General features: G+C 33.6%; 2 protein-coding genes across 2 annotated transcripts; one reads left to right on the forward strand and one right to left on the reverse strand.

The window, feature by feature from the left end:
- Positions 1-30022: 30022 nt before the first annotated feature.
- LOC129319205 (exocyst complex component SEC15A-like) lies at positions 30023-33464 on the forward strand. Its single transcript, XM_054964204.1, has 2 exons — positions 30023-30353; positions 30880-33464. Exon 2 carries the CDS (start codon positions 30897-30899, stop codon positions 33264-33266), a length of 2370 nt encoding a protein of 789 aa, XP_054820179.1. The 5' UTR covers positions 30023-30353; positions 30880-30896; the 3' UTR covers positions 33267-33464.
- Positions 33465-43632: 10168 nt separating this feature from the next.
- LOC129320162 (conserved oligomeric Golgi complex subunit 1) lies at positions 43633-52386 on the reverse strand. The gene is made up of 6 exons (XM_054965405.1): positions 50092-52386; positions 49289-49483; positions 46331-46608; positions 45605-45784; positions 45237-45411; positions 43633-44441 (listed from the first exon to the last, which is right to left on the reverse strand). The coding sequence occupies exons 1-6, from the start codon at positions 52270-52272 to the stop codon at positions 44271-44273; spliced, it is 3180 nt and encodes a 1059-aa protein (XP_054821380.1). The 5' UTR covers positions 52273-52386; the 3' UTR covers positions 43633-44270.
- Between the last annotated feature and the right edge of the window lie 19703 nt (positions 52387-72089).

Below are 72089 nucleotides of genomic sequence, written 5' to 3' on the forward strand. Positions count from 1 at the left end.
GGTGATTCTACCACTAAAGATGATGTAACACTTGCCCCAAATGTTATCCAAAAATCACACAATTCAAATAAACTAAGTGTGGTTAAGAAATTAATCCTAAAACCAACTTAGAAAATAAATCATTTAAAACCTTAAAAAAATTTATAGGTTCTACTTATAGCCTATGGAAGCAAGTTAGACGAAAGTAGAATAAAAAGATGCGATCATGACAGCAATTAAATTGCTGTCATGACAGCCCTCCTGGGCCAACTTTCGGGAGACGCCGTTTCGTCATTCGACCTTTGATCAAAGTGATTTTAAAGCTCACATGTCACATTCAAAGGGTACTATAAGTGTACCAAATTTCAAAAAGATTCAACGGTCGGATTAAAAATTAGACATGTTAAAAGATTGGTTATTTTTGCTGTCATGACATCTAAAAAACTATCATGATAGCACCTCCAGACTAACTTTTGGGCTGCACCTTTTCATCATCCGACCTCTAATCGAAGCAATTCCATAGCTCACATGTCAATTTTAAATTTAGCATACCAAATTTTGGAAAAATCTAATGGACGAATTAAATTTCATGTATGTTGCAACATCAACAAATATTGCTGTCATGACAGCTCCTCCGGACCAAATTTTAGAGTGTGCCATTTCTCCTTCTGGTATCCGATCGATGTGATTCTAAAGCCCACACGAAGCTTATAAAAGGTTTTACTTGTGATCTAAATTTTAGAGAAATCCAACGGTTGGATTAAGATTTGGACACCCGAATGCAAAAATGCAGTTTTTTTGGTAAAAACCAGTTTTAAAATTGTCCAAATCTCATCCTAATGGTCACAAACTTGTGGGAACACTTTGGACACATCAAATAGGACTAAAAACACCTGATAGAACATTTAAATAATAAAAAAACCCTTTATACCAAAATTTGACTACCCGGGTGCCATTTCCCAAAATGGACCCTAAACCCCCAAAATGCACAAATCACCCAAAAGTGGCCAAAAACTGTTTCAAATATCATATACACATATGAATACACATGCTAAACATTTTCACTTGGCTCAGAGATCTCTATAGGGCCCATGCACCTACTCTCTCTATCCAAGGTGTATGTTTGCCCATAGCACACCATTTGCAATGCAATCACTTTGCATTTGCTTATGAAATCACATAGATACCAAAATAAATATTTGTTTGTAGTGAAAACTTGGTCTACTAAATAAATCCATCAAAACCAGACACCACAGCCAAGTTTCCTAGCCACAAGTTTAGAAGCAAGCAAAAATTTATACACAAGCCATACAATCCACACATAATTACACACATATACATAATCATATCATACTGGCACCTTAATCCTAAATACCTTACAATAGATTTTCTCAAAAGAAAGGGGTTGCAATTCTTTACAATTCACAAACAACCCCTAGCTATGCTCCCTTCCCCGTCTCCACTGGTTCCTTCACCTGGACTTAAAAATATTGAAAAGAAAGGGATGAGACAACCACAGTCTCAGTAACAGAGAAATATACATTGATTATTACAAAGCAAGCCATAATTGAATAAATGAATAATAAATTCAACATAGTATATAATTTAGCCATTTAAAATGCATGAATGCATGACATAGGCCGGTATCGCCTTTCATGACCAACAAAATGCCCCTTAGCACTCTTTAACTCACAGGTAAACCTTATACCTACTTGTACCTCCACAGGTACAAAATATAATCTAAGGCATGATCTAATCCATCAAATCGCTTATGCCCCTTCGACGTGAATCTTAAGTAGTTAAAGCTAACTCCTTCCCAGACCTAGCCCGACTTACTCTCTATGTGAAGGCTACCTTGGCCTAGGCACTCAACCTCACACTTCATATGTCAGATTTCCTCCCTCACTGAGAGGTGTCGAACACTTAATACACTAACCACTTTAGTGTACTGAGCCCATAATATATAAGGCAACACTGAGTACTGGCAGTATGCCATAAAATATCAAAAGTTCACACCTTCTCATTATTGAACTCCCACCGAGATCATGCCTTTTATTCATATCTACCTTTCCCGAGTATTAACCACTTCAACACTTTAAGGTAGTATAACATTTATAAATCTTCTTTAAATGGTTCCTTAGCCTATCTAAGGTACCTTACTTAGTTGTACTTCCTTAAGTATAACTTTTATTCTTTATGATTATAATACATACACACAAATCTTGTTTCCATAAAAACATTGTTGTTAAACAATTAGAAAAAACATATTTGCACTATAATCAAAGTAGTATTCCATAACCCCTTATAAAGCACATTTAATCTTTTAAAACATGTAATGTATGATAGCTAGTAATATTTATTCAAAAATAGGTAAAATAAATTAATAAGAAATATAAATTCTCCTATTACCTCAACCCTTTGGTACCAAAAGGGTTCCTCTTGTATAAAATAGGACTCGGCTTGTTCCTTAACTTCTGAACAAATTCCACTAACAATCCCTATAACATATAAGTGATCCACATCACTTATCATGACAAATAGCATTAATGAAGACTATAACTCATACCACACAACTTGGGTCAATGAGTCATAATCCATCCTAATGTCCATATATTAAACCAACCATTCACATAGTATCATTTAACCACCAAAACCATTTATTAGCCATCACTAGGTTAATTTTCAATTTATATAATTTTTAATCAATTAAAAACCTTCACTGAGCGTCACCAACTTTCATCATTAGTCCTTATAATGAAAATCAAATCTTAATTTAAATCTTATTGGGCTCAAATAGTAAAATTATAACTAAATCAATAGGTTTAAACCATTGAGGAGCAAAACCCAATCTCTCAGGGTTTAATTTATGCCCAAAACACCTCTTTTCATCTAATTATCCACTCAAAACATTAGATCACTATATAGAAACTCAAAACATCCTCCCTAAGATCCAAAGGAACAAAAGCTTATAAGAATAAAGCCTTTGGGATCAAAATTTAAAAATTTTCTCTTCCAAAAATTTAAGAAAATCAAGAGGGAAGGAAGAGGATTGAAGTAGGGAGTTTACCTATTATTTAGCCGAGCTCGCAACGGTCATAAAGCCTCCTAAATCCAAGCTCAAATCCCCCTCCTCCCCCTCTCTTCTTCCTCTCACTCTCTCATCCGTGCCTTTCTTTTCCTTTTATTTTTCTTATTTCATTTCTGCGTTCATTTTCCTCTTTAAAAATCTGATATAAAAATTTGGGAAAAATTACAAGAAAGGGCCTAACATTTTTTATTATAGCATAAAAACCCGGGTCAACTTTGGTAATTTTTTTTCATAGTTAAAAATAAAATAAAACCTAACTTTTTCTTAGTAAAATTCAAACTCCGGACCTCTATCAAATTATTTTTAATTTTAATTTAATTATAAATATTTTATTTTATTTTTTAAAATAAATTCGAGTCTTAAAATTTTGGGATGTTACAGATGAGCTTAAGGCTAATGAACATGTATGTTGACCTAAGACAAGCCTATTATTTCACGTCAGATGATTCAAATGTCTCGATGGTAGTGATCATGCCATATACTATTGGTAGTGAATTGTTGTAAAAGTGGTGATCAATGGTGAGTTATTATATCTATGAAGTGATTTGAGATGAAAGTTGTGTCACATGCTAGGTTTAATTATATACTATGCTATACTTATGGTTGCATGTGATAGTTAGTAGGAATGAGTTATTATGTTACTGAGATGTTTATCTCACATCATGGTTACACTTTTATTGGTCACAGTAGTGAGTTAGAAAAAGGGAAAGAGTTAGGACCAACATAGTTGTGTTATTACTGTGGAAATTCTTAAGTTTATGCAATTAACTTAAATGTAATGTGAATATTATGTATATAAGTTGTCATAGGTTTTGCATGCATATATTGAGTTATGATTTAATAAGATACGTAGTGATTTTATAAATCTTAGCTCTTATGTGTAATATGTGGTGAAATGAACAATTAGGGCTAAGATTTAGTTGTGAACATATTGTAAATATGCTAGTTGTGAATATAAAGTGAATTTGTTATGATATTATGGTGAAAATGGCTAGAGGAATGCTTTTGTGTTAAGTTGTGAAAAATTATATTTGTTCTAATGGGCTATTGAGTAGCTAAATATTGATTTATGTGTATATATGATATAAAATGTGATCAATTAGGTGTATATTAAATCCCTTGAGACTTAGTTCAAGGCTTAGAGTGGTCTAATAAGATAATGAGATCTATTTGAGCACTTGGGTAGGCAAAAATTTTAAAAAAAGTTACTTTTTTTCACCTGGGTATTCAAATTTTAATCAGACCATTAGATCATATTCAAACTTATCTTATTAGTTAGCTTATGAAATAAACTTCATGTGGGTACTTGAATCACTTTGACATCGTATAAGAAAACAACAAACGCCAAAAGTTTGCCCTGCGAACTATCATATGATAATTGTAGAAACTGTCATGTATGCCACAATGCATTGCGTGCCATGCCATGGTGCATGGCATAAAAATGGGGTACTCATGGCTGCCACATGTCGTGACGCACGTGGTACACGCTGTGGCGCACCCCCTATGTTTAAACCTTGTTTCTTTATTTTAAGGCATGTATTGAATGTGACAAATGTAAGATTTAGTCTTCCGCTATGCAGTTATTATTGTGTGTTGTATTTCTAATGATTTTGATTATTTTAAAAATTGAATCTTAGGTCTAAGCTTTTTAAACAAAGTATTTGAATACGGTTTGGTTTTGATTTTTTGTGGTCATTAAGTTAACCCCTCCTAATGTCAAGCAGATATTGGGAAAGGTTATAGTTAGGGTTTGATGTTAGAAATGATTCTTAGTTCATAAAGATTATAGGTCTAAACCCATTAACTTAAATAGAGTTAATGAAAGTTGTTTGAGGTATCTAAACCTAATATTTATGAGTTTACAAGTTTTTAGTAGTAGGAAGGGCATTAATGCCTTAAAATTTAGAATAAATAGAGAAGTTGGAGTTTGTCATGAACCATTAATGATGATGTGAGAGTTTAATAAAGTAATGAGAGGTAAAGTGAGTTAATGAATCCAATAGATGAGTCAAAATGCTAGAAATGAGAGCTTTGGATATTTTTATGTTGAAATAAAAAGTTGAAAATTGTATAATGGTGATCTTGGATTGTTGGATGTTAAAATCAATATTACTAAAGTTCATACAAGTTAATTTTAGTTTATTGGAGTCAGGAGTAAACTCAAGATGTTAATATTATGTAGTAGTTAAAGTGTTGAAATAGGAAGTTTAGAGATTGTAAATAGTAATATTGATAATTGTGAACTTGATTAATTGTAGATTAATCATCCCTGGAACTAAATTGAGCTTTAGATCAAGCTTTAAAAGCATTTATTGAGGGCTGAATCTTTGACTACTTAAAGATTTGAGGTAACCTGAGAATCTATTATGTCTAATTATGTATTAATTGATTTGAATTCTTATGTAACATGTGTTGTAAAATACAACTGAGGTTATAGTGATTTTGTAAATTATGATGTGATGATAAAATGAACAAAATCATATGGTGTCATGATAATGAGAAATTTATAATGACTTAATGGATAATTGTAACATCCTAAGTTTCTAATCTAAAAATTATTAGTGTTTCTAAAGGCAATTTGGTCAAATTAAATAAATTATTGATTAATGATTTTTTGGGAAATTAATATAGTTTTTGAAACCTTAGACAGCCTTAAAAGAAGGGGAGGTTGATGTTCAAGTGGGCCATGGTGTGGAGGGAGGTTTAAATTGATAAGGGACTCTCTGTGTCATGCATCGTAGTGCACATGCAAAATTTGCACAAATCATGAAATCAAAGAAAGAAAGAGAGATACTGAAAGGAAGCAATGGAGGGAGCTCATATACTGCCAGGGCACAATCCTTAGACCATATTAGAAGTATTTAGAGTTTGAATCATTATTGGGTAAGCTTCTCTTTCCTTTCCTTATCTATTTTATGCAAAAATTCTGACTTTTAGGGTAATGGGAGCTTTGATCTCGGCTTCCTTGGGTTTAAACCAAAGCCAGTGGCTTATTTAAAGTCTTGGAGAGTTAAATTAAGCTTTAACCTCAGGTTTATGAGTTTTATGGTGATTTAAAATTTTTGTTAAGGGTTTGGACAAACCCTAGGCATAATTTGAGAATTTTTGGACAATGTAGATGTTTGGATGGTGATTTTAGTAGGTTGGGATATTTAATAGGATGGTTAGAGTATTTAGAAATGGTTGATGTTATTGGAAAAGGAATTTGAGTGTTATGGGTACTTAGAACCTAGTAAATTCAGGGCTTATTTGAAGTAATAATTGACAATTGTCATATTGATTTTGTAGATTGAGTATCGCTCGAGCTATATCATGGATATAGAATGTGTAGAGCTAACATTAAGCCACGATAACCCTTTTGTGACAAAGGGTTAAAATAATAGAATAATTTACACTATATGATTATATTGCTTAACTGTTTGTAACTAGATATGTTAATTTATACTTGAGATTTGATAACCTTGCATATTGTGAAATGTAATTTTTGTGCACATTAAATGATTTTCAATGATGAAAATGATGAAATTTTTTATATGGATTGGTTGACAAATTTGATATGTTTATGTTATATATGAGATATGTGAGCATGATCATGTAGGAGGGAGGAGTTTACCCATAAGAAGGAGTAGTGGAAGTCCATGTGGCATATATCTCCTTAGTGTCTAGTGAGGCACGGTGTTGGAGATTTTCTCCTTAGTATCCATGGTGTTGGATATTTTCTTCTTAGTATCCATGCAGGATATGGTATTGGAGAGTGATGCTCCTTCGCATTAGTGATGTGGTATTGGAGTAACGACACCTCAATTCATGTGCGATAGGGGGACCATAGTCTGGAAGTGAGATAAGATACCTTTGACCAAGTAATCCTACCACCGAAGATGAGCTCAGACCATTGTGAATGTGCATTTGGTTCAAGAGCCTATAGTTTTAATCGGGGTGATATAGAGGCTTGGATGGTAGAATGATCATGCTAGTGGTAAATTACTTGTGTTTATAGAAAAGATTTGTTGAATATGCTAAAGTAGAAATAAACAATTACTATAGAAAAGGTTATGTTATAGTATGCTAAAAATGTGTTTTAATGCTTAATAGCTCTACTCTCATATGGTTGTACAGGTTAATTAATAGTAGTGAATTATTCTGTTACTAAGATGTTTATCTTACCATGTGGTTGTATTTTACAGGTGAATGTTGGAAATTATGCCTTAAGGCCAATCATTATACTATGCACATTGTTATTTAATGAATTTTTCTTTTGTTATCATATCAATTACATGTTCATTATGATAACTGTATCTTTGGACAAACTATAGTGATTGTCCCAAATGTCTCTAGTCGATCATCTATAAGGGATCATAGATGAAACAAGATTAGTATGACTTTAATTAATTATAGAGATATAAATCAAAGTCATAGGCCCTTGAAAGAGTATAAGGTGCTGGACCGACCCACTATGAGAAAGCTACATGGTACAAGTCATAAGCTTATCTCATATGTAACCATATCACTAACCCTTTGACCTGATATCATCATGAACTTTTATATGATGACCACTGAACTTTAACTTAGTCAAAACTCACCTTTGATTGGGTGATCATAAAGGCTATGATTGAGTTTAGTGATATTCATGTAGAGGAATATGAGTAGTCAAGATAGAACTTGTCCCTCATATTAAGTGAGAGATATTACTGGGCTCCTCGATGAGAAAGACTGAGAAAATATATAGCCATACTACAATAGAAATGGTTTTTCATTGCTATAGTCAACCCACTTAAAGATCAAGAAAGTAATGGTCAGGTAAAGGATAATGACAATTTCATGTCTCATACTTGACCGCAATATCAGTAACAAAAGGGATGTGATACGGTTATATGATAGATTATATCGAATCATCAATCCCCGTATGAATTGGATAGTTACAATATCTTGTTAAATGCCATTTGTGACTTGTGAGTTAATAATGTAATTAGCCTATTGCCAACTTCATATAGGCCTACAAGGTGGCATACAAGAACAGCCTAACTCAAGCCATAATGTCCAAGTTTACTGAATCTGGAATATGTCAAGGTTCAATGAATGTAATGCAGGGTGAATGAATTATATATATATATATATATATTTGGATATTTATTTGATGAATATTTATATATATTTATATGAAATATAAAATATAAAATATAATTATATATATATATATATTCATGTGTGTGTGTGTATCTAATATGTGTGTGTATGTGTGTATATATATTCATATATATATATATATATAATATAATATGTATATGTGATATATATATATATATTATATTATATTGTGTTAGTTTTAAATTTTATTTTATATGATAGATTAAATTTAATAACTAACATAATATAAAAGAATATCACATTAGTTTTATAGTTTGAATTTATAAGATAAATTCAAATTAGATATGATATTATAGATTTTATTTATGAGATAAATTTAATCTAAATTTCGATTGGCTCTTCAAAATGAAGGCAAAAAAAAAACCCTAATCTATATGTAATAGATATAAGGGGACGTGCAAATATAAGAGAGTTAGAAAAAGTTCTAAAGGCCAAACACTTTAAGAGCTACGAAACACTCTAGAGAAAGAAAAACTAATGTTTAAAAAGAACAGATGCTAAGAGAGCTAGCACGCTGTTTGAGTTAGAGAGCTATTCGTGTGGATGCCAGTAGAGGGAGCAGATCTACGTTATTAGCTCTTGAGATCTAAACTCTTATAGAGAATGCATGTGAAGCATAAAAAAGTTAACTCTTCTTCTTACCTTGACTTAAACAATTTTGTCCCATCCATATCAGATGGGAAATTTAAAATTTAAATCCTTCACTGTACCTCCCTAACCAACAGTGAGGGCTCCAGTAGGGGCAAGGGGAAGGAAGGGGCGATTGAAGAGTGAAGAACTTTGTTATATAGATCTTCTCTTTTATCTTTTTTTAGGTTTGTAATGAATGTGCTATAATATAATTCCAACTTAAGAGCATTTCATGATTTTGTTATCACTTGTATAAGAGTATGTGAAGTGTGTGTATCTTGGCTCAAGATTGATGTTATTGTGATTGAATGAGTGTATTTGGCCAAGATATAATTACAAGTGATATATTTAAAATGATTTATGTGTCAAAATGACCAAAACTATAATTATGTTAGGTTTTATCCACTCCTTTATATTGTTGTGAACTGGAATGCTTATTTGTGTGTTATGATTGACTTGTCATGTTGTTTATAGTCCATTTGAGGTGATCAAAATGATTTCAAAGCTAATGGTATTTGGTAGTAAGTTTTGGACACCTTTGAAAGTGTTTTAAAGTGAAAATTGTAACATCCTGAATTTCTTAATCTTAAGTTTAGATATTAATCAGGGATGAAGTGAAAATTAAAGTGGGATTAGAGATTCAGAGGATTAATTGGTATTTTGACTTGTTTGTGTGTTATATGAGCAAATATGGGTGATATGAGTGTGTTTCAGGTCAAAGTAAGTGCGCGTGGTGAGAATGAATCTTAATGTACAATGTGCTGCAGCTTGTGCTGTGTGCGTCACGGTGCATGGACCCGAAATTCACTTCATAAGTTGTGAATTTTAGAAAATTTTAGAAGGAAAAATTTGAGAAACACATGAGATAAAGAGAGAATAAGTGCTTAGGAGCTAGGTCAAGTCATTTTGGAGCAATGGAAGGTGATTCAGATTGGTAACTTGCCAAATAAGCTATGTATAACTCTTACCTTCCATTTTACATAAAGTTCTCTAAAAATGAATTATAGAGAAATTGAATCGGTGGAATTTAAAAGGTTTGATTCTTGCCCAATGGTAATAAAAAGGTTCTTAGAAGTTAAATTAAAGCTTTGTGACTGGTTTAGAGCTGAATGGTAGAGTTTTGAACCTGGAGGCTCAATTTTAGGTCTTTAGAGAGAGAAAGTTAAGGCAAAATCTATCTTGAGTGAAATAAGATCGGTTGAGGTGATGTAAAATAATAATTAAGTAGTTATGGACTTAGAATAGATAAATGAAAAAGAGTTTACGGATGAATATAGCCCTAAGTGGTAAAAATGAGTTTTTTGTCAAAATAGATCAAATGACTAAAATGTGCCAAATGTGGTCAAATTGACATATTGGACACATGAGTAGAGAAAGGAAGCTTAAGATAAGCTTGTGACAGTGAAAATCCACGAGTAACCTTTCTAGTGATAGAAGGGTAGAGGTAACCGAATACATTCCTTTGTTTGATTGTTTATTGTAACTGTATATTAGTATGCTATGTAATGCATGAACTAGTTTTGAATCGAGCATGTTTTGTGGCATAGAGTGATTGTGTGTGTAAAATAACTTTTGGTTGAAATGAGCATTGCAATTATGTTTTGGTAATGTAAAGTGCTATATATATATATGTTATGTATAAGAAAAAGTAAATTATGAAAGGGGAGCTTTAAATGGTTTGAGAAAGCATGATTTGAGTGGTGGGAGTTTCACCTAAGTATAGGAGATGATAAAGACTATATGGAAAGATTTCCTTAGTACACTGTTAGGGTCTGGTGTTGGAAACAATTCTCCTTAGTGCCTTGAAAGAAGCCATGTTAGAGAAAATCTCCTGAGTACCTATTAAGGTACTATGTTGGAGATGAGAGATTCCTTAGTATCTTTGTGATACGGGTTAGAGTTAATGACGCCCCATTGTGTGTATTGGGAAAAACCATAGTCTATATTGTGCGTTATAACATCTTTGGCCTGGTGATTCTACCATTACAGGTGAGCTCAAGACTAATGAAAGTGTACATTGGTTTGAGATGAGCCTATAGTTTCATGTCGGGGTGATTTGGAGGTTTGGTTGGTAGAGATTAAGCTAGTATTTTATGTGATATGAGGAAATATCTTGAGATAATATGGAATCCTTTGGGATTGATGAAAAGTGGAAAATGAAATATGATATGATGTAAATACTACTTTATGAGATTTTTAATGGTATACTATATTTACTTCATATTGTTACATGTGATAGTCAATAAGAATGAATTATTTTGTTACTGAAATTTTTATCACACCCTTATGGTTATATGTTTACAGGACCGAAAAGTGATTAGGCCAAGGGAAGAGAGTTTGGACCGGCTTAAGTTGTGAAGCCGTGTATTCTGAGGTTGTGTAATAAACTAAACTGAAAGATTGTATATATAAGTGTATATGAGTTGCCATAGGGTTGTATGCATGTATTGAATTGAGTTTTTGAGAAGTCTAGCCCAATTGGTTGTATATGTGTTGAAATGAAACAAAAAATGGCTATGATTTGGAGTATATATGTGAAATAGTTGTTTGTGTTGATGAGTCTTAAGCTACAGGACAAATTATGATGAAATGAGTATATTTGTGTTGGTAAATCTTAAGCCAAAGGATAAATTATGATCAAATGAGTAATTTAAGGGCTAAGAGTGTATTGTAAACATGATTGCATATGTATGAGTTGAGAAATAGCCAGGTGGGCTAAGTTATACCAAGAAATGGCATAGTATGTTAAGTTAGTGAATTGTGGAAATTAGCTGTATAAGGGTAAAATTTTGATATATGAGTATGATTGTGATAATTTGAGGTCATTCAAGTGTATTAGATCCTTTTGGACTTGATTCAAGGCGTAGTATGATCTAATGAGAGAAAGGGATCGATTTGAGCACTTCAGTGCGTAAAATTTTTAAAAAAAGTGACTTTTTTTATCGAGGTTTTTAAATTTTGATTGGATCATTAGATCATGTCCAAACCTATCTCATTAGTTAGTATACGAGCTAAGCTTCGTGTGGGCACTTAAATCACTCCAATCGGATGTCCTATGAGAAAATAGTGCAGGCTGTAAATTCGTCATTTTTGCTATCAAAATGATAGCAAAAAAATGGACAGGAGCGCCGCGGTGTATGACACAGACAGGGTTGTGTGGCTCTATGCCACATGCTGCGGCATACTAATCGTTCGCTGCGATGTATGGACCAAAACTTCAGTTTATTTGTGTGCTGAATTACATGCAATTGAGATAAGAATATTGGTGGATTATGTCCACTATGTATTTGAGGAGAGCATGAATTATTTCTGCTGTATTTTTTCTGATTGAATTGAGATTTAATTGATTTTATAAAGTAAGTCTTCGACCAAAGCTTTTAAAATGGAAATTTTGTTATTGTGAATGATGTAAGATAGTAACACCGTAATCTTCTTCTATATTAAGTGAATATAGGAGGAGGTTACAAAAACAAACCATTTTGGGTTCGGGTGTTTATCTTTTTAATGGATGATTATTAGAGCGTGAGACCAATACTATAAGCTACAGGGCTCAAAGAGCTTCGTATGGGCATTTAAACAACTCAAATCAAACATCAAATGGTGAAATGACACGCTCTAGAAATTCAAAATGCTGTCATGACAGTAGGTGTGTGCCACAGTGCATAGCAGTTACGTCGCAGTGTAAATGCCTTATGAGGGACTCGTTCCTCTGTGCCATTTGCTGTGGTAGGTGTGGCCTGTGCTGTAGCGGATAGGCTAGATTCTGGAAAATTTGCAAATTGTTTCAGTTTATTTTTAAATACTATTAATTTTCTTACTTCCATTATTTGATTGATTTTATATATTGGTTTGAGCTCAAACAATATTTTAAAAAGGGTTTTCTTGGGATCCCATTGTTTAAAACTAATTATCTTTTAAATCCTTAGGTTGTGATAACTTTTATTTCGGATTTTATCTAATCTTGGTTATCACAACAACATGTAAGAGTGTTGTCCCAGTAATATTAAGGTAGACATTACAATAATGATGATTGCGATAAGAGAATGAGGAAATGTGAATTGATGTGTGTGTGTGGGGGGGTGGTAAAATGGTATGTATGATGACATGTGGAGGTATGTGTTGATCATTTTGATAGAATGATGTGTATTCGCATACGATGCTCACATGTTAAAGCTTGATGATAATCTATAAATGAACTTACTAATATAAATTGATAGCATGCTATATGTGAGCATGAGTGAATGCATGATCATACTGGTGAGAGTTCGCCTAGGGAGAGGAATAGTGATAAAAATTCACGTGGTATTGGCTGCTTATCATTGGAATCGAAAGGTAGCCTGGCTATTGATAGTTGGAATTGGAAAGTAGCCATTGTTCCATTATTTGTCAAAGGACTTAAACCTAGCAATCTCTACTTATTTGTCGAGGAGAGTAGCTTAAGATTTATGACACTTTAAGGATTTGGGAATGGGGGAAGTCATGGTCTAAGAGTGATGGTGGTGACCTTCTCATGATTGGTGAGCTTGGGTAATCCATTCACACGAATAGAGTTTGATTAATAGCCCATGGTTTCAATTGAAAGTGATAAGGGGGATATAATATTGGTTTGATCATGCATATTATCTGACATGTCATATGATTATTAAATTTGTGGCAAGTCGTAATATTAAAGTTGGCCATTATCATATAGTTGTTAGTAATGTGATAATCTTCCTTGTGATTTTGACTTGTGGAAATATATGATTATGATGATTTATATGAAATAACATCAATTATATGTGAAATTGAGATATATGTGATTTCATACCTCATATGTGTGCTTTGTTTTAAAAGTGTCAATTAATATGCAACTGTATAGGGTAGAAGAATCTTGGTTACTGAGTGGTTGTATTCATCTCTTCCTCTTTTAACATTTTACAGACTCTAGCTCGGGTGTTAAAAAGGTAAAAGCTATGGAAGTTTAACAATCAATCGTTTCTATTATAAATCCTCTATGCCTAGGTTAAATTATGTATGTTGAGTATGATATTTCCAACTAGGGACATGTTTTGATAATTACTTGTGCTTCATGATTTACATGACTAATTCATTGTATTTTGGCAGCCTGAAATTATTATTTAATCTTGAGTAAACTTTCTATAGGGCCTAAATTCAATGTGCTTGTTGAAATGAATTAGAATTTCTATTTGAGCATAGATATAATGTTATATGCAATGCTCTGTCTCCCTCATTTGTTGATGTTAAGGGGTATATCTAAGTTATACCGTGCATGTGGTACATGTGTTGTTGATTATCCTAGTATGTTGCATAAGTGCATTTTGGTCTATTGAGCATGGCCTAAGGGTTGGTGTAGGTTTTTAGTATTTGTATTAGGAAATAGACACCCTAATTGTGTGATATTGTGAAAAAGGAGGGATTTTTTTTAAAGGGTGTCCTAATTGAGAAACGATTTGATTATGAAATCAGTGCCATTAGCTAAAGTTAGGAGAAAGCTTTCTGTAAACACCTAGATCACCTTAATCAAATATCAGACAAAAATTTGGAGAGCATTGAAAGTTCACCCTAAGAGTTAGCATATGATGACTCTATGCTATCAAATTCTGTGCAATGTACTGTAAAGCATGGCATAGAGGTAGGTGATTTGTGGCACATCTACAGTGAGTTGCAGTGCATCCTACTATTTTGCTATATGGTGATTTTCAACTTCTTTTGCAAAAAAAAAAAAAAAACTATCAGACAAATTGGATTCCCATGCTTCTGTAAAGTTTATTTTACTTTGATTCTTGATAAAGACATTTATATTGGTGTTATTTGAATCATGAAAAATTGGGATCCCACTTTTGTAAATCTTATGAACTTGGTAATCATTTTGGAATTAATCCCTTAATTACCTTAATTTTTGAAGTTAATGTGAGATTAGTAAGGGAGACCTTACAAATTGTGTATGTGTGTGAAATTTGACTAAATGGTAAGAGGATGAAGCATAGATTTTATATATTTTATCCCACCTTTACCATGCATTGTAATGATGATTATATTTTGGGTTAGTTTGGGTTTATTAAATATTATTTGATTATTAGCCAATTTTGAGGAATAATATATTTTTGAATTAATTATAATAATTTTGGGCTTAAATTGTGAATATTTTATTGTCCTATTTTTAACATAGGTTAATTTTGTCAATCATTAATTAAGGTTAATTTGAATTATTATACATTATTTGAGTTTTTTGGCCATCTTGTGAAAAAAATTATAATTGCTAAAAAAATTAATTTGGAAATATTTTATGAGACATGGAATTTATTTTTGACATAATCTACACTAACAGGTGTATTTGATTTTTTTTTTAAGGATTTGAAGATAAAACTAATGGAACTCAATAGTGAAGATTGAATATTGACAATTAAAAGAGCATCAAAGGGTTATGAAGAAACAAGACAAGGAAGGAATTATTAAAGTTTATTAAGGTACAACGAGCATGTCCAACTAAGAAAAATTAGAGAACTTTTACACTTTTCTTTTTCTTCTTTTCTCTTATTGGCTCTTCTTGAATATAATGACTGGAATTATTCCAAAAATCTCTACCTACTCTTTTAGCCATTGGATATTTTCCCTAAAAACCCATCTCTTCCTTTTACCAATATACTCAATTGCTAGGAAGAAATTGAAAAAGCTGGCTCTCATTTTTTTTTTCTTTCTTCTGTGTTGAGCATCATTATCTTCAGCATCCTCTGATCCATTCCATATTAACCACTGCACCTATTCTTCCTTTCTCCATTCCATTAATTTCTTGCACCACTTCACCTTTCTAATCTCTCACACACACCAATCCGTTATTCATCCAAATTTAATCATTTCTTGTTCCTCTTATTCACAGCCATTCGTAAGTCACCTCTACTCCTATTTACACTATCTCATCTTTCTCACTTCTAAACCATTCACTTATTTATTAAACTCCATTTCCATTAATCATATCATGGTTGTGACTTATGGCTTGGAGCTTAGAGGAAGAGCTTCATTCATAGGAGCTTGAGCTAGCATGGGAGACAACTTGGGACAAGCATGGAGGAAGCTAGAGCCTAGGATTTACACTAAAAGATAATTGGGGAGTGATTTTCATTTATCTTTTTAATTCAAGAGCTTAGGATTATTTAGTTTTAAATGATTCTAAGCTATAATGTTGAAAGACAATCTAGTTTTAGGTTGGAAATATTTTAAATCCTAGATTGGATTGATATTTGGATTAATTTTGTGTTGAATGAATTTCTAAAATTTATGTTTATACACCCTTGCTTTGCCAATTAAATTAATAATTAAGTTCTTATTATTGATTTAATTGTCATTGTGATGTTTTGTTGTAAAATTGGGTTGTTCATTTTACCTCTTGATTGTTCAATTAAGTTGGTAATTTATCTAATTTCTCAATTAGATAATTTAAATATATTTTCTAGAATTATTTTGAATTAATCATTATTGATTTTAATGGATTAAATTTGCCTAATTCATAGTTCTAACACTTGGCTCACCATGAGTTTTTTTAGTGGATTAAATGTTAGACATTATGCTTGTGAGTTCCCTTTACTTTAATTAGGTGATTGAATTTACTAATTCCACTCTCCTATCATTTCCCTTTAGTCTAACTAATTAAATTGGACTAGGAAAGTCAATTCCATGTGATGTCCCAAGTTGTCCCCTTTAATGAAATTGAATCAAACTTTTCTTAATTTTTGATTAATTATTTCTTTTTGTCATTTAATTAATTTCTTTAGTTTACATTTCATTTTTCTCGACACAAAACACCCCAATCATAATTTAGAACTCATGCATTATATAATAGAATTTAGTTGTTAGACATTAGCATTAGTATCCATTTAGATAGTTTTAGTAGCATAAATTGCATTTTCTCATTTGCATTTTAATGTAGAAATCTAGCATTTAGTTTTAGATTTTTTTTCTTAGTAATTAAATACCTAGAACCAACTTAAGATTAACCCTAAAATTGCTTCTTGAAAAGAATGACTTCAGGTTAACCTATACTATATGAAGTCAATTTTAGTTTAATTGAGTACCTATATTATATAAGATTGTGTGTGTGAAATTTGACTAAATGGTGAGGCTTGGTCCCATTCACGTAAGTCAAATATGTTGGTGAATCCTAGCTATATGGTGAGGCTTAACCCCATATGTGAAAGTCATATGTGTGAAAGTGGAACAAGTATGATAGTATATATATGTGATTGTGTGTGATGCTTCATATAAGATCACAAATGTATAAAGTGGTATTGAGAGGTCAAATTGAAAATGAAATATGTTATTTGTGATATAGTGTGATAATCAGATGTACATGGTCCTTTCAGACTTAGTTCAAGACCTAAAATGATCTATTAAGACAAGATGTTGGGTTTGAACACTTGGGGTGCTTATTTTTGAAATAAAAGTAACCTTTTTTACTTGGGTGTCCAAATTAAGATCAAATCATTGGATCTAATCCAAATTTATCTCATTAAGTAGCTTATCTCATGAGCTTTGTATGGTCACTTGAATCACTTTGATCAAACACTATATATGACAATGGCACGCGGTGAAAGTTTGTATTAGATTGTTGTTATGATAGCGAATTTTAGTACATGCGCCCCGACACATGACACAAAGTTGAACCTCTTGGCTTTATACCACATGCCGCTGGGCAGGGCACGTTTTTGGGGAAAATGATTACTTTAAATTCAGTTTATTGGGTATGGTGTCTATGCTTTCGTAACTACTTTTTTAACAAGTATGGTTTGTATGTTTAAGTATTTTAAAAAGAAAGTCAAGATTTTGCATTTTCAAACAAGTTATGTTTAAATTTGAAATTGTGTACTATGTTGAATGTGATTAGTGTAAGTAAAGTCAGTGGTAATTTATGGGACTTTACATCATGTGACTGGATCAGCTCAAGCTCACCAATCATGGGAGGCAGCACGACCAAAGATGCTTTTGCCAATTTTTGGACCATACATTCCCCCTTTCTTAAATATACAAGGTGGCATATGCCTAATCTATCGTCAAGAAAATGTTGGGACTTCCAAACAAGAAAACCTAAGCATTAGGGCCTCCATAGTGCTAATGTATCATATGAATTTCAAAAAATATACCCTACAACACTAAGGTGAACTCTTACCCTCTTACAATAGTCATGCTCATACAAGTCCATCATACATGTTTAACTCATTAAGGGTGATCATGTAACAATTACTAACATTTCAAACTTGTATCCAATTTCACAATTACATACAAATAAGCATAAATAGGTTTTAAACATAAAATAATATTTTAGTTTAATACCACTTCACATAAATTTTCAAAACACCAACTATTCATACAAATAAATTACTATTTTTTCATAATATATTATTGTTGAATTCTGGTTTTGATTATTACAAAATAAAGAAGTTGTTATTTTGTAGATAATTATATTTTTTAGAAACTTAAGGAAGTTCAGTTAGTGAACTTAAATCTTTGATTCTTATCCTAACTTTACTTAAATCTTTGATTCTTATGCTAACTTTGTCTTCTATTTCCTTTACTCATATAAGTCTCGAGATGAGTATTTGATTTATCTCAATTCACCTTTAACAAGATCAATATGTGCTTAAAATATATTAATTTTTATGCTGAGTTTTTCTCATTCATACATGAATGATCTGCTTCATACTGGTATCAAGGGTCTCATACACCTATCTGCAAGTTCATTATGAAATGTAATGTCTTTTGGTCATTAAAAAATTTCATACCAATATCATTAAGTTCATACCAGTATTAACTTTTTGATACCCAATCTATTTGTTTGTGCCATAAAGAAGTTTGTCTCACTTATTCTATTTCATATCTGTATCAATGTGATTCACACCCAAATGAAAGTTCTTCATATGTGTATAGCTATATTAAATATATCCAAACTTCATCTTTTGTGATATTCATTATAATATTAGTTACTTAATACCTATTTGAGTCTCTCTCTCTCTCTCATATGTCATACATTCATACTCATATCGTTACCAGTGTCTTCTTACCGATATTAAATTGAAGTTTTTTTAATTGTCTTTTATGTATCAAAACAAAGCATCTTGAGTTTTATAACATCCTAGGTTTTTGAATTAGGAATTTTTAGTATTTTCAAGGGTAAATTGGTCAGTTTAGATAAGTTATTGATTAATGAGGTTTATGGGAGACTAATATAGCTTTGGGATTCTTGGACAAACTTAGGAGAAGGCTAGGTCGATGTTTGAGTAGGCCATGACACAAAAGGGAGTTTAAAATTTTGGAGGGACTTTCTATGCCATGCGCCATGGTGAGCGAGTCATGCACCGTGGTGCACGTGCAATATCTGTACTTATCAGACACAAAAAATAAACTAGAAATAAAAGGAAGAAAGAAGAAAATGAGAGAGCGACAGAGAGGAGCTTATGTACTACTAGGGCATGATCCCTAGGCCACATTGGAAGCATTTAAAGCTTGAATTATCATTGGATAAGTTCCATATTCCCTCTTCTCCCTCTTTATGTAAAAATCTAGAATGGTGGGGTAATGGGGGTTTTGATTTTGGTTCCCTTAGGTTTAGACCGAACCTATTAGTTTATTTAAAGTCTTGAGGAGTTAAATCAAGCCTTTAATCTTAGGTTTATGAGTTTCATAGTGATTTAAAATTTTTGTTAAGGGTTTGAATGAACCCTAGGCATAATCTGGAGAATTTAAGACAATGTGGGGAATTGGTAGTGATTTTGGAGTATTGGGATGTTTAATAGGATAATTAGAGTATTTAGAGTATTTAGAAATGGTCGATGTAGTTATATAAGGAGTTTGGGTATTATAGGTACTTAGAACTTAGTGAATTCGAGGTTATTCGGAGTGATAATTGATGATTGTCATTTGATTGTATAGATTAAGTATTGTTCAAGCTTATCATGCATATAGAACTTATGGAGCTAACGTTAAGCCATAGTAACCCTTTTGTGTGACAAAGGATTGAGGTAACAGAATAATTTACTCTAATTGATTATATTGCTTAACTGTCTATGAGTAGATATATTAAATTTATTACTTGAGATTTGATAACCTTATATATTACAAAATGTGATTTTATGCATGAAAAACTATTTATAAATGATGAGAATGGTAAAAATTTATATAGACTGGTTGAGAAATTTGAAATGTATATGTGTTATATATGATAAGTGTGAGCATGATCATGTTAGGTGATAGGAGTTCACCTATTGGAAGGAGTAGTGAAAATTCATGTAGCATGTACCTCCTTAGTATCTAATAAGGCACGGTATTAGAGATTTTTTCCTTAGTATTCATGTAGGATATGGCCTTTGAAAGTGACACTCCTTAGCATTAGTGATATGGTGTTGGAGTAACGACACCCCAATTCATGTGCGATAAGGGGAAACTATAGTTCGGAAGTGGGATAGGATGCCTTTAACTAAGTGATCTTACCACCAAAGGTGAGCTCAGACTATTGTAGATGTGTAATTGGTTCAAGAGCCTATGGTTTTAGTTGGGGTGATATGAAGGCTCAGATGGTAAAATGATTATACTAGTGGTAAATGATTTATGTTTATGAAAAAGGTTATGTTATGATATGCTAAAGTATATTTTAGTGCTTAATAGCTTTACTCCCTTATGGTCGTGCATGTTAATTAATAGTAGTGAATTATTCTGTTACTAAGATGTCTATCTCAGTTTGTGGTTATATTTTATAGGTGAGGGCTCCGATAGGGGTAAGGGAAAGGAAGGGGCAATCAAAGAGTGAAGAGCATTGTTGTATAGCTTTTCCCTTTCCTCTTTTTGGGTATTGTTTTATGCCAACCTAGAATCATGACATTGTTTTGGTTATCACTTGTATGAATTTGTGATAAGTGTGTGTATCTTAGTCTAAGGTTGATGTTATGGATTAAGTGTGTGTGCTTGGCCGAGTTATAAATACAAGTGATATATTTGAAGTGATTTATGTGCCAAAATGACCAAATTAATATGTGTGCTAAATTTTATCCACCCTTTTGTGTTATTGTTGAATGGGGGTTTGGTGGTCATTTTGAATGTGAATACTTACTAGGGTAATATGAATGATCTGTCATGTGGTGTGTGGTTCATTTGAGGTGGTCAAGGTGTCTTTAGAGCTAATGGCATTTGCTATTGTGAGTTGGATACCTTTGAAAGTGTTTTAAGATGGAAATAAATTATTTTCGGTTCGGGTGTCTATCTTTTAAGAAAATAATTATTTGAGTGTAAAACCAGTGCCATTAGCTAAAGGACTCGAAAAGCTTCATGTGGACATTTGAATCGCTCAAATCGGATGTTGGATTGTGAAATAACGTGTTCCAAAAGTTCACAGTGCTATCATGATAGCGATTTGCTGTCATGACAGTAAGTACGCCACGGTACAAGTACTATTCAAGGACTTGTCCCTCTGTGTCATCCATCACAGCGAGTATGGCTTGTGCCATGGCGGACAGACTAAATTTTTGGAAAAGGGGCTTGCTCTACTTGTTTGAAGTGCTGATTGATTTTCATGCTTTTGTATTTGTATTTAATTAATTTTTAATCATGGTTTGAGCTCAAACAATATTTTAAAAAGGGTTTTCTTGGGACTCTATTATTTTAACTTATTATTTTTTAAACCCTTGGTTTGTGATAATTTTTACTTGAGATTTTATTTAATCCTAGTTATTACAATAGCATATAAGAGTGTTGTCTTGGTTTTATCAAGGTGGATATTACAAGTTCCATTATATCTGATTTAAACCTTAATCTTTTTTGTTCCTTTCAGTTGTGTTCATTATTCTATCTTCCTTGGACTCTTTTAAAACACTACCACATGTTTGAATTAATACTTCTCTCATCTTGATCTTTGCTCATACCAATATCTAAATTATCCTACTTGTATCAAAATTTTCCACTGTTTGTCAGAGCATTTAATGCTTCTAGTCATTACTTTCCTTAAGGCGCTAACGACACACAAACCCTACAGGAGAGCATCGTTTTATTGCCTCAAAATGAGCAAAACACATAATATTGAAGAACGAAGATTGTAACGACTATATTGTGAGTCTAATAGATTTGTTTCAATAATCAACTATAATTATGACTCTTTATGAATCAGAATGTAGAGAAGTGATAAAGTCAATTACACGGATTCATTTCTAATAACATTCTGTTAATACATTCAGTATTCTGAGAGTTTCATTGATTGTATGCTCATTCTAAGAGAGTTTTATTATAGTAATAATTTATTATTGAATTCACTCTATTCATCTTTTTTTTTACTACTTGAAATAGAATAACTTAAGCTCAGGGAGCTTAAGGAAATTTGTGATCACCTCCGTGAAGGGAAGAGAAATAGACTTGTAAGTCTAAAAGATTATAAGTGGCTTCACAAGTGCCCAGATTAAACTTGTGATTATAGTAAAAATCTTAAGAGGTTCCTAGAGATTGGATGTAGGTCAAGTGGATTAGGCTGAACCAGAATAAACTATCTTTGCAAAGCTTCGCTTCTATACTCTCAACTCTTTGGTGATATCGTTTCCATTTTATCTTTATATCTACCTAACCTATTTTAACTTTTAATTAGCTCAAATCACCTTCTCTTGGATGAATTTTACAATTACATATTTATACTTTCGCAAAACTCAGAATCATTTGAATACACAAGTAAAACAAATTAGATTATTCGGTTACTTCAATCCTTTTGTCACAAAAAGGGTTATAATGGCAATTTATCACATTCTTAGCTTCCATTAGCTCAAAAGAGTCTGATTAAAGCTGGTAATTTAGGCCAAGTTTAAAGTATCCTACATTATATAAAAAGCCTATATAATCAAGTTCGACCTTAACACCTACAGGCTTCAGGCTTATTCAGGGCAGCCCGAATACATGAAACTTTTTAAAAATATTTCTCTTTATTTTTTGAACCAATTTTAATTTTTAAGTAACTCCTCTAAGCATAAAATAATTATTTTGAATTTAAAAGAATAAAAAAATAAGTTATTAACTTTATACTTAAGTAACTATATTATTGTTTTGTCGTATTATGTGTAATTTATTTATAAATGTTTTCTATACTTGTAAATTAATGTCTTAATTGTTTAAACGTTGCTCTTATCATGATCATCTATAAGTATTTTATATATTTTAATTAAATTATATTATTTTAATTCTGATCAAATTGACCTCAATTTAGTTATGGTTAGATCATTAACTTAAAATCATTTCAATAACTTTTGGATAAATTGTACTTTTTCTTTTTAAAAATATGAAAAAAATAGTTATCATTATTATATTATATAAAACAAGATCATTTAGTTATGAGTAAAATAATTTTTTTAAAATTATTTTTTCTTTAACTTTTTATATTGTTTAACCCCCTACAGATAAGGAATATTTACTCCAATTTATTCTTAATTTTTAACTAAGTTTGGTATGGAAGATAATCAAATAATTATCCAAGGACATTGTTCTACTTATTATATTTATCTAGTAGTAGAATCAAGAATTCATACATGCTCAAATTTTATTTTCAAAATTATTTTTAATTTAATTTTTTCCATTAAAATTCATTATCTTATTTTATAAAAATATGAAATATATTTTTTTGGATACTAACAATGTATAGTATTCAAAACCTTTTTTAAAAAAAACATATGGGTCTTAAAATATAAAAATCAATATTAAAATATATTTTATATATCATTGTGAGATATTTTATTGATTAAAAATAATATGAAGATATAAATATTTTTAATTTTTTTAAAAATAAATATAGTAATGAACTCAAATATATGGTATTTTAATATAAACTAAAATAAAATTTAAATAATTAATTAATATTTATTATATTTTATATATTTTTAAAAAATATTATTTTTATTCGTGCCTTTTGAGGAAGCCTGAACATTAAAAAAAATACTATTTTTTGAGCTCGACTCTAAATTTTTTGGGCTAGTTCGAACTTGGTCCAAATTACTAGCTCTAGGTTCAATCAATTTTTAATTTACAAGATTAAAAATTACAAGTCTAATAAACCCCTTACTAATCTAAATATTAAACACTAATCATCAATTTACAACTCTAATAAACCCCTTATTAACCTGAATTTGGGTACCCATACTACCTAAAATTTCATATTTATCAACACTTTTTATTGCCCATATGTAGCACCCTTGACTTAGATAACATAAAATCACAACCCACATTGTTTCTAATACTCAAATTTCTACTTAGGGTTCATCATCCCCCTAGCTAAAAATCCTAATTTACTATATAATCATCAATCCTAAGTTTAAAAACTTAATTTAACTTTCCAAAGCTCCATCTAAGCCAATAGGTTCATCTAAACATCCACATAACTGAAAACAACCTCCTACAATATCATTTAATGGTGAAAACGCATAGAGGATAAAGATGAAAGATAAGGAAGGCTTACCTAACAAGAATCTAGCTACAAATGCTCCCAAAGTGACATTGAAGCCAAGCCCTAGCAGAGGCCAAATGAGCTCTCGCTAATTTTCCTTTCTTTCCTCTCCTTTTTTTTCTGTCTTTGGTGATGGATATAACTAAAATTTAAGCCCATCAACCATGACGCATCATGCCTCCACTGCGGTAGATAGCACAATAAGGCCTGAGGAAATTTTTATTGAACCTTGGTTTTGATTGTTATAAAAATAAAGAAGTTTGTATTTGCAAATAAGAGTTATTAGCAAATTTAAGGAAATGAGGTGTTTATTTGTAAAATGTTGTGACTTTCCTAATCCTTAATCTTTTTTTATCACTGAAATAAATTATTTGAATTATTTCTTGTCCATAAATTAGTTTAGCTTGAATTAATCTACCGGCATGATAATGTCCTAGCCATATGAAACATTCCTACCCAAATATCTTAGTCTTTTGTGTTCTTAACACTTCTACCGATATTTATAAACTTATACCAGTATGTTAGACTCCTACTTAAATGTTCAACTTCTACCTAAATATCCTAGTTGATTTTTAGCCTGACATTTCTACCAGTATAACTAAGTTCTACCCAAATGTATTCAGAGCTATCGATATATATTTGTAAGAGTTAACATATTTTATGTAAATAATTTTGATATAACTCTCTTCTACCTGTATGGAGCTCCTCATTATTTTTATCAAAGCATTCATACCTCTCCTAATATATCCTCACTTATACCAATATATCTTTAAAGATTTTTTACTTTGTTTTTTATGTCTTGAACATAGCATCTTGTGGCACCCTTTAACATTAATCTTTTTATCTTTAAAGTCTTGTGATTCACTTCTTTATCATCCTCGAATACTCTTATTGTCTTGGTTGAAATGTATTCTTATTTAATCTTTGATTAATTCCTTCTACCCGTATGTCTTTACTCTACTGGCATGACCTCTCTTTTATCTTTTGTTAGAGCATTTAATGTATAGAGTTGTTACTTTCTTTAAGGTACTATCAACATGCAAACCTACTATAAAGCACTGTTTTATCACCTCAAACAATGAAAAACTTAAAGGAAACAAAGACAGAGTAGTTAACGACAAACACATGAGTCTAAAAATCTATTTCAAGAATCAACTGTAAATAAAACTCATTTATGAAGTGAAAAAGTAGGAAGTTATTGAGCTAACTACATGCATTTATTCTCTAACAACCTTTTAATATTATATTTATTATTCTTAGAGCTTCATTAATTGTATATATACTCTTAGAGAGAGTTTTCAATAGTAGTAGTTCATTATTAAACTTAATCTATTCACTCTTAGAGAAACTTAAGCTTAGGGAGCTTAAAGAGATTTGAGATTACTTTTATGAGGGGTAAGGTACAGATTCAAGGAAGAGTCTACATTGTACTATGGAAACAAGAGCCTAGCTTAATCTTAGTGGAGATAGTGAAAAATCTCAAGTATATCTTGTAACTAGATGTAGGCTTAAGTGATTAGACTTGAACAAGGATAAATACTCTATGCGAAGCTCTCTTCCCTTTACCCAACTCTATTTGGTGATCTCATTCCTCCCTTATAATTATATCTACTTAAATTGTTTTAATTTTTAATTGGCCTAATTCACCCCTTTCTCCGGAGGATTTTACAATTTTGGGCCTTACACTTAGACCCAATTGACCCAAACTCCATCCTAGCCCATTTCCAAGATGGTCTAAAAGTCCAATAATCTCATTAGTGGTCGAAAAACATCATTAATTCAATAATCACTCAAATTTACCCATTTACCCCCTTCTTACACTTAAATTTCAAGTTTAAAGTTTGAGAATATTATAGTAAGCTTATATCCTTATGCACCCAAAGCCTATAACCTTGCACTCTAAGCCATAAGCTTGCACCCAAAGTCTATCACTTTGCACCTTGTACCTCAGGCCTATAACCTTACACCTTGAGCCTATAAGCTTGCTCCCCGAGCCTATAAGCTTTCACTCCAAGCCTATATGCTTGTACCCTAATCATATAACCTTGCACCTTGAGCCTACACCCTTACACTCAAATCCTATAACCTTTCACCTCGAGCCTAAACTCTTGCACCTAAATCTTATAACCTTGCACCTAAAGCCTATATCCTTACACCCCAAACCTATAACCTTGCACCTCAAGCCTATAAACTTGCGCCTCAAGCCTATAAGCTTACACCCCGAGCCTATACCCTTTCACCTAAATCCTATAATCTTACACTGTTAGCATTTACTCCTACACCTAAAGCCTATAAGCTTGCACCTAAAGCTTATCACTTTGCACGTCGAGCCTATAACCTTATACCCGAGCTTATAAGCTTGCATCTAAATGTTATTACCTGCACGTTGCACCTTAAGCATATACCCTTGCACCCTAAGCCTATATAACCTTACACCCTAATCTAATAACGTGATAGACACATTAGATCGAAAGCTATCAATTTTATAGGAAGATATTCATATACCCTGCTTGCTAAATTGTGGTTACAAAATCAATTTGTTCATATATATGTGTTACTAAAATTGTCCATTAACTTGCTATTCTACTACTATTGTTGAATCATGGTTGTATTTATCAAACTATGATTTTATTTTAATGTATTTATCAATATAATATGTTTTACATGAAGTGTTGTGAAAATTTTTTGAAATTTGTTTACCTACTGGCTACCATCACTAGCTTGTTTTATTATTTTTCATGATACAAGATTTTTCATGTCTTGAAAAGTATCCACAAGGTGGAAAAACAAAATTTGTATGTTCCATACTTATTCATGATACAAGAGTTTCAAGTTAGCTTTTTCCATGATAAGTTATTGACATATCTTGAAAAGTAATCACCTAAAGGAAAAAATTTTTTTTTATTACATATTATTTCAAGAAATGCGATGCATATATTATGAAAATTGACATGGATATATTAACCTTGAAGTATAAGTCATTAGCCTCAGTATGCAAGCAAATGGGCTTAAGGTGCAAGGTTATAGGCTTTGGGTGCAAATGTATAGGTTTGATTTGCAAGGTTATAGATTTGAGGTGTAAGATGCAAAGTGATAGGCATTACATGCAAGCTTATAGATGTGAAGTGTAAGGTGAAAGGTGATAGGCTTTGGATGTAAGCTTGTAGGCTTAGGTGAAAGGTTATAGGCTTGGGTGCAAAAGAATAGGCTTTAGGTGCAAGGCTTTAGGCTAGAGGTATAAGGATATAAGCTTAAAGTGCAAGATAATAGGCTTTGTGAAATGGGATATGAAAGCAGAATCATGCTAATTTTGAAACACAAAACAAACATAAGAAACATAAAGGAAAGGAATGAAAATATGGATGAAGAAAAGAGGAGAAAACAAAATTAAAGAGAAGGATAAAACAAGAAAAATAAATAAATGAAAGGGATAGAGATCAATGAAAAGTTTCCTTTAGAGAATTTTTCTCTAGCAATCTTAACCTCTAAAGACACTACAAGGATTGATCAAGCTCTTAAGCAAGTTTGTATTTACTATAGGATGCCACCATAAACATTAAGAGTCACAAGAATTATAAATACTAATAATAAAAATAATTCTTACTACTCAATAGGTCTTCCATTACAATAGATAGAAGCACACCTAAAAATAGGCAAGGGCTAGACTCAAAAACCCTAATTAACACCCTAATTTCAAAAATATAACTAAAATATTCAGCCATATATTTTTAAGAATTGTGTTTCCTTAAATTATGAGATTACAATAACCAAAATTTCCTAAATAATCAAAAGCAATATTGACAAGAATAAATTATAAAACTAAATGTAAGACTCAATCTTCCTAATTAATCAAAACATATGGGAAACTAAATAGTCTTGATTCAAAAGAAAAGGAAACAAATCAGATCTTAAAATAATTTGGAGATCATATGAAAGAAAAATCCTAATCAATCAAGGGAATCTTCAATTTCAACATAGGAGATCATGCATTAATTCTCCAAATATGTCAAAAAACGTGCTTCTCATCCAACACGTCATTTATCACATGATAAATTAAAAATCTTCTTTGTTTTGATGGGTAGCATGCATGGGCTTGAGTCCTTATTAGACTAGACTTTTTTATAATGTGTTTTGCATTACTAATGGACCAAAAAGGAACTTGATCTTGTGATCCATCATGATTTGGGTTTGAATCACCTTATACTCCTCAATTGGGCCCTTATTTGATTGGTTTTTGGACTCCTCTTCAAAGTACATGGGCTCTTCATTATGTTGGGCTTATAATACATGGATTATCATCAGAGAACTCTCTTTGGATGCTTGTATGATAGCTTGGGCTATCATCATTAGGCCTCCTCAACTCGATAGTAGATCCTTAGACGCAATAGGCTTGTATTATTGGACTTGGACTTTGTTGAATGTGTTGAACCTTTTAGGCTCCTTTAAATAAGTCACTTTCGCTCCTTGAGTCATGCTTCGAGTGGTCTAGCTCCTCCACCTTAGTTAGGTCATGCAAAGTTCTCTATTAGCCTACTAGACTCATGTCACTTTGGGTGCCAACTTATAGGCTTGGGGTGCCAGGGTATAGGATAGGGGTGCAAGGGTATAGATATGGTGACATTTTGGTCAATTCACATATACACCTGGTCTTTCAATTTGTCATGGTTCCTCGGCACAATTTGCCTCCCAAGGCTGTCTTTTCTAGTAATTCTCCCATTATAAAACTAATATATTTGAATTAATTATAAGTATGTTTTTCCAGTTTTAGAGTGAGAAGAAGCAAAAGAATGATAAAGGGGAAAGAATGAGGTTAATTTTGTGATATTGTTATTTATATTAGGTTATTTCATTCTAAATCCCAAATTAGGCGTCAGGAAAAATGGATTTAGGATGTTTAAGGATGACTTGGAAGACCATCTTAAGTTATCCTACTACTTTTTAGAAAATTCTTCCAGACAATAATATAGAACTCCTATCATCTCACCCTATCCCATTCCATTCAAGGCTATCGATTGTCGAACCAATCAAGGCATTTGTTTAAAGTTTAATGGTTAACATTGTAGTTGAATCGTGATCAAATTAGTTATAAACAAAGCATTTTATTAAATCAATCAAGACACGAATTTGATGATTTATCAATTTTATCGGACAGGTTGATCTAGATTTCCATCCCATAATTCTCTTGGAAAAGACTACCAAACACTTGAATCCAACCCAATTCATTACAATCCCCATCTAAAATAAACTCCCTAATCAAGGGCCTTGAGCTTTGCTTGGCTAAGGAATTCAGGTTTAAACGAATTGTTCCTAAGCGATTAATCTCATCACCAAAGTCTAAATAATGACTATCCATGTTAAGAGATTATTCATAATGCTTGTAACTTGATCAACAGGGAGTGGTTAGCTTCAGTGAATTTTGTATATAAGGATGTTCTTAACAATGCTCATTCTCTTTCTAAGAAAGCTTATGATTTAGACCACTGGGCACTTGGCTCACTTGAAAGGGGGTGAGTCAACTTAACTTGAGGTCTTGCGTTCAAGTTTCAAAGTATGTAGCAGCATAATTTTTCAATAAGAGGTACCTCACTCCTTGAGATAGTTCGAACGGATGTTAAGTTGAATTCGGTGGATGAAGCCTAGGATACTTGTGCGCAAAAGGGGGGGGGGAGCCCATGATTTGGAAAGATCTTACGTTGTTTATTTATTTATTTATTTTTATCATTCTCCATCTGAATTTTTGAAGGATGTAAGTGTTTCAGTTTCGATTTAAAAAAAATAAAATAAAATCCCAAACATACCCTTAAACTCCTCGAAATTTACGACCCTAAAATCCTCCACCTCGAATTCGGAAAGACTAAGGTGGACCGAAGTCACGTCTTCATCCGTTTCGGTCGGCTTTATTGGGGATTCGTGTTTTGTAGTTTAAAGATGCCCACTAAGTGACCGATTCTCCTTTGTGTTTTAGCGCATATGCAGTTCCTCACTGTTTCTTTACTGGAATCGCGAAATTTAGGGTCAACGATATCGTCTTTTCAAGTTGGTTTTCTTGAGCAGTCCTAGGTAGGCACTGGCAATGTCTTTGTTTTGTTATTCGAGTTGCTTGTTCCTGCGCTTGAAGGAACATTGCTCTGCGTTCTTTTTCTCGTTCCCTTTTCTAAGTCCGCATTTCCAAATGTATGCTTAATGCTTTTACTTTTGGTTGGTTTATTGTATTCTGATCAAAACCTGTGTTCTTTGCCAATTTGGAACATTGTTGAAGATCTGTTTTCAAATTTCTTCTGCATTTTCTTGTGGGGTTTGGTTAAAAAACACTCCGATCAGCGTTAGCCTCTTCCGGTTAATAAATTATCTTCTAACCCATATGCCTGCTCAAGGATAATCTGTCACTTGATTCTTGCCCATCTCCTCCACTTGTTTATGTTATAGAACTCCTCTTATCTTGATTCTTTCTCGTGAGTATTACCTTTTTTTTTTTTTTGAGACAAGAGTTGCTTTTAATATTTTTGTTAGTTTTAGAATAGTTAATCTCTGGAAATGCTTGAAGTATTATTTGGTTGATAAAAAGTTCTAAGTTTCCCTATCACAGGAATATATGCAAAAAGAATGGATATGAAATCAAAGAGGAGAACTGTTATAGAGAGTGGAGATACGGGAGATGACATGGTTTTAGCAAATTTGATCGTGAATGGAGATGATGTTGGTCCTCTTGTTAGGCATGCCTTTGACATGGGGCGACCTGAAGGGCTTCTTAACCAGCTGAATTATGTTATGAAGAAAAAAGAAACTGAAATTGAGGAAATATGCAAGGCACATTATGATGAGTTCATCCTTGCAGTTGACGAACTTCGTGTTGTGTTACTTGATGCTGAAGGGCTCAAGAGTGAGCTCCAAAGTGGTAATTGTAAGTTGCAGCAGGTTGGAAGTTCCCTTCTTGTTAATCTTGAGGAACTTCTTGATTCTTATGCGATCAAGAAGAACATTACTGAAGCTATAAAACTGTCAAAGCATTGTATTCAGGTGTTGGACCTCTGTGTAAAGTGCAACGATCACATTTCTGAAGGCCAGTTTTATCCTGCTTTTAAAACTCTGGATTTATTAGAGAAAAAATACTTGCAGAATATTCCTGTCCAGAAACTCAAAATGGCTATAGAGAAGAGAATTCCTGTAATAAAATTGCACATTGAGACAAAAGTATGTAGTCAAGTTAATGAATGGCTGGTCCAGATAAGAAGTTCTGCCAAAAATATTGGACAAACAGCCATTGGTCATGCTGTTTCAGCTCGGCAGAGGGTTGAGGAAATGCTAGAACAGGAAAGAAAGGCTGAGGAGCAAAATATTTTTGGGGCTGGGAAGCTAGCATGTACATTGGATGTTGAAGAATTTGATGAAGATTCTGTTTTAATGTTTGATCTCACTCCTCTTTATCGTGCTTGTCATATTCATGATTGCCTGGGAATCTCAGAAAAGTTTCATGAATATTACTATGAAAACAGAGTGTTACAGTTGAAATTAGACTTGGAAGTGTCTTCAACACAGCCTTTTGTTGAATCATACCAAACATTTTTCGCTCAAATTGCAGGGCACTTTATAGTGGAGGATAGGGTCCTGAGGACTGCTAAGGGCCTCTTGGTAGCTGATCAGGTTGAAAAAATGTGGGAAATTGCTGTAGCTAAAATTACATCATTGTTGGATGAGCAATTCTCTTGTATGGACTCTGCTACCCATATTCTTCTTGTGAAGGACCATGTCACGCTTCTGGCTTCTTCTCTTAGACAGTATGGATATGATGTAGGTCCACTTCTTGAGGTACTTGATAACAACTGTGACAAATATCATGCACGTCTTTTGGAAGAATGTTGGCAGCAAATTGTTGATGTGCTTAGCAATGACGTGTACAAGCAGATGGTGATAAAAAAGGATACTGATTATGAGAATAATGTTCTGTCATTTAATCTTCAAACTTCAGATATTTTGCCTGCATTTCCATATGTTGCACCATTCTCATCCATGGTACCAGATACTTGTCGCATTGTGAGATCCTTTATCAAAGGATCTGTTGACTACTTGTCTCATGTTGTTCGTATAAACTTTTATGATATTGTGAGGAAGTATTTAGATAAGTTCTTGATTGATGTATTAAACAAAATATTACTTGATACTATAAATAGAAATAGTAGTAACGTGTCTCAAGCCATGCAGATTGCTGCAAACATATCTGTTCTTGAAAGGACTTGTGATTTTTTCCTTCAACATGCTGCTCAACTATGTGGTATCCCAATTCGGTCAGTTGAGAGGCATCAAGCTACTTTATCTGCAAAAGTGGTACTGAAGACATCAAGAGATGCAGCTTATGTTGCTCTACTGAGTTCAGTGAACAAAAATGTGGATGAGTTCATGGCTATTACGGAAAATGTTAATTGGACTTCAGAAGAGGTAAGGCACCATGGAAATAACTATATGAATGAAGTGATATATTACCTTGACTCTGTCATGTCCATGGCACAGCAAATTTTACCAATGGATGCTGTGTATACAGTAGGGGTTGGAGCACTTGAGCATATTTCCAATTCTATTGTGGCAGCTTTCCTTAGTGACAGTGTCAAGAGATTTAATGTGAATGCCATTGTCGGTATCGACAATGACCTTCAGACATTAGAGACTTTTGCAGATGAGAGGTTCCATGCCGCTGGATTGGGTGAAATTTACAAGGAAGGTGGTTTTAAGAGCTGTTTGGTAGAAGCACGGCAACTAATCAATCTTTTGCTAAGCAGTCAGCCTGAGGACTTCATGGACCCTGCTATGAGAGAGGAAAATTACTATGCGTTGGATTACAAGACAGTTGCTGCAATCTGTGACAAATTCAAGGATGCTCCAGATGGGATTTTTGGAAGTCTTTCAGCTAAAAATGCAAAGCAGAGTGCTAGAAAGAAATCAATGGACATGCTCAAAAAACGACTAAAAGATTTCAGTTGAAGCTTGAATTGGTGATGTATTCTTTCATTCAGAGTAGGTCACGTTTGTAATGTTCTGATGTGGATGCATAAATCTTGAAATAATATTTAAGTCTTATCCTGTAATTTATTTTTGAAAACCATATATTGCTTCACCATGCTTCCTCTGCACACACAAATGTTCATTATTTAGGCAAGAACTTCTGATCTCTTGATTACATCTGCATTTGAGTCAATTGTTATTGCACCATTCTTCTCTTGAAATATGGTCATTTACCCCTATGAGTACAAATGGATCACTAGCGTAGTTCACTGGCCTAAAGCTTTGCTGGTCTGCTTGTATTAAGCAGTGCACACTATTACTTGCTGATAAATAAACAGAAATTTTTCACGGCTTAGTGTCCTGTAGTATGATTAATCCTCCTTCATTTTGAAAATTTTGAAGCTGACCCCCAAACTGTTGATTTCGTGTAATCAAGTCCTGCTAGTAAATTTGCAAATTCACTAAGGCTGTGTTTGGATACCTATGAATTTGGATTTGGATTTGGGCCAAATTTCCTATTTGATAATGTTGGAAGATACCACATTTAAATATGTAGAGGTTTAAGTAAAGGTGACCTATAAGTTAGGGTTGAAGCCTCGATCTTGTAGCTTCCATTCTAAATATCATGAATTTGTAAAGCAAGAGACAGCCTGGAGGATATTAATTTTTCACATTTCAGCTTATAAAGTTAGGGTTAGTTCTGCTACAAATGTAAATGGATACAATATAATACTTGAAGTAGCATTTAGGTTGCTTATAAATTAGGACTGGCCTCATTCCATTGTAATTATAGCTTAATTGGTTATTTTACTGTGTAAATGTTCAATATTGTGGATAAGACAATGCAATGTCTTTGTGAGTTCATCAAGTTTTATTCATAATAGGAACAGCTTTTGAAAGAGGTGGAAACTGTATGATAAGATTCCAGATAACGTGCTCATAAAGACTTGTTCAAGAAAGAAGCATCAAAAGATAAAATAGGATAAATTAAGATAATTAAGATAGATTATTTGATTCAGTCTTTTATTTAGTATTTTATTTGGTATTTTCCTGTATTTAGTTTTTATTCAGATTTCCCTAGATTTTATTTAGTTGTTTAGATTTGATTCAGCATTTTAGATATTTAGATTTTTTAGTATCTTGGATTTTAGGAGAATCTATCTAGTTATCCAGTTATCTAGATTTTATTTAATATTTTATTGTATTTAGCTTTATAAATATGACTAGCAACTTAGAAGCTAGCATATTAGAATTAATGAAACAGTCTTTCAAACCCTTTGGAGATTCTCCTAAGCGTGGCTATTAAGAGGAGTATAGAACGAGATTCTTGTTTCATATCCTCCTAATAGATTTATTTCTCTTATTCTATTTTACTATCGTGAGCACCTACCAATTTGGCATCAGAGCCATGGTCACTACACGTGCTGGTCAAGAGACCAACCCTATCGATAACCCATCCAACATCGCCTCAGAAAATCCTAACTTGCTTGCACACGATCTGGCTCTTATCTCCTCCAAATTAGAGAAACTCGACATATTACAAGAAAAGATAGAAGCCTTAGAAGCATCAGCAACACAAAGAAGTAGAAGGACTCCAGAAAGCCGACACAGACGCCGTAACTGGGATGAGGAAAGTGAAGAAGAATTCAATTATTACAAGAGGGGGTCACGTCCGCCTCAACCCAAAATTAATTTTCCCAATTCAGCGGGGGTGATCCTCGGGGATGGATTCTTAAAGCTGAAAAATATTTTCAGTATCATCATACCCCAGAAGAATCAAAGGTGGATATAGCATCTATGTCATTAGAAGGAGATGCTTTGGATTTGTTCTCTTGGTTAAATTCAGAACGCACCTTACTATATTGGGATGAGTTAGTGAAGGCGCTGCAGGAGAACTACGGACCACCTGAATACCAGAACCCGGACGAATATTTGTGCAGAATCAAGCAAGACGGCTCTGTACAAGAATATCGACAGGAATTTGCAAGGCGCGTCGCCAGAGTAAAAAACTGGCCTGAACACTGCCTTCTCGGTGTGTTTCTCAGTGGGCTAAAGGAGGAGCTCCGATCAGACGTTCGAATTCACAAGCCCAGGAGTGTATATCGTGCGCTCAGCCTTGCTCTGGAATTCGAAGGGAAGATGACTTCGAACGGACCCAAATTGAATTCGGGTCAAAACCCGACCCGACCTTATTATGGGTCCTCAGCCACCGCACGTGACTCGAATCAACCACCAAGGAGGTCAACTGGATTCTCACCGGCGAACACGAGCCCGAACGCGTACAGGACCCCGACGCATACTGCGTCACCCTCGGCCTCCCTCACTCCAGCAAATACGCATCCTTTTAAGCTTCCTCCAGGCGAGATCGAACATCAGAGAAGGAGAGATAAAGGACTGTGCTTTCGTTGTGGGGAGCAGTTCCGGCCTGGGCATCGATGTAGGGGTTCCTTCTCTCTAATGGAGATCACCGAGGAAGGAGAGGAGATTTTTCCTCCCCTTGATGATGTCGCGCTTGAAGAAACAGAACCTGAGGGAGCCGAAATTTCACTAAATGCCATCCTGGGAAATAATTCTGGCTCAGCAATGAAATTAAGTGGCAGATTAGGCTCTAGACAGGTGTTATTATTGGTGGATAGTGGATCCACCCATAATTTTATTTCTGATGCATTGGTTCAGGAGCTTTATCTACCTACCCAAGCTATTTCTACTTTTGGGGTCCAAATAGGCGATAGCAGTATTGTGCGATGCAACCGAGTTTGCAAAAATATTGAAGTAGAATTGACGGGGTTAACAATTAAAGAAGATTTTTTCCCCTTCACTCTAGGGGGTGCTGATCTAGTTCTCGGTATTAAGTGGCTAGCATCTCTCAATACAGTGCAAGTCAATTGGAATCAACTCTTCATGATTTTTGGGTGAATGGCAAGAGGTATAAGTTACAAGGAGTTCCTAATGCTGCTAAAGGTGCTCAATTTAATTCAATGCAAGCTTCCGCTGACCCTAAACCTTCCCAATATTTCAACCCAGAACCTTTATTTGCCACATTTCCTGCCGTCTTTGAAGAACCCATAAATTTGCCACCCTTCCGAAATCACTCCCATACCATTACCCTACAACCAGGAGCCAACCCACCCAATTTATGACCCTATCGATATCCTCATTATCAAAAAACTGAGATTGAGAAACAAGTCGAAGAATTACTGCAAAAGGGATTTATTCGACCCAGTTCCAGTCCATTTGCCAGCCCAGTCTTACTGGTTGCAAAGAAAGACGAGTCATGGCGCTTCTGCGTAGATTACCGAAAATTGAATAGTATCACCATTCCAGACAAGTACCCAATCCCCAACATTGATGAGTTATTAGATGAGTTACACGGGGCAACTTATTTCTCAAAACTGGATCTACGATTGGGATACCACCAAATTCGGATGTCACCTGATGATATTTACAAAACAGCGTTTCGAACTCACTCCGGGCACTATGAGTTCACAGTCATGCCTTTCGGCTTAACTAATGCACCAGCCACCTTTCAAGCAATCATGAATGATTTATTTCGTCCTTATTTACGAAAATTTGTACTTGTCTTTTTTGATGACATCTTGATCTACAGTTCATCTCTTCAACAACACCAAGAGCATCTACACACGTATTCCAGACTTTATAGGAAAATGTATTCTGTGTAAATTTAAAAAAAAGCTTCATTTGTCAGCCGAGAGTTTCCTTTTTAGGACACAACATTTCTGCCCAAGGGGTTGAAGTTGAGGCTGGGAAAGTAGAGGCAATACGAGAATGGCCTGTCCCGAAGAATGTAAAGGAGTTACGTGGACTCTTAGGCCTTGCAAGATATTATAGATGTTTTGTGAAGAATTTTGGGATTATTGCACGACCACTCACTGAGTTGACTAAGAAAGATGCCTTCTTGTGGTCTGAACTAGTTCAGCAGGCTTTTAACTGCCTTAAACTTGCATTGATGACGGCACCGGTCTTACAGTTATCGAACTTTGAGGAGGAATTTGTAGTTGAATGTGATGCGTCCACAGAAGGTATTGGAGCTATACTCTTACAAAACAACCATCCCATTGCTTACTTCAGTAAAGGATTTTCATTCTCTAATCGCTTCAAATCCACTTATGATCGAGAACTCCTAGCGTTAGTTCTTGCAGTACAAAAATGGTGCCATTACCTCCTCGGGAGGCATTTTTTTGTCAGAACAGATCATGCTAGTCTGCAATATTTGCTACAACAACGCGTCACCACCAACACCTAACAAAGGCTAATCATCAAGCTTTTACCATTTAATTTTACTATTATACATAAGGCAGGAGTAGAAAATAAGGGAGCTGATACATTATCACGACGACCCCAGCATGCAGATTTTTTTCAGTTAGCAGTCCCTTTCGCTACAGAGCTTCATGACCTCACCTCTGAATTAGCATTAGATCCCTTCACTAAGGAAATAATGCAGGACATACAGAAAGATCCGTCGTCTCGACCTGAATTTCACTTGGTTGATCAAAAACTCTTTTATGACCACAAAGTAGTCATTCCATACTCATCCCAACTACGACCGAAGTTACTAGCAGAAGCCCACTCGACTGCAGTTGGGGGACACGGTGGTTTTCTTAAAACATTCAAGCGACTATCAGAGAACTTTTATTGGCCTACTATGAAGGCCGATGTAAAGACATATGTGAGGCATTGTGCCACTTGTCAGCAAAATAAGTATCAAACTTTGGCACCAGCAGGACTTTTGCAACCCTTACCTGTACCCTCTCAAATTTAGGAGGATATCTCACTGGATTTTATCACTAGTCTCCCTAAGTCAGGAGGTTTTGAGGTCATCTTGGTAGTAGTTGATCGTTTGAGTAAGTATGCCCATTTCCTTGTTCTTGCGCATCCATATACTGCTAAAAAAGTGGCCACCATTTTTTGTGAGGAAATTGTCAGGTTACATGGGGTGCCTCACTCAATAGTATCTGATAGGGACCCTATCTTCATGAGCTCTTTTTGGCAAGAATTATTCAGATTAAGCCAGACCAAATTAAAAATGAGTACTGCCTACCATCCCCAAACTGATGGTCAAACAGAGGTAGTCAACCGCTGTCTTGAAGCCTATCTCCGATGTTTTGCACATGAGCAACCTAAATCATGGCACAAGTTTCTTTGCTGGGCTGAATATTCATATAACACAGGTCATCATACATCAACCAAACAGTCTCCTTTTAAGCTAGTATATGGAAGAGATCCTCCGCCCTTGTGTCCTTATGTCAGGGTGAAACCACCATCGCTGAATTGGAAGATCAACTAGAAACTAGAGATGCAATGCTCAAACTCTTGAAGGACGATTTACGCAAGGTTCAAGACCGGATGAAGGCTTATGCTGACAAACATCGGAGAGAAGTTGAGTATGCCATGGGTGATGTAGTGTGGCTACGAGTACAGCCCTTTCGCCAACAATCACTGACCAAGAGGAAGTTTGAAAAATTATCACCTCGCTCTTTTGGTCCTTACAAGATTATTCGAAGGATTGGAAAGGTGGCCTATGAATTGGAACTTCCTGCGGATGCTTGTATTCATCCTATTTTTCATGTATCTCTCTTACGCCCAGCATATGGGATGGAGGCGCCAACTACACCAGCTTCTTTACCACTATCAGCTGATTTTGAGTTACATGTGAGGCCCCATCAAGTCTTAGATCATCGTTGGACATGTCATCATTTGCTGGAGCTATTGGTGGAATGGCATGGGCGACCTATGGAGGAAGCAAGTTGGGAGGACTACGACCTCCTGCGTGTTCAATTCCCCTCTTTTCAACTTGAGGACAAGTTGAGTTTTCAAGGGCGAGGTAATGATAAGACTCCAGATAACGTGCCCATAAAGACTTATTCAAGAAAGAAGCATCAAAAGATAAAATAGGATAAATTAAGATAATTAAGATAGATTATTTAATTCAGTCTTTTATTTAGTATTTTATTTGGTATTTTCCTGTATTTAGTTTTTATTCAGATTTCCCTAGATTTTATTTAGTTGTTTAGATTTGATTCAGCATTTTAGATATTTGGATTTTTTAGTATCTTGGATTTTAGGAGAATCTATCTAGTTATCCAATTATCTAGATTTTATTTAATATTTTATTGTATTTAGCTTTATAAATATAACTAGCAACTTAGAAGCTAGCATATCAAAATTAATGAAATAGTCTTTCAAACCCTTTGGAGATTCTCCTAAGCGTGGCTATTAAGAGGAGTATAGAACGAGATTCTTGTTTCATACCCTCCTAATAGATTTATTTCTCTTATTCTATTTTACTATCATAAGCACCTACCATTGTAAATCATTGAAATGCAGACTATGTGGTTGAATTCTTGATGCTTAGTATGTTAAGGCAAAAGTCAAGTCAAATGGTCAAACTCAATCATTCATGGGTGGTTAAATCTTTTGTTTCCTTACTTTTCCGGTTAGTGTATTTGGGGTTAGTTCAGTGTTTTATTACTTGTTAGTTGTCATCCTATACCCAAAAAACAACTGAATTTATTCTCTGAAAGTTGTGAGAGGAATCTCTTGATTATGCAGCCATGTGATTTGTTTTCTAAAAATTATGATCTGAAAATTTTGTTTGATTGGATCTCTTCATTATTTTAGTTTTTTTATTAGAAAGCTTCTATTGATATCATCTGTATATTTTGTAATGTATTTAATCTGATTAGACCGGCAATGTTATATAGTAGTGAATGCTGGGCTCTAACGGGACAGCAAGAGCATAAAGTTGGAGTAGCAGAGATGAGAATGTTACGATGGATGTGCGGACATACACGTAAAGATAAAATTCAAAATGAGCACGTACGCGAAAAAGTGAGGGTAGTACCTATTGAGAAAAAAATGGTAGAAAATCGGTTGAGATGGTTTGGGCATGTACAAAGAAGACCAAGGGAGGCACCAGTGAGAAGAGTGGAACATATAACTTTGAGTCCGATTAAGAGAGGTAGAGGAAGGCCTAAGAGAACACTCTTGGAAGTTGTTGAACACGATCTCTTAATTAATAATATTCCTAAAAGCTTGATAAATGATAGAGCACAATGGCATCTTGCAATCCATGTAGCCGACCCCACCTTGTGGGATAAAGGCTTGTTGTTGTTGTTGTTGTTGCTGTATTTAATCTGATCAGCTTCAGCTTCAGCTTCAAAACCATCATTTATTTTTCCAATGCTATCATTAAAGAAAGGCAATGTTTACGTTTTTAGTGCAGTATTGTGGCTAAATAATCAGGACAGAGTCTCCTGTCATTATCACAAGTTGCCCCTTTCTAATGCATGCACATCTGACCAAAAACCAGGCTACACCTTATGCAGTGCACGCGCTCGCGCGCAATATGTATGAGATTATCTTTTGATTTTATGATGTGTCTTCTGGTTACTGACTTGAATGGGTTCTTGCTATTATTTTTCTTACAATGTTCCAGTAATCTGTGCAGTTTTCCCTTTTTCCTTTTGTGCTTAATTTGTATTGAGAATCCTTCTGGATTCAATCTCAGTCTCAGAGTGCTTCGTCTTGTTATTTATCTTCGGTGAGTCAGAGAATTAGCTTTTTTGTTTAAAACCGAATCGCATGAGAAGGTAGAAATATCCTTTTGAGATCTGAAACCATGGTTTTGCTTTCTCTCACATCTGAAGGATTTGTAAATGATTAGCAAAACAAGAATACTGAAAATATGTAGTTTCTCAGACATTATCGTTCAGTTTGTAGCCAGAGGGGAAATCTCTGAGACTTGGGAAATATATATTTGATAACTATATGTGAGGAATGTATCATTTGATAACTCTGGGACATATACATAATTAGATTTTATCTTGTAGGAGAAGTGTTCATTTTTTTTTTCCTTTTGTTCATTAAAATTCTTGGTCATACGAGTCAACTTCAATAGATTATTTGTTTGTGGATATACTTTGTTTGACACAATTCAAGTCCTTAAGATCATAGTCCTTGTAGTCAGACTGGAAGCTAGCTGCATTAGAGTTACCATTTTTCTTTCAGCCATTGATATAGGAGTCAGTTTGGTATAAATTAAAGCATTTAATTAGAATGAATCATGTAACCAACTGGGATTTCTAGCGGAAGGGAATAATTCTTCACAACATAGTGAACTAAGTTCGAATTCCTATTGGGAGAGATGCCCACAATCAACATTTGACTGTGCCTTGAAAAGGATTATCTCTAATAAGAGGTATCTGTGAGCAATTAAAAAAAAAAAAGGGAATGAATCATGTTATTTTTTGAATGAATAAATATGTAGTTAAACGAATGCTTCTTGCTGCTGCAAATTTGTCATAGAGGTCTTAAGATTGAAACACTCTTGTGCACTGCATTGCGTGGCAAAGTTTCCTAAGAGTTCAGATATGAGATCATATCAAAGACTTGATTGGTGCTACTCTTTTCTTTATTGTTCAATTTTTCATTTGAAGATTGTTTTTGAAAGTTTATTGTCACCATTGGATTTGAGTCATAATGTATTGTATTATGTTGTTTTATTTGTGATTGTGAATGCCGAGGTTAACGTGAAATCATGTTTTATGCTTGAAGTTCCCTTTCTCTATGTGATTGTTATTTCTATTCCAAATTTGATGAATGAGTTGCAATTTCTATTACTAGAGCATCCACGTGATATTAATTTCTACATGTATAAAGTTGTCTCTTCGCTGTATTTTCTAGCATTAGTTCTTTCCCCTTTTGCCTTAGCTTCTTAATTCTCATATTAATGTTCTGTATATTTAGGAAAAATGGATGGTAATAAACCCCCCCCCCCAAAAAAAAAAAGTTGATCATGGTAGTTTGAAATTTCTTGTACAATCTAAAGAAATAATTTGAATATTAGAATTTGAAATTTTTTAAAATTATTCAATAAAAAATTTTAAATACTTGAATTTAAATGTAATATTTAAAATGTAATATTTGAAATTCAAAATTCAAATTCAAATTCACTTAAACAAATGTTACGTAACATTACCTTGTAAGTCAATAGAGTCGTGTTTGTGCTAACATTTTGCTTGCAACATCTCTCCGTTTTGAAGCTGATAGCTCAACCAGTTTCTATGATAAAATATCTAGACTATTGGAGGATGATGTTATGAATCTCATATCTTGGAGCTTCACAAGTAAAATGGGTAAATTAAAAAGTTTTTCTCACTTAATAGGCTTTTTTTTTTTTTTTTTGGAGATGAACTCTTCCTTTAAATTTATGCTCATAATAGTAGTGCTTTCATTAAGATGTTGACATCACTAAAAAGGGTTATTCATGAAGAATTTTGATGGATACTAAGCCAAGTAAAGTAATGTGAAGTGAAATTGTCAATAATATTAACTCTCGAATGGGATAACATTGTTATGAATCCCAAATTGAGAGGTGAAATAAGGTTTATAAGTTTAAGAGGTTCTCTTACCTAACATGATAATCTTTTAAAATGAGTTTTTTTTCTTTTTTTTCTGAACTTGTACTCATATCATCTCCCTATTGGGTGAACCGCCAAATTTAAAAACAGAAATAGTTTACCAATAATCATTTCTAACAGGTATTAAAAAGTGAAGCTCCATCTTCTGCAAAAGAGTAATGCTAAATTGGAGTAAAATAGACTTAATTGCATAAAACAACAAAGCGAAAGGTGAGCTAGTTAGTGATAGTTACACATGGGAAGAAATGTAAAGGGAGAAAATACAGCCCATGAACTAATGGTCACGTGCACATGCATATTGGCATGGGAGATTCTGTTACTGAAGTTCACCAACAAAGCGAATTGATTGCCTAAAATTAACAATTTACGTATTGTTTGATTTTTTTTTTAATTTCAAAATTTTTTTGAAAATTAAAAAACTTGTTTCATTGAATATTTATGTTGAACTAATTTCTAAAACTACTCCCACTTTTGCTTTTGAAATAAAAAACGGAAACATCCTGAATCTGTTTATTCTCTATCTGTTTATTTTTTATCATTTTTAAAAAACTAATCAATTAGGCAAGTAACAACTACTCTTTTTTTTATCATAATATATTCTTATTTTCCTCTGTAGCATAGACATCCAAGCCAACCTGCCCAATTGAATTGATAAATTTTTAAATTATTATTTTAATCAATTCAATAAAATGCTTTATTCATAACCAACTTCATCACAATCTAGCTACAGCTTTAATCATTAATGCCAGTTCTTTGAACAGTCCTGTTTCTGGTACATTGTTTCCTGACCATTATTTCTCCTATCCAAACTACGTGTAAGTATCACAAAACTAAGAACCAAACATAGTAATCTGCAAACAAGAACCAATCAGGCTCTATGAATGAATATCTAAATTACATAACTATTTGATCCACGAACGAGAACACTTTTTAATTAAGAAAGAAACAAATAATAGGAGACAATTTTATTGAAATTACAAAACCTCTACAGAACAGTTAAAAAAAACCCCCCAAAATTACAACTACACATTACATGATTTCTTAGAACATTGTAACAACAGTCACATTATAATTTTCTACAACTTTTCCACTATGAAAGTGAGAGATGAAGAACAATAGCCATTAATCATAAATCTTCTCACTTAAAATATTTGCATAGACCCATTCAAGCAGCCTAGAACCTAATGACAAACAAAATCAATGCCACGAACATCACTTGCTTCGTGCTCTTCAAATCTGTTTCTTGGCAAACTTCCTCACTCTTGCAGTTCCAACAGTCATCACAACCAGTAAGTTCTCTTGGAGTTTGGAGACATGCCTTTACTTTGGTGAATTCCCAGAACTCACCTTAACTTTTCTTTCTTTTTTTCTTTTTCTTTTCTTTTCTTTTTTTTGGGTTTTAATCCAGAAAGAAAAAAGATCCTTGAAATAACCTCGTCCCTATACAGTTCAGCTGCTTCATTGGTTCAGATGTCTAGCATCTGGAGCTGCAAACAATATTCTTTGATTTAAAAGCCACAAGTTCCTTGTATTAATCAGAAAGTCAATAATCTGATCTGGGAGCTGTGAGAGATGAAAGAAGACCAGCAGCCTGGGCAGGTAGAATATCGCCGAATGACATGGCACTTGTTGATCTATCTTTGAAAATGCCAACTTGTCCATCAGTCAGTATGGATCCCAATTTCAAAGTACTCTCCCCAAACCTACTTCCAACCTAGAAGAAACATAAAACAAAAATTTCAATTACCTCAAACTATGCCAAGCCAGCATATTCTAAATCAAGTTTAGATACAGGGAGTGAAATATACGCATGATGGTGAATGCAAGCCTATGATCATATAAGTCAATCACTAATATGAATGTCATTCGTAATATGTATAGTTTCTTTCAAGACTTCCGGTTGCACCTGTTATAGCACAGAGGACCAATAATTTGATACGGGTCCTAAAAATCTAAAACTTTTGGAGGACTGAACAGGAATCCAGGAGATTTTCGGTAATGTAAAAGCTCCATTGAGCTAATGAATAGTCAACCATTTTTTTCCATGTTTTTATTATCTTCCATTAATTTAAAAAGAATTCTTTATCCACCACCACTTAACATGTGTTAACCTTACCCATATATTAAAAACGATTCACCTATGTATCCCAAGGCAACAATTTGAAAACTTAACCCCCCCCCCAAATAAAAAAAAAAGGATGGAAAACAAGATTACACAGGATTGTATTGACATTTTCACAGTAAAATAACTTTTAAATTTGGACCCTAGAGAATACAGTTCCTAAAGTCCATATGGTGTAGCCACTGACATTTCTCAAACGCATATTGTTTGTCTCTCATGTAAAGATAACTTCAGAAAAAAGGAAGCAAAATTCTGATGTGGTAAAGGCATACAAAGAAAGAAATGCAGCATCTATGCTTTTTGTTTATTAGAAAAAGCATACATGAAATCATGTATCAGGCCACAATAAGATAAGTAGTACTACGAGAAAATTTGATAAGGACATACTTGCATGAATGACTTCAAAAATGGAGCTGCTACTCCAAGACTTGAGTTGTCATCCAAATTCATCTTCTGAGAAAGCTCACCATTTGTATAAGAGTTCCAGGAACTTCTCGAAGCAAGTTCATTTGAAGATGGAGCAAATGTCTTCTTTGTCCCTCTAGAAGACAATGCTGGAGCACTGGAATTATCAAAGACATCAGCTTACGAGTAAGGATTCACATTTCAGAAAAGGTTCCTCAGCCACAAGAAAAGGTATTGAATGAATTGGGTACATTCTAAAAACAATCATTGTAAGAGAGGAATCGAAATGGCTATGCATTAGCAAATGACTGGCAAAAACCAAGAGAAAGATGTAATAAATTCAAACTTACCTGATGGGAAGGTATTTGAATCGAGGTACTGGAGAGCACCTCAGAATATTAGACTCTGAATTAGTAGGCAGTTTCTGAACAGTATCTGTGTACATTCGGTTGAGTTGCACAAAAAATCCAAAGAGAACAGCATGACGTAGGTATGACTGTTTCTCATTCTCCCAAAGATATGGCTCAAACCTTTTAACAGATTAAATTACATAAAATCATTACCAGATCAATAGAAAGAAGCATTGAAATATTAACCAAAAAAGATCCTTGAGAAGACAGCACAGAAATTACTAGAAGATCAAAATACCTAACTGGCAGCTCATATCACACAAGTACCTTCCACTAAATCAACCTTTGCAAAAGTAATACACATGACAAATTTTCCCAGACCACAAACCATTATTTTGACTGCACACTCCCATATAAAAAATCATGGGCTGAGAATCAACAACCAGCCTGGAGACAGTTATGATTGGTACACTACTGTTCCAAATAATTCTATAAATTTATCCTTTTTTATCTAATTTTTTCACCTTCAAACTCTGGACTTTGTGAGATTCATATGTAATTTTCATTTTTTTTTCCTACTTCAATTTAAATGATTCCACTTATTGTTGGTTGGAAGTGTAACTTGTTGCATGAGGCCTCCATTTATAGCCTACACTCGCTGCATTTCAAGACATTATTATCTAGGGAACAAGGAAATCAAAACATAAATGAAAGAACAAAACTTACGTGAGCCAGTCTATGGGATCAAGTCTCTGAGAAAGATGTTTTAACAACTGATCACAACGTTCTCTAATAACTGAGGTCATCAATCTTTGATCCTGCTTCCTTCTCACAGGTAATTTTGGCTTCTGGCCAGATAATTCCCCATTTGAACTTGAATCACCCCCCGAGAGAACATCAGCGACAAATTTGACATCTAACAGAACCTGTAAGACTCCTTTTTCTGACAATCCAAGACCACTAGCCTCTTTGGTGAAAAGAAAGTCCTCAAAGATTCCAATAATCTGTGCAATAAAATATAGTCAGTGAGGATGCACATGTACAAGAGAAGACATCCACAGTGATTAGTACCATCTCAGTAACATGATGACCCACTAGCTAGAAAATTGTTCTTAAATGACAAACATTTATCAAATCAACAAGGTGGCATGGCCAAATGATACTTCTTGCACTGTTTCAGGGCATTGGGCATATGAAGGAGTGGAAGGCATTGCAGAAGTGTGATCGCTTTGTATAGAAATTTAGCAAGAAACTTCTGCCTAAAAGCTCTGGTGAGTCAGATGACTTCATTTCCTCACAGGTTAAAACACATGGACTTTCAAAATCTAATTTATTGGAAAATGTTGAAGTATAGGGCAAAAGTAAAACTGATGACAGAATCAAGGGACTGAAGGTAAGTACAGCCACCTCAACATCTTCCATAACTTGATTTTTGTAATAGGGTTTTACTTGATTATACAAGCTTAAGCTTGTTGCAGAAAAGCCCAAGTTAAATCAAGGAAATCAGATGCAGAACTTATCAGAACCCAGACACCTAGACATTGCATTGCAATTCACACAATCTTGCAACTTTCTAACAATGGACAGATCCAACTGTTGGTCCCCTTCCCATTCCTTTTAAGCTTCCATCGTTGAGATTTCATCTTCCTCACATCTTCTGTTAACGTGTAACTAATAGATCCTTATATATGAGACTGGAGGTAATAGTTCTAAATTTAGGGATTGGAGTTACTGGAGCAACGTTATTTAAAATAACTAATTTCTATTCTAAATCTTAATTCACAATTTATTCTTGACTTGGAAGACTTATGTTATTTTCACCTATCTTGTTACATTAGTTTGCTGAGCTATCTATCTATTTGCTGGTCCTAACAGCACCAATTGTTGATGTTTATTTTCAATTTTTTATACGTAATTGTGTAATGGGGCAGTAATTGCTTTGTTGAGAACTACAAGCATCTGCTTTTTACTAAATAACCATATACTCCCTCCATTTACCACTATAAAACATTTTTTAAGGTTTTATGTATCAATTTATAAGGCATTTTGCAAAATGTTAAAAGTAATTCATGTGTTTATCCCAAGAATGTCCCTGACAAATAAAAAAATTACTTGACACCCATTGATTTGGTTCATTCCCCATTAGGAGATTCAGTTGTATTTAATGAAGCATATATTTGGAAAGATAGTAATGTTTAAAGGACATTAATTTATTGCATTATGAATTAGTTAAAAATGTCTTCTAGTAAAATTCCTTATAATCGTAAACGAAGGGAGTATAATCTTTTTTTTTTTTTTGGCAACTTTTTTGTATGTTCTTATGTATTCAAATTTGTATGTCTTATCTTTAGTGATTTGGTGGCTAACATACCCACATTTTTCTTCTTGTTTTTTTTTTCCTTCCAACAAAAGTAGTTATCCCCTGGCTCTGTATTTTATCAAGTACTGTGAAACCATCAACTGATTGCTCAGAGATACCAGCCTTCTTGAAATATTTTACTTAGTCAACTAGCTGGTTTGAGGCAGTCAATCAGTTGCTCATGATAGGGGTGATATCCTATTTAGGCATTTCATCCAGTCGATTGCTTCCCTGCACTCGATCAACTAGACATATCACAATCAGCAATCTAAACTTAACTAAAAAAAAAAAACCTTTCAAATCCTTACAAGAGGCAACTTCTACACTTTTTCGAGCACCTAGTTGCAACTAACATAATCAAACTCAACAATTCCACCCAAATATATGTATATATATCATACTACAATTTGTGAAACAAAAGATCAAAATATTGCTTCACCAATTAGGTTAAACTTGACATCCATCGGCTGCACAAGAGTTGAATTTTCAACTAGTTTCTCCTTGGTAAACTATAGCCTTAACTTGGAAAAATGCAGCCCACAAAAGGGTGAGATATAAAGTCCCATCAATCACAAAGAATAACATTTCATAGTCCTAGTTTCCCAGCTAAGCTAGTTCTAAATCATTTCCATCAAATAAGCTTTTTCTTGAATCGCTGCTCTAATATAAAAAAAATGCAATGGCTAATACTCTAAAGGGTCACTAATAGTAACTCAAGCATCTGAGGTTAAAATACTATAAGAACTTTAAAATTCCCCCAATTCTAACTTTGGGATTGCCCACAAATTTTGAATTAGGTTTTAGTGATTAAGTAAATTTGCTTGGGACAGAATGAAGAACGTAAATTTCCAATTTTTGCTATGATATGGGGTACTTGGGTGGAATTTACTGCTAGAAAGTTAAGGTTAGGCAACTCTAAATTATTTATGACAAATTGTTTTATCTCTGGCTCCCTTTTGGTTTTCTGTTCATAGGTTTCCAATGAAGTCTCTTTGACACTTTTGTTCGATATTAAATCGGGCTTGTGCTGCATTTGATTTTCTTAGTTCATCTTCCTTCTTCCCTTTTTTTACTTTTCCCTCTCCTCTTTTTTTCCCTACTCTCCTCTTTCTTTCTTTAATGCATCCTCCTCTCTTGTAACTCTCTCTCTTCCAAATGAAGCACGTTATTAAATCCCAAAAACAAGACAAAAGGCCAGATAATCATTGTTAATAATTCAGAAATTAACGGAGCAAAAGGACAGCGGGGAAAATAAAAGAAAGAAAGACACTTCAGTTCAGCAGCTTGAGATCAAGTTGTCTAACACATCCATCAAAAAATCATACCTTTTCCAACAGTCCAGATGCCAGCTTTTGCAAAATCTTCTTATCAAGTACATGACCCCCAACTCGATGAACTTCTTCACAAGCTCGAAATAGAAAAGAGATTATATACAGAGAAGGCATTGATGGAAGAGATATTTTCATCTCTGATTCATTTTCATTAGAATGCTCCTGCTTGACAATGATATCCTCCCATCCCTGTGCAGGCAATTAAAAGATGAGCTACCTTCTAGATTACGGGCCACAAGATTTTGATGGGCACATCACTGACAGTAGGTATACAACTAAGAAAATGCATGACAATAATATTAAAAACATAGAAAGAATATCATGCCAGTTAAGACTTATCACACCACTAACACCTCAAGCAGGGAAGCGTGAGATTAAATATTACTGGTAGAAGGTACCACTTATTTGAAGAAGTTTGAGTAGTACAATCAAATTTTTCACCCTTCTATTCTTTTCTCCCCTTACTATCCAGACCATTTCCTTCAGAATTGGTTCCACTTCTATTTCACCGGTATCTAGACTCCTCCATTGGAACAGAAAACCTTTTGAAATTAGTTCTCATTCCATTGTGGAGGTGTCACAGCTTTGAAGCTGCTAGCAACCTGAGTGTCACAATCTTATCCAAAACCATATTTCTTCCCTCCAATTGTCAGAAACACAGATTATCTAAAAGTTTACAGGCATAAGAGAGTGTTGCAAATACGAAATAACCATAAGGTCAAACATGCTTAAGTTAGAAAACAAAAATTTCAAGAAACCGAGAATATGAAAAGGAAACATTAGAAAACGGTACTTACTCTCCAGGGAGTACTCATGGATAAAGCATCATCTTGTTTAAGACCATGTGAGACACTAACTGAAAGCTCATCACATAGCCATGATATCCACAAATTGTAGGCTCTAATGCAAAGATCTCCCATAACCCTGCTTAGTTCTTCCTGGTGTGGGCTTGCACTTTCTCTTGTTCCAAACAAAGCAGCTGCAGCAAGAGAATTTTGTCTTTTAGTACCCAAGGCTGTGTGTCTTCCCAGTGTATCACAGGCAGGAGAATCAGTTCCAAGCTTAGATTGCTTCATCACAAATGGCATTTTTCCAAGAGCCGAGGTAGTATCAGTTGCCCATGATCTAGGAGATCCAAGTATCAGTGGCACATGTTTAGAGTGGATTTGCAAAGCAAACAATAGTCGACCAATGAAAAGAGATCTTTCAATGGTAACAGTTGTAGGAACATCTTTGTTGCCTTTCTCCATTATGGCATATAATTTATCTAGCTCACTTTTCAATGCCATTAATATAGCAGACATACTTTCATAACACTTACTTTGCAAATAGGGTGCTAGATCCTTCAATCTTTGAGATGCCTTTGGAGATTCTAAGAAACTCAACATATCGTCAAGAATCCTCCGACAAGACATATCAACCAATTCTCTTATTTGACTAACTTCTGGACCAAAATAGGCATTTAGACATGTTTGAAATTCATTCTCATCATGTTGGACTTTAAATACAGTCTTTCTGGCATTGGATTCTAAAAACCAAACTCCACCAACCGTAGATGGTCTGTTCAAGTACCCCTGACCATCATTCAGCTTGGCCGAAGTGTCCCCAACTGCATTTATCAAGTTAACCAAGTCAACAGTGCCAGTGAGTTCCCTAAATCGCTGGTTAATGATCACCTTCATCCTACCAAGAAAAGCATCCTCAAAAATCTCATCCCATAGATCCGAATCATCTTCCAAAACAAGTTCCCGTATCCTACTCCAAGGTAACTCAATCTCAGACCCAAAAACGGTCTTAAGCCATTCCAGACTACCTTCCAGCACCTGCTTACTTTCCATTGTCTCCCTTATTGATTTCTCTGCCAAAGCTAGTTCGTGGCCACTTCCAATGGCATCAATTAAATATCTTCCATTTACCTTGTTTACCATCTCTTTAGCGCATTCCCTTAACCAAGTTTTACAAGTACTAGCAATGTAGTCTTTATCAAGCATTATCATAATTGACTCCAGTTTATCTCGAAACAATTTCCAGAGCCTCACCTCCTCATCAGGATTGGAAATTCCACCAAACAAATGAGATGCAGGAGGCGAACCCAAAATGACTTTGTAGAAAAGAGGCATATCATTCATCACTTGCAAAAACAACTCACCCACCTGGCCAACACTGACCTGAATTATGCCCAACACATCACAGAAGACAGAAACTACAACAAAGGAAGCGGATGCAGCAGCTTCACAGTCAGCCAATATACGAGAAACCCACGACTTCCTCGATTCCAGAAACAAACCCAATACCTGTTTTGGCTCAAGTTCATCAATAACGGCCACAGCAGCCAATGCATCCGAGTAAGCCCCAATGGTGAGGCCACGATCTAACAGCCTATCCCGACTCCTCTGAGAGATCTGGGTCCTGAAACTCTCAACGATTTGCCATTGGTGCTGAAGGATAGGGAAATTCGACAAAATCTTTTTCTGATCCCCATCAACCGCATTCCCACTGTCGAAGAACAATTTATGATGTGCTTGCTTGGCTCGCACGTAGCGTGATGCTGCCTCTAAGAACATGCCCTCATCCAGACAGCCCCATATATTCTCTGGTGTATCAATCAAATACTTTACACGCGATGCGATGCCGTAAGTCCAGGAGCGTGTGGCCGAGGATTGGGACGGAGATTGAGATTGCAATTGAGAGAGGGAGAGTGAGCGAATCGACCCATGAATTGAAGAGATGTTGCCAGAGATCGATTGGCAAGAGTTCTTCATCAAAACGATGGAATCAGCCGAGTCAATGAGGTCACGGTATCGATTGCCAACAAGCTGCCGGAGCTCCTCCTTCTTGTCTTCGATCTGCTTCCTTGTACTCGCCTCCACATTTCGGATCTCGGAAATGGGCTTCGTCCGAAAAAGTGACTCCGCATCACGGTGACCGACAGTGGTAAAGCGATGGTCACCGGAGTGAGTCGCCGTCGCCGTAGCCATGTGGAATGCTCGAGCTCTAGTATCTAATTCATTCTCAAAGATATCATAAAAATTCTGGAGATCGGCTTGCTTCCTACCGTGATTAGATTCAAGAGAAAATGACAATTACATATGCTGTAAATGAAAACCTCAAGAAATGTTATGGAAGAATCAGATTCTTTATTTGTAATTAAAAATAAATATTATTAAATTAAAATAATTAATGAAATATGACTTATAAATCTATCTATTACCTTTGTTAAGGCGGGATGGCCATGTCTACAGTAAATAAACAGTGCTCTGTCTTTTTTTCCCCCCAACCCCGATCAGAGCTCCATATACTGTGTGCAGTAATTGCACGTCCCACGTATGCCTACATAATGAACAGTGCTCCATCTGTTCTCTTTTGGTTCCCCCCAAATCAGAGCTCAATTTACTGTGTTCATTAATTGCACGTCTCAGCCGTCCATCTATTGTACTGTTATAATTACAATAATATTACACTATTATAATTATATTATAGTATCATGATATTGGAGATAGAAATTTGAGTGTTGCGGTATTAATATTATTATAATATTTAATGGTCTTTATTGATTTTTTTTCTTTTTTTTTTTAAGTTTGCACAAAAGACAGGACGGTACTAGACTTCACCTTAACCCGAAATCCGGTCTCTTTCATGAAAAGGACTAGGTTAGGCAACCCGTAGTCTAGTCTTGTCCAGTGATAACCCGAAGATTAACAGGATCGAACTTGGTCCATAGGACTGACAAACTGGTCTTGTCAATCCAGTACTCACTTAGCTTTTTTTCCCTCTTTTTATTCTATAAGAGACAATTATCCATTCCAACATAATAAATTTAATTAAGATAGTAAAAACACTTATAATAATAATAAATCCATAATAATTTCCAACAATAAGAAAAAAAATATTTCTGTTATAGTCCAAATGATTTAAATTTATAACTTTAACAAAAACAATACTCAACAAAATTCAACAACACTATATTACAATAATAATTTAGAAACAAACTTAATAAATCTTCATACAATCATCTCGTTAGCATCAATTACACTTCAAACATTTGTCAAAAATAAATTAATTATAATTATAATAAAAAATTAATAGGACTGGACTGGACCAAGTGGTCTGGATGCCTGGTCTCTTGTCCAGTCTAACCCGAAGAAATAGTCTGGTCTTTTTAGTCTTTTTGGTCTTAAAGGACCAATGACCATGCAAACCGAACAAGACTGAGACTATCTCAAGTTGGACTGGACCAGACAGGACTGAAAAACTTTTGCACAGCCCTTCTTTTTCCCCCTCATCTCAACTAATATTCTGTATTTTATTTTAAATGTAACTACTGTAACACAGCAAATGATGGAGAAAAAAGAAGGCCGATCTTGCGTTGATGATAAACATTAAATGGGGAGGTCGGTGTATCAATTAGTAAGATTTCAACAACTTTTGAGCTCTTGAGGAATTTCGCATTTCCGTTTCCAACCACCAGGTGATTTCAACGATTTTTAAACATATTGTTTGGGCATTGTGGTTTTCGTATGCGAGTAACATCGAAAGTTTCACCAGTTGAAATTTTTGTCATCATATTGGTGCGTTTTTGTCCCAACATCTTCATTTGTCCTTCTTTAGTTATTCTTGTGGTTGAACCTTGGGAGAATCGTGTGTTCATGCCAGTGGGTTTGATGGCAGAGGATGACTGTCCACGGTATTTTCCCATTGTTTTTTTATTATACCTTCTTTATGGACATTGTTTAACTCATCTTTTGCTTTTGCTTCCCTATTCTGTTTGGCTATAAAAATAAATTAACAAGGGTCGTCTTATTTGCAGATCAAAGAATCGAGTGGGGGATTGTTGTCATCCTGCTGGTGAGACTATCATCAGTTGACTATCATGTATGCTCTGTTTAACGGAAGATTTATATTGTGGTGTTGTTTTCGTTTCTTGTAGGTAATGGTTATGAAAATTGCCTATCTGGGCAAGGAAAGAGGTAGGATTATCCCTTAATGTCTTCAACTGATCGGTAGCCTCTTAGGAAGCGTGTTGATTTGATGTCTCCTATGTGTTCTAATTAGTTTAACCTGTCGAATTATTTATCTGGGGGTGTGTGCCTGATCTGTTGGATTGCTTTGGCTTGACTTGCTACTGAGTTTTTATTATTTCATGATTTCATGTTGTTTTTTTTTAGATTGTTGAGTATTAAAAACTGGTATGAGGGACACGAGGGATATGTTGTGAGTGATGGAGTAACGCTGGGTGATGCTCTAGTGGTGACTGATAAGGGTTTGCCACATCGATCTCTATTCAAGGAAATCACTAACGTTGATTATCCTCGTAAACGGTTTGTGTAGTTATATCCTTCATTTGGTTGTGTTCTCTGTTTCCCTGTGATTTGTTCATTACATGTGGTGATGATTCACAGGCATCGACACAGAGGAAGAAGTATTGTGAGACGATCGTATGAGGATGGGTTTGTTGATCGAAGTCTACCACGCTGGTGAGTTGCGACGCAGATTTTCTTTTTCTTCCGTTGGTTTAATTAACGATTAATTGTCTATTTAAAAGTGATATTTACTGCCTAAGGCTAATTTCCTATCACCATATTCTGCTTATGGTTTATATTTATAAGAACTACTATAAAAAAAATTAAAAAGAAGGTACTCGAATGTGTTTACAATAAAGGACAGATTTTATTTAAACTCTCTTTATTTAACGCCTGAACGATATATTCATTACCCAAAGCCCCGTGCATCGCACGGGGGTAAAATCTAATTTAAATAAAATTAGTTATGAATTTAAATAATATTAATGATAAACAACTGAAAAGTCAATAGTGTGTATGACATTGAGAATGAAGTACGGACAAAAACTAGAACAAGCAATGAAAAGTGACAATTTAAAGGACTACAATGCATAATTTTGAATCAAACCTATTAAGCTACTCATTCTAAATTTTTGTCAGCATAAAGATGTCAGTACTTGGTGGTAGAGCTTCAATAATTGAACTGTTTGCTTGCTTTGATTCCTTTGTTTGATATTCATGAATTTTTATTTCATTGTTTTGTTTTTAGTTTAGATATTTTTTTAGGTTTATCTTGTGTATTCCCTTCGGTCTACTTTATTAGTCACCTTTTAAAAGAATGAAATAGTCCACTTTATAAGTCATTGATTGACAAATATCTAAATTATCTTTAAAAAGTAAGAGAGAAAAATAAAAAAATGATATTATATAGTTTATTTATTTTGTTGAGGGTTATGTTTATAATTTTACTATATTTTATTCTTATACTTTTGTTGTATTAGTATTGAAGAAGTTGGTAAAAATAATTTATAAATAAAATCAGAGGAAGTACCTTTAGTTCTATGATTTATCTTTTAATTTTACTCATTTTTTTCCTCTGTGTTTTAATGTTGTGATTCCGTATCTTCTTGTTTTTGTTAATGGTACTGCTTATGTTTCACACTTCTTTTACTTGCATCCTTTTGCATTTCAGACCATGCAATAACAGCAGAAGCTTTTAGGTAATATCTGAAAACTTTTGCTTTTTGATTGAAAATCATCTTTCAGCGCACTATATACCAGCCTACTAGGGGACAAATCTTTTAATTGCCAATTTTTTAGTTTTTTTGGTCTGTATGTTTTTAGTGTAGTCAATTCTTTTCATTCATTATATCTTTCCTACCATTTATGCATTAAGTTTCTCTGCAAATAAGAGTGTGTCCTTTATGCAGTCATGGCAATGCTACCATAAGTAGAGCTTTTTTGAGATTTTTGCCTTTTTATATCAGAGGGTTTGCAAGAGTTTGGTTGCTTCCGGTTGCTCATATCAAACCAACATCATGACATTTTTTTCCCCATGTCAAATTACATACGATGGCACCATTTTTCTCGTGTACTACTTTTTTGAGTTGGCTATTAGTTGTTACTCGTGTTATTTGACTCTAGAGATGGCTAATGTTCTTGATAATAATGTTGTAGATGCTTACTTTATAGCTTCAATAATTTATAACATTATCAACTGTAATAATAAAATCATGTGAATTATGCATAATCAGTGCTTTAAGAACACTATTTTGCTTGTACGTTCATACATATTAAATTATGTGTTAGGATTCAAAAATCCAAGTAATCTTTCATTCGGTATATGACTAATCTATATTTTATTATGTCATTTATTTGATTAATTACTATACAAATGATATGATTTGGAAGATATGTTTTATTCATTGCATACAAGATTGCTTGATTTAAAAGGGTGCAATATGATGAATTTTTGATAATATCATCATGTTTTCCATGTCTTATAGTTTAGTATTGTTAATTTGTATGGTAAGTATTAATTACCATGCCTTATAAGTTGATCTGTTTTTATATACTAAACATTATGTAAATAGTCATTTTATTGATAGCTATCTTTAACCAAGTTGTCCTATTAATTTTTGTTGGGGAAAAATATATTTTAGTCCTTACATTTTGCTCGTGTTTTGCTACAGGTCTCTACACTTTTTTTTTTCCAACATTCTGAGTCTCTACACCTTCATTTTCCAACGTAAAATGAAAGTGTAGAGACTCAAAATATTGAAAAAAGTGTAGGGACTTACAGCAAAATATGAGCAAAATGCAAGGACCAAAAGTATGTTTTCCCATTTTTGTTTTTAGTTTGTTCCTTCTATGTGCATTAGGTATACTAAGTTCTTGAGACCTGAAATATATCGTAGAGCCAATTAAGGGTTAGATCTTCCATTAAGGTGCATAGTGTGAGGATTTACATTTGAGGCATTTGCAATAATTTATTTTAAGAAATTATATTCCTTGAGCACAACATCGTTTTCCTGTCTTCACATTTTTTTGTGAGATATGTCAGTATGGTGCATGTATAGTAGGTGATTCCTCTTAAGTATTAGTTGAAATTCTATTTATAACTTTAGATTTTTTTTTTAGTAGCACACTAAGATTGTAGATTTGATATATAATTCTTATGCCATCCTTATGTATTGAGCATAACACCATCAGGTAAGAGTTGTGAAAATTATTTCATGAATTGCCAACAAGGTTGATAATGATAGCTTTAGATATCATTCATTCACAAATTCCTTAATTTAAGATTGATAATTTCTTGAGCACCACCCCTATTGTATAAGTTTTGTAGGTTATTTTTGGATATAGCAGTATTATTTATATCCATTAGGTGGTGATTTCTTGCAGTGCTCAACTAGAGTTTTGATTGTCAGCCCATATTTTTTTAGCAACATACCAAGATATTTGATATGGATGGCAGCTAGGTACAGCAAAGTTGATGCGTGATAGATTATTTAATTGTGTTTCTTTCTTATAATATATTCACTACCCTTATGTATCCAACAAATCACCGTGATGTGAGAGTTATGGAAATCATGTCATGAATTGCTAGCAAGGTAAATAATGAAGCTTTAGATTTCATTCATTCACAATCCCTTAATTTAAGGTGACTATTTTTTTGAACACTACACCATGTTGACATTTTTGTTGGCCATCTTAAGATATAGTAGCATAATGCATACCTAATTTGTTGTAATATTCATTGAATGGCTTGCAATTGAGTAGTATTTCATAGCATGTTTCTCAAAAAAATCTTATGGTGCATGTCTATTAGGTTGTACTATGATGTAAGGTGCAATCCCATTTTGCTTAGAACATGATCTCTCTAATAATATACGAGGAAGTATTTTGATTTAATCAAGAAATGCAACATATAGAGTTAGAGATTGTAAGGTGCAAAGAGGTAGGAAATCAAAAGTTGAAAACATTTGGAAGAAGGGTTAGTGACTTAGTATTAGTATTTGCATAAATGGAATAGAGATGCTAATATTTTGGGTTTCATGGAGGGAACTGTTGAGCATTTTGCATATGAAGTGAGAGAGGAGATGTCAGGCCGAACACACGAGACTGTGAGGGAGGAAAGTCAAAGTTGAGTGGAAAGGAACAATTGCATGTGAGGGAGAGCTGGAAATAAAAGGTAAAAGAGGAAGATGGTTTTGTAGCACGAGAGGTTGCTATAAGGCAAACATAGCAACAAACTAGTAGAGAATTGTTGTGCTTTGAGCTACAAGTCATGAAAAAAATGCACATCTTTCTTTCATTTTTTTTATCAAGTTAAACATAATTATGAATAATTACCTTTTTTGAATTCTTCTATTTATATTTCTATTATGGTAATGAGGACAGTATAATCTGTTTGTAATATATATAATACTTAATTTATATCTTTGATAAATTTTATCTATTTTGGGCAGATTCCCTAAATCTTCCTAGATTATTATAAGAGCATGTTTTTATTTTCATTTTGTTGCCCGAAACAAATGGTTACCCAAAATCTAACATTTGAGAAAAGTAATTGTTTCAAATCAAATATGCGTACACATGCCAAAATGTGAAATTCAATCTTAGAAGATTGGTATTTCTAGATGAAAAAAGAGCTAAAATTTCACTAGGCTATTGTTGTGGAATGATTTTATTAAGTGCATTATTTTTTTAAATTTTTATTTAAATGTATCTAGTGGATGGAACTTCAAATTATTAATAGACATAAATTTTTTTTAGTTACCTTTTGTACTATTTTATCTATTCAATTAATTAAAATGAATATGTCTTTTCTTTTACTTTTTAAGTGGAGGGACGGGCTCAAAATTTACTTCGCTAAAAAAGATGTAGTTACAATTTTTATTTCAAAATTTGATTAAATTTTCAAGCAAGGGAATAAGCAAGCATTGTTAATTTTTTTTATTTTCACATGCACAAATATTTTGAGTCCTATTTATTATGTGACTCCTTTACTTTGTGAAAATATCAAATGTGTTTTTTTATTGGTATATGTATTATGAAAAGTGCCTATATTTTAATTATTTTGTAGCTAAAAGCTTTAGCTACCAAGTAGCAAATTATCAAGTACTAAATCACAAATATGTTGATTAGATTTAATGGAGTATTTTTTTCCTTTAAATATTGGTAATAAAAGTAAATTCAAAAGTTTTTTTCCTGATATATATCTCACTAATCAATATTGAAAGGTGGATTGAAAGAAATTAAAAAGTGAAAAGAGAGGGGTGAGAGGATTTTTGACAAAAATGAGTAGAATGGCAATGTTTTGAAATGAATTCAGCCAGGCATTGTAATCAGATAACAAATAAATTTATGCATGTTATTTATTATCCATGAAGAGTAGAGGGCAACATCATGTGCTTTGATTTATCTTGAGTAATTTTTAGTCATCATCATTTAGTTGTGATTAGCATCTATATTCAAGATGCATATTTATCTATTTTCAACATCCTCATCATTATGTATTATATATTTTCTTGAGTGTCTTTTTTGGAAGTAAGACTATGTAGTTAGTAATTATTCATGCATGTATAACAATGTTTGTATTAAATGCTTCCTGTGCAACGCATGGGGGAGTTAGTGTAACATCTTAAGTTTCCTCATTAGTAACTATCAATGTTTTCAAGGGTAATTTGGTCAATTTAGATAAATTATTATTTAGCAAGGTTTATGGAGACTAATATGGTTTTTGAATTCTTGGACCACCTTAGAAGAGGGCTAGGTTGAGGTTTAAGTGGGCCATGGCACGAAAGAGAGTTTAAAATTTCGTGAGGCTTTTTGTGCCATGTGTCACAGCGGGCGTGACAACACGCCGCAGTGCATGCACAAAATTAGCAGATATCATATCGCGGAAACAGACTGAAAACAGAAGAGAGAAGAAGGAAAAATTAGAGAGCAATGGAGGAGAGCTTGTAGTCTACTAAGGCATGATCTCTAAGCTACTTTGAGGGCATTTGAAGCATGAATCACCATTAAGTAAGTTGTACATTCCCTCTTCTCCCTCTTTTATGGGAAAATCTGAACATTTGGGGTAATTGGGGCTTTGATTTCGATTTTCTTGGGTTTAGACTGAACCCATTGGTTTATTTAAGATCTTGGAAGTTAAATCAAGCTTCTAACCTTAAGTTTATGAGTTTTGTGGTGATTGAGAATTTTTGATAAGGGTTTGGACGAACCCTAAGTATAATTTGAGGATTTTGAGATAATTTGGGACATTAATTAGCGAAGTTGATGTGTTGGAATGTTTAATAGGATGGTTAGAGTGTGTGGGAATAGTTGGTATTATTAGAAAAGGAATTTAAGTATTTTAAGTACTTAGAACCTAGTGAATTCGGAGTTATTCGAAGTGATAATTGATGATTGTCACTTATTGGTGTAGATTGAGCGTTGCTCGAGCCTTACCATGCATATAGAACATGTGGAGCTAACGTTGAATCACGGTAACCCTTTTTGTGTTGGTAACCATATAGTTTATTGTGATTATTAACTATTATAATTGTGTAGAAGTAATTGCAAATGATAAGGTTGTGGTTTTGAAGAGTTTTGTGCATACTTTGACATTATAAATGATTTTTAGCATGAAAAAGTGTTTGTAAATGGTTATTATTTCTAATTGAAATGTATATACTATGTATATAAGTTTGTGATGTGAAAATGTGATGAAAAGTAGTGGAAATTGTGAAAGAGCATGATCATAAGGGGTAAGAGTTCACCCGAGATATGTGGAAATATGTGTGTGTGGAGATATGTGAGTTAAAAATTCATATGGTCAGGCTGACACCATGGGACATCCGGTGCAGCATTATATGAGACTGTTACCATGGGACATTCGAGCAGTCTAGCAACTCTCTAGTACCTGTTAGAGTGCGATTATGAGTCAATGATGCCTCTATCACAAGTGTGTAAAGAGAGAAAAACCATAGTCCGTAGACGAGTTAGATTACCTTTGGCTAGGTATTTCTACTATCGAAAGTGTGCTCGGTCAACAAGTGGTTGAATCAAGAGAGCTTATGGTTTCATGTTGGGGAGCATTGGAGGTTCGATGGTTAGATGATCATGCTAGTATAAAACTATGTGTTTTGTTGAGAAGAGATACATATATCTCATGATTATGATATACTTGTTATTACTATGGTTTTGAAACTTTTTTATGGTTATTTATGGTAATAAATATTTGATGAGCTATATTGATTACTGAGATGTTTATCTCACCCCGTGATTATATTTTACATGTGAGAGCTCCGGTAGGGGCAAGGGGAAGGAAGGAGCATTTGAAAAGTAAAGAACGTTGTAGTATAGCTCTTCTCTTTCTCCTTTTTGGTCATGTAACGAATATTGTCACTAAATATTGCCAACTTAACATGACATTATTTGGATATCACTTGTATGAATTTATGATAAGTGAGTATATTTTGGTCCAAGAATGGTGTTATGGATTAGGTGTTTGCTTAGCCAAGTTGCTTATGTGTGATATATGTCAAGTGTTTTGAGTGTCAAAATGACCAATTGATTGATGTGTTGAATTTTATCCACCCTGATATGTTACTGTCTAATGGGAGTTTAGTGGTCATTTTAAGCATGATTGCTTAATTGTGTGATATAAATGGATTGTTATGTGGTGTATGGTCCATTTGAGGTGGTCAAGTTGTCTTCAGGGCTAATGGCATTGTGTATTGTGAGTTAAACACCATAGTATATGTTTTGTTGTAAAAACAAACCATTTAGGGTTCAGGTGTCCATTTTTTAAATGGATGATTGTTTGACTGTGAGACCGGTGCCATTAGCTAGAGAGCTCAAAGAGCTTCATGTGGATACTTGAACCGCTAAAATCAGATGTTGAATGGCAAAACGACTCACTTTGAAAGTTCAGAAAAAAGTGTGACAGCAGGTGTGTGCCGCGGCACATGAATTTTGTGTCGCAATGCAAAAGGCCCTTGAGGGATTCGTCTCTCTATGCCATCCACCACGGCGGACGGACCAAATAAGGGCAAAATGGCTTATTTTAGTCTGTTTCAAAGTGAATTGATTTCCATACTTCAGTATTTATTCTTAATTGATTTTTAACCATGGTTTGAGCTCAAACTATATTTTAAAAAGGGTTTTCTTGGGATCCTAATGTTTTAACTAATTATTTTTCAAACCCTTGAGTTGTGGTAGCTCTAGTAAGGGGTTTTATTAAATCTTAATTATCACTATGTGTGAGTATTGTCCTGGTAATGTCAAGGCAGACATTACAGTTAGTGCTAGTATGCTATAAATAAAAACCTCAAGTTATTGAAATGTTATGGAAGAATCATATTCTTTATTCTAATTAAAAATAAATATTTATTAAAATAATTAATGAAATCTGACTTATAAATTTAAATAAAGTTAGTTATGAATTTAAATAATATTAATAATAAATAACTGAAAAGTCAATAGTAAATGAATGGATAATTATATATATATATATATATATATCATTATTTATGAATTTAAGAATAGTCACTTATAAATTTTAGAAAAGTCAATAGTGAATCTATGAAACTTTAGTTATGGATAGATAAATAATCTTATAAATTTATATGTTATTTGTAATTCACATATAATCGATTGTGAATTTAAGGAGATTACTTATGAACATATAGAACATAAGTTGTGAATAAATATAGATAGTTTTAATTATAAATTAATGATTTAAGAACTCTCTTATGTTTTTAAATATTCATTCATAACTAACTTCAATATATTCACTAGTAACTCTCCAAAATTTACAAGTAGTTTTCCTTAAATTTTATGGAATGGAAAATTGAACTGGCTGATTCAACTAATAAGTCAATGAACTAATCAATTATCCAATCCGATTTAGGGGTGCACCATAACAAAGTTGACTTGGACTAAATGTAATATCACCTACAAACCCAATAACTTATCTACAATTACAATAATCTACCATGATAACTAGAGGATAACCACTTAGATATATTATTATATTAAAAACAACTTAACTATAGTATAAACCATAATAAAAAAGGAAAACACTAAACTTGAAGGTCTACTATAATTAATAAAATTTGAATTATATAGATAATCCATTTAATAAGCTCCGCTCTAGTAGAAGGATTATACTATGGTAGAATAGGTTATAACCAAATAATTCAACTCTGCCATAATTGAAGGGAACAAAATCCAACATTTAAAAGCTACTATAGTAGAAAAATTTGAAACATAATTTGATAATAGAAAATATTTGGTAAACATGGGATCACAAGTTTAATAGTATAGAAATAAGCATTCCAAAACAAGAAAACAAGCATTTATCACAATAACAAAACATACAAAAGCATGAGATTCCAATTGGAATTGAAAACAACAAAAAACAAGGTTAAAAACATCACTTTTTATGAAACTGTGTCATCCATTTGGGCTGACAGTGCATCCGCTACGGCTGATGACCCAAAGGCTATCAGTTGAGGCTAATGCACACATACGTCACGGCTCACTTCCTTTGTGTTGTATGTAATGTCTACCTTGACAGTACTACTAATTATCACATAAATAACTATAATGGTAATTAGGTAGCACTAATCATACCTAAACCACAAAACATACTTAAAAGAGTTTAAAAAATAAATTCAAGGAGTTATTTAAAAATCAATGAGATCCCACAAAACTCTTTAAATAATCGTTTGAGCTTAAACTTAATGTTTAAAAACTACAAAGAAAGCATGGAAATTATACAAGCCTTACACCACAAGAACTAGGGCCAAAACATCATTATGGCCCATATAGGTCATCACCCAACATATGGCACAGAGATGACACTTCTTCACCTGTGCCATATAAGGCGACGTGTTGTCTACGTGCCACAGCACACATGGCCTGTCATGATAGCATGATAGCTTTTTCATAAAAAAATTTCTTGCATGCACCATTTTTGCTCCTAATGTTTGATCAAGATGATTTAAGTACAATATGAAGCTTATTTAACAATCTAACTAATAGCACAAGTTAGGTTTTAATCTAATGTTACATTCAAGATTTGACACCCGACACATAAAGTCAGTTTTAAACTATTGTCCTTAGATCTAGGTGCTCAAATTTCCACCTTTAAGCTATTAGCCACTTTAGAGCTTTGAATCAAGTCCATTAGACTTATTTACACCTAATTAAACATGTGAAAGAATAATATAACAAATATAACATGATTTGACCACTTTGGACCATGAGATCACTATTGTGCCAATTTACCACACAAGCATAAATATTAAGGTTGTGGCTAAATCATCACAATATCATAAAAACACATCACCATATACATATCCATTCACACACACACATTTCACTACTTATAAGTAATATCACCACTGATATTTGATTTCACCACAAATACCACTTTATACATATGATTCTCCACTTTCACTTCATATTGCCACTTACATATAACTAGATATCATATTTACAAAGTTTATGCACTTGCACTAGTATTCTTTCCATTCACCCCATTTATTCACCACATAAAACCAAATGGGCTAGAATATAGAATTTACAACCTCATGCAAGTACATACAATACAAAAATGCTATGCATTTCTAGTTGGAAACTCACAATTTACATAATACCAAATTTGCACAAGCTTAAAATATTATGGTCATTAATATTAGCTTTAGCTAATCTTGACATGTACCCTTCATTTGTCCCTTTCTCTGCAAAATAGTAACTATTCTACACTAGTAATTAATAGATACAATAATAATAGCTAATAATATAATAATTACCCATATGAATGAGCAACGTATTATGATTCACCATTGACATATAACATGCATAAGCAAGAAAATTCCATCTAATCTTCTATTGCTCCTCGACTGAACTCATAGGCAACTATATTAGACCAATCTCCAAAGGGTTAGTCCTTGCTTACTATACATGAGAGTAATTATTTAGCCAAGGTATTATCTTCCTACTTTTAAACTATGAATTTTCCCTTACTACAAGTAGCTAGGGTGTTATTGACTCTAACTTTCCACTTTTACCGGTGCTAAGGAGTGCTTGAAATGACAGTTTAGATTATCCATGATAAAAGTCTCGAATATTTACTACACTTAGCATCAAAGGTGTTAACAATACCATATGAATTTCTCACAATTATTTCACCATTTTTCTTTATAATGTCTCCCCTTCTTAATATAAATCACCATATATACATAAATAATTCATCCTTAAGCCATGTATGCAAATTACTATGTTTAACAGCAATAGGGGCAAACTTCTAACATGCCCTGTAACATCTTAGGAAATTAATCAAGATTAAGTTAATTAAAAGAGAGTAATTAAGTTAATTAATGTAGTATGTGGCCAGAGAAGTCTAATGAGCGTGTTCGATTGTGATTTCACCCCTTAAATTTGGGTCCAAAGCAAAGTCAAATTACTTGTCTATCAGAGAGGGAGAAAATTTAAAGGAAGTGTTTTTGTTCCACATGCCTTGGCATGCAACACATCCATTGCGGTGCACAGGTGGCAATAGCAAAAAAGGACCTCTTTATGCCATGTACCACAACATATGGTGCATGGTCAAAATTTTGTGGAAATAACTATACGTCAGTTTGCGAAGTTAGAAGGTAAGAATAAAAAAAATGAAGAACAAGTGAAATCTTCTACTAGGGCTTGCTACATTTGAGGTATAAGATTATTTCTAAGTCAATAACCATTAAAGGTAAGACCTCTAAACTCATGTCCTCCCTTTTTCTTACATTTTCACGAGAATTTGAGTTAGGGTTTGTGTTAGAAAAGTAATTTTCAATCCATAAGAGTTATGGGTTCAAACCCATTGCCTTAAATAGAGTTAATGAGAGTTGTTTAAGTTATGTAAACCTAGTATTGTTGATTTTATAAGTGGCTGGTTGGTAAGATGTCATAAATGGTCAAAATTTGCAATAATGGAGTGGTTGGAGGTGTTTTAAAGCTATTAATGGTGGTTTAATGGCTCATTAATGATAATGTAAGTTAAGGGAACCTAATAGACCCAATAGGTATGTTTGATAATAAGAGATTGTGATTTTGGATGAGCTGAAATGATGAAATTAAGTGTTGAAATTTATGCAAATAAAGATATTAATGATTATCATTATGGTTAAATTATAGATTAACTAAATTTAGGACCATTTAAGCTAACTGGAGCTTTGAAAGTATGTGTTGTAGGGTTGCCCTTATTAAAACACCATTAATTCCCAATTATCAAGGTAATCAAGAGCTTAGTACCCCAAAAGATTATTGAGTTTACTAAATTACTTTAATGGGGATCCCAAGTTATCTCAATTTTAAATACTTTCATATACTTTCAACATTTACAAATCAGAGTTTAAAATATATGTGGAAGCATGAAAATCAAAAAAAGAATTAAACATTTGCATATAAACCCTAAATTAGTGAACTGTGTAAAATATAGCATATGCGTTGCTGCTTATTATAGGTACACCATGGCGTGCAAGCCTCTGTGCCTTATGCCTCATCTCATTGCATGAAATTTGATTGCAAATTTTGCTGTCATATGACAGTACTTGGGATGAATTTCTAACGCATTCCATTTCTCTATCTAACGTCTGATTAAGGTGATTTAAATATTTACAAAGAGATTTTTCCTAACTCTAGCTAATAGCACAAGTTTCACAATCAAATTATTCTTCTAACAAAAGTTAGATACCCTTATCAGAACTCACTCATTTTCACAAAAACTCACAATGAGGGTGCCTAAACTCTAACATATGTGCTAAAAAGCCTACATCAATTCTTAGACCACAATTAATGGACCATTTTGGACTCATGCAACACACGGTCAATCAAATACATATATTACACAAATTTATCGCTCAACCCCTTAATTCACAAAAACAAGAAGGGGGAGATATCTTGCATAAAATCATTAATATTCATCCAAAATAACCCAAATGCACTTTACCTTGCTTGCACTAGTATTTTGACTCTATTCATACTTTACAATCACATATAAATAGCTCAGAGCATATAATACACAAAATAATCTCAACTATAATGCAAGTAGTCAAAAGAATGATTTGAACCTCTAGTTGAAAAATTAACAACTTAAATACACATCAAGATAAATCTAAAGGCTTATTGTTAAGATTTACACATGATCCTAGGCTTTCAATCATTTTCCTTGATCCTGATCTAATGAGCTAGGCCTTAAAATATTAAAGAATGAAGGGTGAGTATAACCACTCAGTAATTAGGGTTAACCTAGCCTATATAGTTGCATATTAATTAATTACAGATGTAAATGACAATAAACTCAATCTCATTTTACACAAAATCACATATAACCACATATCATTGAAATTTACAATTATGTAGCCATGTGGCTGGAATTATAAATACATGATTAATGCTAACCTTATATCCTCTTGTTATCGCCAACATGAAACTAGTGGCTATTAGTGGCTACGTTTGTAACTCGGACTAACATAGGCTTCCACTTGTGAGAAGTTATAAGGTTAGGGTTAACTCACTTACTTATGTGCCATAGTTTCCCCCAATACTAACAATCATTGAGTGTCGTACCATTAATCTAGCGTTTTCATGAACTGATAGAGACTAGTTAGGTTTAAATCCCTTAAAAAACAAGTTGGATAGTCCCAAAACAACCATGACACAATAGCTACCTCCCGATTCTACCAGTTAGTGCTAGGGCAAGCTTTTAATTCTAATGATAAGCCGTTATTACCATGTGGACTTACCAATCTACTTCTCTCCTTAGGCAAGCTCCGCCAATGATCATATTATGAAAATAATACTAAGTTGTATGCCATTCAATACACATTAATCCCATCATATCATGTTTACAAAATTCTATTTCTTTACTATACTTCACATACCAATAACATATAATAACATATTTTCAATTAGAGTTGGTGATTTAGGTCAAGCTCGATGAGCCAACCCAAACCCACTTGAAAATTTTAGGGCCAAGCTCAAATAAAAAAATATTTTTTTAATGTTCGACTTTATTTGGAAAGCCTGAATAAGCCCTATAAAATTCGAGCTTGGCTTGAATACCTGCATTATTTTTTTAAGTTTCTTAGTTTTAATTTTTGACAATACTCAATGCTTTGCCTCTGCTCATGCCTCACAATCACAGCCTCACACGCACGTGGGAAAAGTCAAAAAGAAAAGAACACTCTAGTACTCTACACAGTAGTCAGCACTTACTCACTACTCAGCCGCTCAGTCTCATTACATTGCCACACTCACATCGTCGATTGCCCTATTGTCAGTCATGCATACTATACACACACAGCCAGAATCAAGAAAAGCAAGCAAAGACTACTCGGACGAGAGACTACACTAGACTCTTGGAGAAGACGCAGATGAGAAAAGATGCAGACACTTGGAGAAGACGCAGATAAGAGATGATATAGATCTGTTGATCGTGACTTGTGAGTCTGTAATTGTCCTCCTCTCATCTCAAACGACTCATCTCAGCCTCTAGTAGGTTCAGTGAGTCTGCTCTTCTCTTGGCCTGTCTAGATCTCCTTCCCCTCGCCTCGCACTGTCGCAGTCTCAAATCTATTTTCCTTATAGTCTCGTAGATCTACTTACCTCACCATCTCCCTCCTTTCTATCTCATTCTAGTTCTATACTCTATAGAAATATTTCACCTACGTCACTGGCAACTATCCCTAGGAGCACAGGTGTGCTTTCATCTTATGATTTTCTAAGTTTTCCTATTTTTGTTTCTTCTTGTTTATGTCATATGTTTAACTTATTTGGATGGGAAAGTGGATGCTGTGGTTGTCTGGTTGAATGAGTTATGTCTATGTGTGTGAATGATTTAGACTAAGTTTACTCTGACCTGTGAGGTGATTTAGATTGAGTATTACTAGTTTTTTGTTTTGTTTTTATACATGTCCAAACAACTTGAATTTTCATGAAGCTATTTAGGAACAGATCTTGTATTGAAAGAAAATCTTGTTATGTATCATTTGGTGATCATTATACTCACTTAGCTAAGTAGTCACAGTTGAGAGGTGTATGGGTTTCTTTTTTCTTTTTAAATGAAATGTTTTCTTTTCATGCTCTCCCTTTAGCTTGTTTGGTGCATTAGTAGTGGTTAATAATTTTATTTAATTGTTTTGTATATCCCATTATATGCAGTAAACAATGTCTTCTAGTCAAAAGAAACACATTGAAATTAGTGGTTCTGTTAGTAATAAAAATGTGGGTGCTAGTGGTAGTAAGGTGGATGATAATTTGCATGCTAGTAAGGTGGGTAATGCTACTAAACAAGGAGAAAAATCTATTTGTTTCGGTAAAAGAACAGCTTCAGAACAAGGAGGGAAGCTTTCTAGAAGTAAAAAGGTCAAAACTTGCACGTCTGATGTTTGGAAATCTTTCTTTAAAGTTATAATTGATGGAAAAACAAAGGCTAGATGTAATGGTTATAATAAAGATCTAGTAGGATCTAGAGCTGATGGCACATTTCATCTAGCACGGCATGCTAAGAATTGTCCACAACTAGTTAAGTATAACGATGTTGGGTTAATGTTGATGGATAAAGAAGAAAAATTAAGGTCTAGGAAACTTGATGAAAAGGAGGCACGGCATTCTTTGTCTATGATGATAATTGAACATGATTTTCCTTATTCTATTATTGAATATAAATGGTTTAGGCATTATTCTACCGTCTTGAATCCTAGTGTAAAATGCATTACTAGAAAAATAGTAGTAAATGATGTCATGAAAGTATATCATAGGCACAAAGAAGCCTTGAAACAAAAATTGTTAAATAGTATTGGAAGAATTTCCTTGACATCTGATTGTTGGATAGCTATGACCTCAAAAGGTTATTTATGTTTGACTGCTCATTTTGTAAATGAAAATTGAATGTTGAATAGTAAGATACTTCCTTTTTGTCATATGGAACCTCCATATTCTAGAGTAAAATTGGCTAGAAAAGTATATGATTGTTTGGTGGAGTAGGGGATCAATAAGAAAGTATTTTCTATTACTTTAGACAATGCCTCTGCAAATGATAATATGTAGGAGAAATTAAAAGAGAGGCTAGCTTTGCAAGACAGTACAAGCTTGATTTGTGAAGGGGACTTTTTTCATATAAGGTATTGTGCCTGTATCTTAAACTTGATAGTTCAAGAGGGTTTAAAAGTGACAAGTACTGCTTTAAACAATATTAGGGACAACATTAAATATGTAAGAGGATTATAGGCAAGGATGATTGTTTTCAAGCAATGTGTTGATGAAGTTGATGGAATTGATTATTCAATAGGCTTGTAAATGGACGTGCCCACTAGATGGGGTTTAACTTTTGCAATGCTTGAAAGTGCATTAAAATATTGCCGTGCTTTTACCAGCTTATCTTGCCATGATATAAGTTTCACATCTTACCAAACACATGAAGAGTAGAGGAGAGGAGAGGAGATGTGCAATTTCTTAAGGCCATTTGATGTTATGATAAGGTTGATGTTTGGGTCATCTTATCCCACTTTAAATTTATATTTCTCTCAAGTGTCAAAAATTTGACTCTTGTTAGATGAAAATATGTTCAATGGTGACCTTGTGATTTGTGAAATGGCCAAAAGAATGAAAGACAAGTTTGATAAGTGTTGGAATAATTATAGCACTATCCTTGCAATTGTAGCTGTGCTTGATCCACGAGTGAAGCTTCAAATGATACAATATATGTATGCCAAAATTGATCCTATAAGTTGCCATGTGAGGATTGGAAATATTCAAAGCAAATTGAAATATATTTTTAATAAGTATAAAGAGATGACTACTATTTCTGATGTTTGGGGCTGGATCAAGTTCAACAATGCCAACACATGGGTATCAAGCTCAATCCTCCATTATTTCTAATGCTTCGACAAAAACAAGTAATATTCAAGGGATTTTAGATGTAATTTTTTATATATTTTTAATCTTATTTTAATTTTTTAAGATATATGTTACTTCAAATTTTTGCATAATGTAGGATTGGATTAGTTATACAAGTATGGATTTTATGTCCGTTGGCAAGTCTGAGCTTGAATTTATCTAGATGAAGTAATTCTTCAACCTTATGTATATCAAGAGTTGGATGTCCTTAATTAGTGGAATACTAATAAAGGTAGATTTCCAATTCTTTCGAAGATGGCAGCTGATATACTTAGCATTCCAATCACTATAGTGGCAAGTGAGTTTGCATTTAACATTGGTTTATGTGTTCTTACAAAATACCGGAGCACTCTTCTTCCTAATAATTTTTAGGCTCTTATTTACACCCATAACTGGTTGCATGGCTTTCAAGATGATAGTAATATATGATTATTTATATATATATATATATATATATATTTTCCTTTCTTGATTAGAAGCAAATTTCACTAAATTATATTACAAAACTTGTTCATTTATTGTAGATAATGAAATAGTGATTGAAAATGAGAGGAAATCATCTGAAGAAATTTCATTAGTTGATATACCCACTGAGAGTTCAAATGTAGCTTCGGATGATAATGACAATGTCAATCAAGAGAGTCAAGATGAATAGGGAATTAGAGAAAATTGATAGCATGATGTTTTGAACTTTATTGTGAAATTTTCATGTTTTTTGTGAAGGAATTATGCAATTATGTATTATTAAACTCTTACTTTTAAGTTATTTGAACTTTACAAGCTTTATTGGTACTTGGTAGCATGCCTTTGTTGTAAAATTAAACAATTAACTTTTCAAATTTTATTATTATTATTATTATTATTATTATTATTATAATGTATTTTTAATGATTTCTTGCATGTATTTTACTAATCTAGAATGTGTTGTTATGTTTATATTATTTGGGACAAAATAGCTTTTAAATTATAAATTAAAATTAGTTCAAAAAAGGCAAACAAAATATTTTTAAAAGTTTCGGGTATTCAGGTCAGCCCGAATAAGCTTGAAGACATTAGGATTGGACTTGACTATA

The sequence above is a fragment of the Prosopis cineraria genome, unplaced genomic scaffold, assembly GCF_029017545.1.
Source record: "Prosopis cineraria cultivar Desert tree isolate PC_DT_omini unplaced genomic scaffold, ASM2901754v1 PC9, whole genome shotgun sequence".
NCBI lineage: Eukaryota > Viridiplantae > Streptophyta > Magnoliopsida > Fabales > Fabaceae > Prosopis > Prosopis cineraria.

Bases quoted from the DNA above. Each gene is read 5' to 3' on its own strand.
- LOC129319205 (XM_054964204.1), top strand. From the start codon at position 30,897: ATGGATATGAAATCAAAGAGGAGAACTGTTATAGAGAGTGGAGATACG.
- LOC129320162 (XM_054965405.1), bottom strand. From the start codon at position 52,272: ATGGCTACGGCGACGGCGACTCACTCCGGTGACCATCGCTTTACCACT. The intron at 49,484-50,091 runs GTAAGTACCGTT...TTGCCTGCACAG, and splicing joins CCATGAGTACTCCCTGGAGA to GGATGGGAGGATATCATTGT. The intron at 45,785-46,330 runs GTAAGTTTTGTT...ATCTGTTAAAAG, and splicing joins GATCCCATAGACTGGCTCAC to GTTTGAGCCATATCTTTGGG.